The 69,651-nt window shown below is 45.5% G+C and overlaps 18 protein-coding genes across 18 annotated transcripts; 9 read left to right on the forward strand and 9 right to left on the reverse strand.

Moving 5' to 3' along the window:
• Window positions 1-18,094: 18,094 nt before the first annotated feature.
• J4E78_009317 (uncharacterized protein) lies at window positions 18,095-20,026 on the forward strand (the record flags this gene model as incomplete). The annotated part of the gene is made up of 1 exon (XM_049369910.1): window positions 18,095-20,026. The coding sequence occupies one exon, from the start codon at window positions 18,095-18,097 to the stop codon at window positions 20,024-20,026; it is 1,932 nt and encodes a 643-aa protein (XP_049218219.1).
• A 1,012-nt stretch (window positions 20,027-21,038) lies between these two features.
• On the forward strand, window positions 21,039-21,715 carry J4E78_009318 (uncharacterized protein; the record flags this gene model as incomplete). Its single annotated transcript, XM_049369911.1, has 2 exons — window positions 21,039-21,261; window positions 21,324-21,715. The coding sequence occupies 2 exons, from the start codon at window positions 21,039-21,041 to the stop codon at window positions 21,713-21,715; spliced, it is 615 nt and encodes a 204-aa protein (XP_049218220.1).
• Window positions 21,716-23,181: 1,466 nt separating this feature from the next.
• Window positions 23,182-23,682, reverse strand: J4E78_009319 (uncharacterized protein; the record flags this gene model as incomplete). The annotated part of the gene is made up of 2 exons (XM_049369912.1): window positions 23,182-23,388; window positions 23,476-23,682. 2 exons carry the CDS (start codon window positions 23,680-23,682, stop codon window positions 23,182-23,184), a joined length of 414 nt encoding a protein of 137 aa, XP_049218221.1.
• A 1,952-nt stretch (window positions 23,683-25,634) lies between these two features.
• On the reverse strand, window positions 25,635-28,181 carry J4E78_009320 (uncharacterized protein; the record flags this gene model as incomplete). The annotated part of the gene is made up of 3 exons (XM_049369913.1): window positions 25,635-25,883; window positions 25,943-27,897; window positions 27,947-28,181. The coding sequence occupies 3 exons, from the start codon at window positions 28,179-28,181 to the stop codon at window positions 25,635-25,637; spliced, it is 2,439 nt and encodes an 812-aa protein (XP_049218222.1).
• An 857-nt stretch (window positions 28,182-29,038) lies between these two features.
• J4E78_009321 (uncharacterized protein) lies at window positions 29,039-29,716 on the reverse strand (the record flags this gene model as incomplete). Its single annotated transcript, XM_049369914.1, has 1 exon — window positions 29,039-29,716. The coding sequence occupies one exon, from the start codon at window positions 29,714-29,716 to the stop codon at window positions 29,039-29,041; it is 678 nt and encodes a 225-aa protein (XP_049218223.1).
• A 473-nt stretch (window positions 29,717-30,189) lies between these two features.
• Window positions 30,190-31,509, reverse strand: J4E78_009322 (uncharacterized protein; the record flags this gene model as incomplete). Its single annotated transcript, XM_049369915.1, has 1 exon — window positions 30,190-31,509. One exon carries the CDS (start codon window positions 31,507-31,509, stop codon window positions 30,190-30,192), a length of 1,320 nt encoding a protein of 439 aa, XP_049218224.1.
• A 568-nt stretch (window positions 31,510-32,077) lies between these two features.
• Window positions 32,078-33,499, forward strand: J4E78_009323 (uncharacterized protein; the record flags this gene model as incomplete). The annotated part of the gene is made up of 5 exons (XM_049369916.1): window positions 32,078-32,370; window positions 32,435-32,520; window positions 32,573-32,737; window positions 32,786-32,856; window positions 32,909-33,499. The coding sequence occupies 5 exons, from the start codon at window positions 32,078-32,080 to the stop codon at window positions 33,497-33,499; spliced, it is 1,206 nt and encodes a 401-aa protein (XP_049218225.1).
• Window positions 33,500-34,152: 653 nt separating this feature from the next.
• J4E78_009324 (uncharacterized protein) lies at window positions 34,153-35,465 on the reverse strand (the record flags this gene model as incomplete). The annotated part of the gene is made up of 3 exons (XM_049369917.1): window positions 34,153-34,662; window positions 34,711-35,308; window positions 35,401-35,465. The coding sequence occupies 3 exons, from the start codon at window positions 35,463-35,465 to the stop codon at window positions 34,153-34,155; spliced, it is 1,173 nt and encodes a 390-aa protein (XP_049218226.1).
• A 1,875-nt stretch (window positions 35,466-37,340) lies between these two features.
• On the forward strand, window positions 37,341-40,063 carry J4E78_009325 (uncharacterized protein; the record flags this gene model as incomplete). The annotated part of the gene is made up of 8 exons (XM_049369918.1): window positions 37,341-37,457; window positions 37,506-37,928; window positions 37,979-38,214; window positions 38,261-38,444; window positions 38,495-38,767; window positions 38,817-39,004; window positions 39,056-39,581; window positions 39,641-40,063. The coding sequence occupies 8 exons, from the start codon at window positions 37,341-37,343 to the stop codon at window positions 40,061-40,063; spliced, it is 2,370 nt and encodes a 789-aa protein (XP_049218227.1).
• Window positions 40,064-40,546: 483 nt separating this feature from the next.
• J4E78_009326 (uncharacterized protein) lies at window positions 40,547-42,342 on the forward strand (the record flags this gene model as incomplete). The annotated part of the gene is given in 3 exon segments (XM_049369919.1): window positions 40,547-40,553; window positions 40,569-40,684; window positions 40,741-42,342. The coding sequence occupies 3 exon segments, from the start codon at window positions 40,547-40,549 to the stop codon at window positions 42,340-42,342; spliced, it is 1,725 nt and encodes a 574-aa protein (XP_049218228.1).
• A 3,282-nt stretch (window positions 42,343-45,624) lies between these two features.
• J4E78_009327 (uncharacterized protein) lies at window positions 45,625-45,960 on the reverse strand (the record flags this gene model as incomplete). Its single annotated transcript, XM_049369920.1, has 1 exon — window positions 45,625-45,960. One exon carries the CDS (start codon window positions 45,958-45,960, stop codon window positions 45,625-45,627), a length of 336 nt encoding a protein of 111 aa, XP_049218229.1.
• A 552-nt stretch (window positions 45,961-46,512) lies between these two features.
• Window positions 46,513-48,108, reverse strand: J4E78_009328 (uncharacterized protein; the record flags this gene model as incomplete). Its single annotated transcript, XM_049369921.1, has 3 exons — window positions 46,513-46,839; window positions 46,888-48,005; window positions 48,054-48,108. The coding sequence occupies 3 exons, from the start codon at window positions 48,106-48,108 to the stop codon at window positions 46,513-46,515; spliced, it is 1,500 nt and encodes a 499-aa protein (XP_049218230.1).
• A 6,091-nt stretch (window positions 48,109-54,199) lies between these two features.
• Window positions 54,200-55,870, reverse strand: J4E78_009329 (uncharacterized protein; the record flags this gene model as incomplete). Its single annotated transcript, XM_049369922.1, has 1 exon — window positions 54,200-55,870. One exon carries the CDS (start codon window positions 55,868-55,870, stop codon window positions 54,200-54,202), a length of 1,671 nt encoding a protein of 556 aa, XP_049218231.1.
• A 1,461-nt stretch (window positions 55,871-57,331) lies between these two features.
• J4E78_009330 (uncharacterized protein) lies at window positions 57,332-57,883 on the forward strand (the record flags this gene model as incomplete). The annotated part of the gene is made up of 1 exon (XM_049369923.1): window positions 57,332-57,883. The coding sequence occupies one exon, from the start codon at window positions 57,332-57,334 to the stop codon at window positions 57,881-57,883; it is 552 nt and encodes a 183-aa protein (XP_049218232.1).
• A 712-nt stretch (window positions 57,884-58,595) lies between these two features.
• J4E78_009331 (uncharacterized protein) lies at window positions 58,596-60,313 on the forward strand (the record flags this gene model as incomplete). The annotated part of the gene is made up of 3 exons (XM_049369924.1): window positions 58,596-58,599; window positions 58,637-59,223; window positions 59,366-60,313. 3 exons carry the CDS (start codon window positions 58,596-58,598, stop codon window positions 60,311-60,313), a joined length of 1,539 nt encoding a protein of 512 aa, XP_049218233.1.
• A 1,485-nt stretch (window positions 60,314-61,798) lies between these two features.
• Window positions 61,799-64,219, forward strand: J4E78_009332 (uncharacterized protein; the record flags this gene model as incomplete). Its single annotated transcript, XM_049369925.1, has 3 exons — window positions 61,799-63,881; window positions 63,943-64,025; window positions 64,175-64,219. The coding sequence occupies 3 exons, from the start codon at window positions 61,799-61,801 to the stop codon at window positions 64,217-64,219; spliced, it is 2,211 nt and encodes a 736-aa protein (XP_049218234.1).
• A 1,800-nt stretch (window positions 64,220-66,019) lies between these two features.
• Window positions 66,020-66,757, reverse strand: J4E78_009333 (uncharacterized protein; the record flags this gene model as incomplete). Its single annotated transcript, XM_049369926.1, has 1 exon — window positions 66,020-66,757. One exon carries the CDS (start codon window positions 66,755-66,757, stop codon window positions 66,020-66,022), a length of 738 nt encoding a protein of 245 aa, XP_049218235.1.
• Window positions 66,758-67,741: 984 nt separating this feature from the next.
• Window positions 67,742-69,013, forward strand: J4E78_009334 (uncharacterized protein; the record flags this gene model as incomplete). Its single annotated transcript, XM_049369927.1, has 2 exons — window positions 67,742-68,090; window positions 68,145-69,013. The coding sequence occupies 2 exons, from the start codon at window positions 67,742-67,744 to the stop codon at window positions 69,011-69,013; spliced, it is 1,218 nt and encodes a 405-aa protein (XP_049218236.1).
• Window positions 69,014-69,651: the final 638 nt, after the last annotated feature.

Below are 69,651 nucleotides of genomic sequence, written 5' to 3' on the forward strand. Positions count from 1 at the left end.
TATTTTCTAGATTATAGTTAACCTTTACAGCGCGTTACTTTAGTGTTAGATTACTTTCTACCTATATTAGTAGTATATATAGTAACTATAATAACTCTTAGATATAGAATAAAAATAGATATATTTAAAGCTATCTAGGTATATTTTTATATTTATAGAGGTTAACGCTAAAAGAGATATATTATTATAGGTGTAATATTTTGCACTAGAATATATTATAACTATTTTATTATTTATTATAAAGGTTATAGAAAATATTATAAAAAGATTATTAAGTATAATAGTATTATAAGCGCAGAGGTAAAGATTATACTAAACTTCTATTTAGAGATAATAGCTATAAACTATATAAGAGTTCTATTTTATAGATAATATAGATCTTAATATATACCTAATTCTAAGTTAACTAGTAGAAATCTATAACTTTACTATCTACTATATTAAATTAAACTATTACTCTCTCTATCTATTAGAACTATAATAAAGAATAGATATTACGTAGTATCTAGCTCTTATTACTCTAGCTTATATATATATAAATCTATAATATAATAAGAGTATAGTATTCTTAGAGATCTAATCTACTAGGTGCTAATAACGCGCACTATTTTAAACACTATAGATATTAGTATAATTAAGACTCTTATTCTTATAGAATATATAGTTATTAATATATATAAGAATTAAGTAATTAAGAGAGCTATAAGAAGTTCTTTTATATAGTTTCTTATAGTAGTTTTATACTAATACTTAGTTTTTACGTATTTACTATATTAAATATCTATAATATATATAGTAGATTAGATAGACTAGAGAAATATAATAACTAACTTAAGTTTTATAATATAAAAAGTAAAGCTATATATAACTCTAGTACTATAGAGGCTTATACAAATTAGTAGATAAGATATATAAGTACTCTAACCTCTAATAAAAGAAATCTATAGATAATTAAAGTTAGAAAAGTAAAGTTACTATTTTATATAGGTAGTTACTTATCTTTTACGCTATATATAGTCTTTATAGTTAATCTACGCTTACTTATACTCTACTTTTATAAAGTTAAGTCTAAAGAAATAGCACTATTTACTATTTTTATTACTTAGAAACTTATAAAAATCTTTATAGTAGAGATTAAAAGTAAATTTATAGTAGAGATATTAGATAAAGCCTCTAACTATTGCGCTAGAAGAGTAAAGACGTATTATACTAGGTCTAATCTAATAGAAAACTAAGTAAAGTTTAATAATAAATATATTTTAGCTATAGTATACTTCTAGAGTATATAGGTAAAAATTATAGTTTATAAAATATATTCTAATAAGAATATATTAATAGTAATAGTTATATTTATAAAAAAAGATAAAGATTAAGTACCTAAGAAGTAGAATAAAAGTTATAATTTTAAGTTTAGTAGAAAGCGTAAGCTATAGTTATAGTAGAATATATTTATATAGGTTTTTATTCTCTATTAGTATATTAAAGTTATAACTAAACGTAAAAGATTATACTTTTAATAATTTTATTAAGATTTTATCTTATATAATATAGCTAAAGTAGCTTTAATAAAAGGTTTAGTAAAGTTTAGTAGCGTATTATAGTTACGTATTAACTACTATACTCTAGTATACCTATATCTACTTCTATACCTTATAATTTTACGTAGATAGAATCTTTACTATAGTTCTACCTAAGAAGTAGACGCAAAAACCTACTAAGAAGAACTACATATTCTATAGCTCTAGTAGTAGTATAAGCATTCTTAATATATAGCTAAAAAACTTATTATCTATACTTTAGACGTATACTCTAAACTTAGATATAAGTTTCTAAAAGCTATAAGTACGTAGAGTTACACTTATAACTCTACCTAAAACCTAAATACTTCTATTTAGCTAATTATAACTTAAGTTTACTACTATTTAGTAAAAGATTTATCTTTTTATAATTTTCTTACTCTATATAATTAATCTCTTACTTACTAGTTCTAGAAACTAGTATCTTAAGCCTTTATTACTCTAACGCGTATAAAAGCGCTACCTATCTTATATATACTATTCTAAATTATAGTATCTAAATATAAAGAGAAATATAGTTTTATAAATAGAGATAATAATACTAAGATAGATATTATAGCTAGTTAGAAGACTATAGTTAAGAAAGTTAATAGATAGAACTTAGATAATAACAATCTATCTAATTATAGTAGAAAAGTATTATAACTATAAGGTCTACCTTCTATATCTACTTAGGTAGATATAATTCTACTATTAGATATAGCATTACTTTTAGTCTATAGTAGTATTAATAATATTACTACTATTAACTAGAAGGTAGATAATAATATAGAAGATAGTAATAATTATTATTATAAGAGAAAGCGCTTTAAGAAGCTTAAAAAGTCTTAGTTAGTAGCAAAGCTACTAAGATAAAAAAAGTAGTATTAAGAAGAGAATAGAAAAGAAAAGCTTAATATTATTAGAAAAGTAGTAGTCTACTTACTACTATTCTTTATAAAAGCGTAAGATAGGTATAGATATAAGGTATACGCTACTATACTCTATAATTATAATCTTTAAAGTAGAGAATATTATAACCTATAGAAAATCTATAATTCTAAAGGCTAAAATAAAAGTTTTATAGCTACTATTAGCTTTACTAATAAGTAATTTCTCTAGTATATTAGAGTATTACGTAGTATATACTTAGAAGCTTATATTTTTATAACTTAGTTCTAGAGTATAAATAAGTTATATTTAAATCTAAAGTATATATACCTTTACCTAGAATACAACAACGTTAGTACTTATTAATTATATAGTATAACTAACACTAATAGTTTAATACTTTTTCTAACTAGTCTTAGAGTAATTTAATTAACTCTTATAGTCTATACTATCTATAATATCTTATATTATATAAAAATAGTCTTATATATACTAATATATATAAAGATTAATAATATAAAGAGAGAGAGTATTTCTAGTAATCTTAAGTTTAGAGATCTTCTCTAGATATACTTTAGCTATATATAGAGTACTCTATAAAACTTTATTATATTAAACTTTCTATAGCTATATAATAATATAAACCTAATAATATTCTTAAGTAAGTTTTAAGAGAAGTAGTTTTATAATAAAGTTCTTTAGCCTACACTTTTTAAGTATATACTCTTTAGTAATATTAGATATATTCTACGTATATAGAATCTTATAGATATTAATATAAGAGTAAGATCTAAAGAGTAATATACTTAAAATAATAATAAGAAGTAAATATATTATTTTAACCTAGCTAATAAATATAATAGTAAAGTTTAGAATAAGATAATTAAAATTCTTAATAGTACGTAGTTCTTAGCCTATTTTAGAGATCTAGTTATTCTAGTAGATATTAAGAGTATTAAAGCTTAGATATCTAAGATAAATTTTCTAAAGAGTATAAATTATACTAATAATATATTAGAAAGTCTATTTAATAAGAAATATATTTCTAATAAAGTATTTACTTTAGATATAGAAGTAATTATAGTAGCTGCGTCTCTAAACCTACTAATAAGAATTAGAAAGTATATAAATAATGTAATTACTAATAACTAAAAACGCTATTATATAAACTAAATTATAAATAGATTTTAAGAAGATAGATTTAATAGAAAAGTAGAATTAATATAGATATTTATAGTAGCTATATTATAGAACGCTATAAGTACTAATTAGAAATTTCTAAAAAACTACTATCTACGTAAGAGTAGCCTCTTATTTAGGTAGTTCTATAGATATAATAAGATACTCTTAGACGCTATAAGCTACTACTCTTTTAGAAAAGATATATTAGCTAATATCTATATAGATTAGAATACGTACTAAAGCGCTATCTTAAGCTCTAGGTTAATAAAGTTTTAAAAGTATAAATACGCGTTTAACACTATAGACGCGTCTAAAGAGAAAGTTAGTAAAGTTCTAATCTATAAGGTTAATATTTCTTATAGTATTTAGCTAAAGTTTAGAGTAATATAATAACTATAGCGTAGTATTAAACGCTAAGCGCAGAAATATTATAGAGTAAATCTAAATTGTAACTTACTATACTATACTAATAAACCTAAGATAGTATAGGTAATTTCTACTCTAGTGTTTATAAGCTATTTATATAGAAACTATAATAAGTATATCTCTCTTTTAAAGATCTACGTAGTTACTATATCTACTATAGACTATTCTATTAAGCGTGCCTAACTAATATATATTATTATCTAGTATTTTAAGTAGCTCTTTAATAGCTACTACTTTTAATATCTAGTACTCTAGATTATAAAGAAGAAAAGTTTAGATAGAGATTACTTTTTATATAGCTAGAGCTTTAAACGTACACTACTAACGTATAGTTATACCTAGATTTAGAAGAATATAGTAGACTAGAATATACTTAAGTTTTATAGTAAAGTAAGTTCTTATCTTATAGGCTATATTAATAAGTATTTATTATTATAGTATTCTAATATATATATTCTTATAATAGACTAAGCTAAAAAGAAAGAAAGATATATAAATTTTCTATATATTACTATTAAAGATAGGTATCTTAAGAAGAAAATACTAAAATTCTTAGCGTATAAGCTATTAAGAGCATATTAAGTTAATATCTAAATACGTTTCTAATAGATATATTTAATATAAGAGAAGGCTCTTAAGTATACTATAGAGAATAATATTTTCTTTATATAGAAGAAGCTAAGTTTAGCTTTATTAGATATAATAAACGTAGTCTCTAGATCTTAAAAACTTACTAAGAAACCTTAATAGTTATTTACGTAGCTATAGATAGAAAAGAAATTAAAGTATATAAAGACTAGAAAAAAGATATTCTACTAAAGAAATTACTAGAAAACTTTAATATATTATAACTAACTAAGAACACTATACGCTAAGGTTAGAAAGATAGATTAGTTAGAGAAACTTACTAAGTAGTTTACTAAAACCTTATATACTAAGTTTTTTACGTACTATTAGATAGTTCTATATTCTAATCTAAATAGTGCGTTTCTAGTAATAACTAAGAATAGTATGCGCTAGGTCTAGAATATTAGTATACGTTCTAGTATAAAAGAGTTTATCTTTAGAAAGAAGAACTCTAGAAGTAGGTTTATTTCTTTCTTTCTAAATATTTATAATATATAGAATTAAGAGTTAAGAGATAAGCTTATAAATCTATAGATAAAAGATAACAAGGTATAGAAAAAAGAAAAGATTTCTTTCTAGTATAATAGTAATTAATAATAACTATTTTTAGTTTAATAGCTTTATTATTACTTTTTATCTTTAGCTATAGATATTAAAACTTTAATGTAGACGTGTATATACGTTTACCTAAGATTAGTAACTTTTAAAGCTTATAACTATACTCTATCTATATATTCTATATACGTATTCTATATATATATTCTAGGTATATATTCTATTTATATATTCTATATATATATTTAATATATATATTCTATATACGTATTAGATATATAGATTCTATAAATATATTTACTATTTATCTATTCTATAAGAGTATTCTATATACAAAGTCTACTATATATACTCTATATATATCTTATATATATATTCTCTATTTATATATTTAATATAGAATTTCTACGTATATACTTATTATATATACTCTATTTATCTATTCTATCTAGTTTCTTTTAAATAGATTTTAGAAATATTTATAAAAAATCTATATAAATTATTTAAGCTAATATTTATATAAGTTATTATAGTTTAGAAAACTATACTTAATATATTAAAGTATAGTTATAACTTATAAGAGTATTCTATAGTATTACTAGTATATATTTTTAATATTTTAGATATACTATATTATAGTAGAATATTAATAGAGAGTAAAGTAATAAAATATAGTTAATTAACTCTATAACATAATCTTAATATAGAGTTATTTTCTAAATACCTTATAGTTACTATAATAAAGAAGTAGAATTATATATATTATATATAGTAAGAGTAATTACTATACCTCTTTTTATAATATTATCTATAGATATAATACTTATATAATAGTAATAAAGGCCTTTTTAGTAAACTTAGAAAAAAGAGTAAAAGATATTATTAAGTAAGCTATAAAGCTATAGAGCTATAACTAGTATAAATATATTATATTTAGTATAATAGTATATACTTAATAGAAATAAACTATAAATAATATAAAGTCTTATAATTAGTTTCTATATAATCTTTATATATAGATAGTATTAGTAGAATATATATATAGATTCTATATATATACTCTATATATAGATTCTTTATATATATTTAATATATATATTCTCTATATATAAACTATATATTTATTTTATATATATATTCTATACTTATACTCTATATAACTATTCTATATACGTATTCTATATATATACTCTTTATATCTATTCTATATACGTATTCTATATCTATACTCTATATAACTATTCTATATACGTATTCTTTATCTATACTCTATATAACTATTCTATATACGTATTCTATATCTATACTCTTTATAACTATTCTATATATATATTTTATATATATACTTTTTATATCTATTCTATATACGTATTCTATATCTATACTCTATATAACTATTCTATATACGTATTCTATATATATACTCTTTATATCTATTCTATATACGTATTCTATATCTATACTCTATATATCTATTCTATATATATATTCTATATATATACTCTATATATTTATTCTATATCTATATTCTATATACATACTCTACATATTTATTCTATATCTATATTCTATATTCTATATTCTATATTTAATAATTTTTTTATAAGTAAAAGATAGTAAATTTAAAAAAAAATGCTAAGACTTTTTATTAACCTAGGTTAATAAGATATCTTAGTAAAAAGTATAGATATTTTTCTTCTTAACTTATCTTAGTAACTACTTAACGTTTTAAGTTAATAATTTAAATACTATATTATATACTATTATACTATAATATTTCTAAAAAAAAAACTTAAAAAAGTTAAAGTTTTTTCTAAAACCTAACTCTAAAGTCTATACTATAATAATAAATATAGATTAGTTATAGTGTCTATTTTTCTAAATACTAGTATAGATATAGTAGGTTTTATAGTGTATAGTAATATTTTATTATAATATAGTAAGTAGAATAATAATAATACTCTACTAGTAGTTATAGTAATAGTAAGAAAGAAGAAATACTAGGCTTTTACCTATCTTTATGCTAGTAATATATATAATAATAGTATTACTATATATAATAGCTTTAATAATATCTTTTTATTTTAGGTAAAATATAGCCTTTTTACTAAAGTTTTTACGTAATAAACTCTTATAGTTATACTAAATACGCTATTATAGATTATTAGTTAGAGTAGAAGGTAGCTAAGTAAAGTAGCTATCTTTACTTTCTTACTTAAACTCTAAGATAGAGTACTATTTAATAGAGACTTTAAATTAAGATTTTATATATTTAAATTTCTTATAAAATATAGTAATAATAGTCTAACTATAGATAGTAGTTTCTATTCTAGTAAAGTAGTCTACTTATATTTTATATTTCTCTACGTCTATAGTACTTACTATTTTATTAATCTTTTCTAGCATAAGCTTTTAGAGTATATACTTATCTATATTAAACTTTTATCTAAATATAATAATAAGATGCTATATTATATTAATACTAATATAGTACTTTATTTACTATTTAGTAACTTTAATAATAATACTAGATAGACGCTAGAAGTTAGTTAGTTACTAACTATCTTTATTAGTCTAAAGAAGACTACTAGTAGCTTAAGAAAGATATAGTTCTTTAAAACTAGTTAGTGCTATATACTAGAAAAGAATATAAAAAAGTTAAATAAGCTAAAGATACTACACTAATAAGCTACTAATAGAGTAGAGAAGAAACTAATATATAATCTTAATAGTCTTATCTATATTATACTCTTTATAGTACTATAGTATAATAGTAATAAGTCTATTATATAAAAAGATATTATAAAGTTCTTTATTACTTAGATTTTTATAGTATATACTAAGTAGTTCTATATCTTACGCTAGCTAGCTACTAGTAGTATATATAAAAGTAAAAAGAAAGTTTAGAAATCTCTAAACACTATCTAAGTAAGTTTTAATCTAGATAGCGTTCTAAAGATTATTAAGAAGAACGTTCTTACGCTAAGTGTAAATAGAGTCTAGTAGTTATTTATAGATAAAGATAGATTATAACACTAAAGTAAGTAATTTAGAATTAAATAGTCTAAATTCTATATTATAGTTACTTAGGTTTTTAATAATATTATTCTATAGAATAGATAGTATAAACCTTTAGTCTAGTATAAGTGTAAGCTTATATATAAAAGTAGTAGCCTCTTTATATATATTATAAACTATAGATATATACTTAGAGAGTATTATATAAATACTATAAAAAGTTATAGTATTACTATTCTAGTTTATAAAGGCGTTAAGATTCTCTTTATATTAGAAGTAGCTTAGATACTAAGTAGTATTAATAAGCTAATATATAGAGGTTTAGTACTTTTATATTAGATAGTTATAGATCTAGTTCTTAAAAAGGTTTATAGTATTTTAGTTACTATAATTATTTCTATAGCTTTAAGCTATAATAGCCTTACTCTTTTAGATTAATAGGTATATTTTACTCTTATTAATAGCACTATTTATATTTACTTCTTTTTATACTAGGTAAAGTATAGTAAATAATTCTCTAAACTTTTAAATACTAGCTAGGTAAACTATCTTCTTTAGCGTACTAATATCTATAGTAAAGTTATATACTTTACGTAGTCTCTAACACTTCTAGAAAATATATTAGAAGCTAGTAGTAATAATAAGTAGATACTTAAACTTATTCTAAAGAGATATATATTTAATAAAAGTAAGCTAGAATTTATAGTATTATTATTCTAGAGCTTTTAGATTAGTATAGTTATATCTTATATTAAGTAAGAGAAAGACTTTATAGTAACTATCTAGTTACTTAACTACGCGCTTCTACGCTTATTATTATATAGTAGATAGTATAAGCTAGCTAGAACTAGGCTTCTTAGATACTAGTATCTAGAATAAAAAGATAAAGATCTTTTATAGAGAAAGAGCGTATTAAAGTAACTTATTCTAGTACGCCTTAAGTAGATATATAGATATATATTACTTATTCTTTTATATTATATAGATATAGATATAGCGTAACACTTTAGTTATTAAATTCTACTAAGTATATACTATACTCTTAACTATATTATATAGATAGAAAAAAGATAGCTTAGTTACCTATATTAGTGTATTAGTTAAAGTATACGCCTCTTTCTAAGTTTATAGTAGTATCTCTAGAAAGTATATATAGAATAGCTATAAGCTAGTTTATATACTTAGCACTAAGAGTATAGCTATAAGCTAGACTTAATATTTTTTCTTTATCTATACCTCTACTTTCTATAGTTATTCTTCTATATTATAGAGTACACTATTATTATAACTTAGTAAAGCTATAAGTAGTAGCTTAATATACTATAGCTAGACGCTTAGAGAGATATATTTATTATTATATTTATTTACGTTAGAGGTAGAGCTACGCGCCTATATTAGTAGAGGCTTATTTCTAGTATAAGTAAAGTATATTACTTTAAAAAAGTATTATATAGTAGTATTAGTGTCTATAGATACGCTTCTAAAATAGTGTTAAGTAGATATAGTTTATATATACTCTTATAGTAAAGAAGTACTTTAGATTTTACTAGCTATATAAATACTATAAGTCTTTTATAAGTACTTCTTTATATTTTTATTAGTACTCTTTTAGATAGTAATATACTTATATATACTATATATATAGCTTTTATATATAAAGAGATACTTAATTTATAGAAGTAGCTATTTATTAAACTAGATAAAAGAGAACTTATTATAATTAGCTTTTAATAGATATAATACTTTAAAAGTAAGAGCTTCTACTTATATACTAGTATATTACTTTACCTTAATATTATAACTATAATACTTATTAAGATAGATCTTAACACTATATAGTAGTATAACTTTTAGATAAAAAAAGTAGATAAAAATACTATAGTTAGTATTTAAAATAAATATATTAAGTAGAGTAGATATAATATAACACTAGTGTAAATAGATAAAGAGATTAGGTAATAATATTATAGTAAAACGTATTAGAGGCTATTATTAAGAAAAGAATAAAGTCTTTTAATTTATATAGAGAAGAAAACTAGCTCTAAAGTAGTATAATAAAGCTATTCTATTATACTCTAAGAATATATAAAGTAGACGCCTCTTTATCTAAGTTATAGAAAATTATACTACTACTAGTAGCTCTATTACTTTAGTTTATATATAGTTAGAAATACTAGCTAAATTAATTTTATATATTAAGTAGCGCTTAGATTCTTAGAGGCTAGGTATTCTAAAATCTAAGCTCTAGCGTTCTTAGCGTTCTTAGCGTTACCTATACTATAGATACTAGATAGTATCTTATACTTAATAGTATATACTATCTCTATTATATATATATATACTAACTAATATAGCTATATAGCTATAAAAGCTTAATTTTATTCTAGTCTCTATTAGTAAAGATAATAATATTAGTTTACTAGTCTAGAATACTTTTATAATATTAAAACTCTATATAGTAGTATTCTACGTTCTACTAGATATAGTAGAGCCTATCTAGACCTTTCTTATATACTCTCTAGATAATATAATCTACTAGATCTATTAATAAGTTAGTAAGAAATAACTTTTAAAGTATATTTAGTAGGTTTATAATAATTCTTAAGTAAATATAGAATGCGCCTTTACTAATCTAACTAATAAGAACTATAAGCATCTCTCTAAGTATATACGTAATAAAATAACTATAAAATAAGTAAATAAGTACCTAAAGAATTAACTAGATTATACGTTAGTAGAAATAGTAGTAAATTTCTAGAATATAGTTACTATAAAAATAAATAAAATTACGTATTCTAATTATAAGCTTAAGTACTAGAATATAGCTAAGATATTTAAGTATATAGATATTAGTAAGGTAGCTAAAATAATTAACTATATAAAGGTAGTTACTATAGTTAACTATTTATAAGAATAGAAAGTAGTTCTAGGTATATAAAAGTAGTTATATTAAGAAGGTTTCTATTTATTTATAACTATAGAATTAACTAGATATAATATTATAGATATAACTACTAGAGTAGAAGATATAACTACTAGACTAAGTAATAATATAGATATAGTTTCTAATATATAAAATAACTAGCTAGTGTTATTCTAGACTAACGTAAGTAGAATATTAACTAATATACTAACTATAAGTAAAGTTAAAGAAATCTAGAGATTAGTTATAACTATATAAAAGAGAGAAACTATAGATATACTTAGTAATATATAGTATTACTAGAATATATTAATACTTTACACTAAATATAAATATCTAGAATATCTTTTACGTAGTAGAATTAATCTAAAAAGTATATAAGAGTAGAGTGTAGTAATAGTAGTATAAAAGTAGCTATTTACTAAGATTAGTAGCGTTATACTTTATATATAGAATAGATAGTTAGAATATAGAAAGTAATAGTTTATACTCTAAGAGAGATTTAGAGTAGAAATCTTTATCTTACTACTAAGAGGTAGAGTGCTAAATTTATTTATTAAATAGAGACTAATTACGCATTTATAGAACTAGATAAATATAGTTATAATCTATAATAGTAATACTATAGAGATAGTAAAGGTTATAAAACTAATCTTTATAAGTTATATAAAAGTAGAGTCTCTACTAATATAACTTCTACTAAAGTCTATTAAGAAGTCTAACTTTATTAATTAAACTTTTATAAATCTACTTATCTTTAGTTAAGATATATAATAGAACTTTAAAGTAGTCTAGAACTTAATAGATAATATAAGTTAGTCTAATTTACTAGCGTAAATAGTAGTAATATAAGAGAATAGATAATTCTAGATATACTTTACTATTAAAATTCTATTAATTTATATATATAAATAGGTAGATTCTTATAGGCGTAAAAGGTTAGATTAATTTAGTAATATCTAGAGATTTATATATATACACTATTAGAACTTTACCTAGTAATATCTAGAAATTTATAGGTATAGAACGTTAAATTTTATTCTAGAAATATAGAAGTAATCTAATAGTATAGTTTCTATTTATAAAGTAGTAGAAAATAAGTCTAGAAGTTATAATACTTGCGCTATTAGTATACTTCTAGAGTTAGCTTATAGTATTAACTATACTTCTAGAGTTAGCTTATAGTATTAAATATACTTCTAGAGTTAGCTTACGCTACTAGCGTAGTTCTATATATAGCTTATAGTATTAAGTATTCTTTTAGAGTTAGCTTACACTATTAAGTATTTTTCTAAAGTTAGCTTACGCTATAGAGCATACTTTCTAGGTATAATTATAGTAGAGAATATACTTCTAGAGCTAGCTTATAGTATTAAATAAGCTTTTAGAGTTAGCTTATAGTATTAAATAAGCTTCTAGAGTTAGCTTAAGCTATAAGACTAGTACTAGAATATAAAGGTATATAAACTAAATTTTATAAAATTTAATAGTAAAAGTTATAAACCTAATAAAGTTAGACTAAAGAAAGTAACTACGTAATAAAAAGTACTTTATAATATAATATTACACGTAATATACGCTACGTAGAGTAGACTTAAAAATATAATATATATAGAGAATAAGAAGTAATAGACTATAACGTAGATACTATTATTAGAACTAGTATAGTATAGTTAATAAGGCGCTATATAAGCTAGCGCTATAGAATAAACTATAAAAGTTATAGACTAAAGAATTTAAGTAGATAATACTAATAAGACTAGTATAACTAGTAATAATATATTATAGTATATAAGACTATAGAAGTAGAATAAACCTAACTTAGACTCTAAGCTTTTATTTAAGTAGATAGATTAGGCTATCTAAGCCTAAAGTTATCTAAGATAAAAGATAATAGATATAAAATAGCTACTTTATATATCTCTAGAATAGAATAGACTATATATAATATTATATACCTAGCTTCTTAGATAGAAGAGAGATTTACTATATTATATAGAAGAAAACCTATATATAATAAGCCTTTTACTAGTATCTTTTTAGGTAGACTATTAAATTATTAGTTACTATTACGTTTTTTATTATATAGCGTAGCTATACCTTAAGCGCCTTTTACTTAGATATAGTAGCCTTCTAATATAGCTTTTTAATATAGCCTTTTAGTATAGCCTTTTAGTATATTCTACCTATTTTTTACTAAAACGTAGAAGCCTTTTACTAGAGCTTTACGCTATATAGTATTATTTAAAGCCTTTTTATAGCTTATTATAATATTATTATATAGCCTAACGCTATAATTTAAAAGCCTTTTACTAGTAGAGTAGAGCCTTTTACTATACACTATACTATTTTAGATTTAGTATAGAATAAATACTTTAACTAGTTTTTATAGCCTTTAGGTATAGAAGTTAGAATTCTAATATAGTTAGTACGTTCTTATAGGTAGTATATAAGATAGTATATAAGATAGTATATAAGATAGCTTTATTAGTAAGTTTATTTCTATTTATTATATATAAGATAGTGTATAAAATAGTATTATTATAATATAATTTTTTATTAGTATATTATATAATATAATTAATAAGTTATTATATAAGATAGCTTAATTAGTAAATATATTTCTAGTAGTAGAGTATAAAATAGATTATAAGATAGCTTTATTAGTAAATATAACTTTAGTAATAAAATATAAGATAATATATAAGATAGCTTTATTAGTAAATATATTTTTAGTAATAATATAAGATATAATATTAAATAGTATTAGTTATTAATTATTAAATAATAATAAATTATTTTAGCTAGTAAGTAAGATATTATATAAAATAGCTTTATTATAAATATATTTTTTAGTATAAAATATAATATACTAGATAAGATAGCTTTATTAGTAAATATTCTTTAATTTATAAAATATAAAATAGTATATAATATAGCGTTATAAGTAAATATCTTTTAGTAGTAATATATAAGATAATAAATAAAATAGCGTTATTAGTAAATATCTTTTATTAGTATAATATAAGATAGTATAAAAGATAATATATAAGATAAAATTATTTATAAATTATCTAAGATAGTAAACTATATATTATATAAGATAGTGTTAGTATAAATCTTTCTATTAGTAAAGTATAAAATATTATATAAAATAGTGTTATTAGTAAAATATAAAATAATAAATATATATTATATAAAATACTTTTATTAGTAAATATCTTTTTATTAGTAGAATATAAGATAGTATATAAAATAATATTATTAGTAAAATATAAGATAATAAATAAATATTATATAAGATACCTTTCTTAGTAAATATTTTTTAATTTATAAAATATAAGATTATGTAAAAGATAGCGTTATTAGTAAATATTATTTACTACTAAAATATAAGATACTATATAAGATAGTGTATAAAACAATATATAAGATAGTATTATTTAGAAATTATCTTTTATTACTAAATTATATAAAATAGTAAATATAATATTATATATAATAGTGTTATTAGTAAATATCTTTTTATTAGTAAGATATAAAATAGTATATAAAATAGTATTATTTATATATTATTATATCTTAGTAAATTATTTAAAATAGTAAAGAAGCTATAAAATAAGATAGTGTTACTAATAAAATCTAAATTATTAGTAAAATATAATATACTATATAAGATAGTGTTATTTATAAATTATTTTGTATTAGTAGATTATTTAAGATAGTAAAGAAGATACTATATAAGATAGCGTTATTAGTAAAAAATAAATTATTAGTAAAATATAAGATAGTTTATAAAATAGTGTTATTTATAAGTTATTTTATATTAGTAGATTATTTAACATAGTAAAGAAGATACTATATAAGATAGCGTTATTAGTAAAAAATAAATTATTAGTAAAATATAAGATAGTTTATAAGATAGTGTTATTTATAAATTATTATATCTTAGTAAATTATTTAAGATAGTAAAGAAGCTATAAAATAAGATAGTGTTACTAATAAAATCTAAATTATTAGTAAAATATAATATACTATATAAGATAGTATTATTTATAAATTATTTTATATTAGTAGATTATTTAAGATAGTAAAGAAGATACTATATAAGATAGCGTTATTAGTAAAAAATAAATTATTAGTAAAATATAAGATAGTTTATAAGATAGTGTTATTTATAAGTTATTTTATATTAGTAGATTATTTAAGATAGTAAAGAAGATACTATATAAGATAGCGTTATTAGTAAAAAATAAATTATTAGTAAAATATAAGATAGTTTATAAGATAGTATTATTTATAAATTATTTAAGATAGTAAAAATAATACTATATAAGATAGTGTTACTAATAAAAACTAAATTATTAGAAAAATATAATAAACTATATAAAATAGTATTATTTATAAATTATTTTATATTAGTAGATTATTAAAGATAGTAAAAAAGATACTATATAAGATAGCGTTATTAGTAAAATAAACTTTATTAGTAAAATCTAAGATAGTATAGAAGATACTATATAAGATAGTATTATTTATAAATTATTTTTTATTAGTAAATTATTTAAGATAGTAAAGTAGCTATTATATAAGATAGCGTTATTAGTAAATATCTTTTTACTACTAAAGTATAAGATTATATATAAAATATTATATAAAATACTATTATTTATATATTCTTTTATATTAGTAATTTATTTAATATAGTAAATAAGATATTATATTAAATAGTATTATTTATAAATAATTTAAGATACTAAGTAAAATACTATATAAGATAGCTTTGCTATTATATAAACTTTTAGTAGTAAGATAAAAGATATAATATAAAAAAACCTAATTAGTAAATATCTACTTATTAGTAAAATATAAGATAGTAAATAAGAAAGTATTATCTATATATTATATTTTAGAACGTAATTATTTAAGAAAGTAAATAAACTATTATATAAGATAGCTTTATTACTAAATATCTTTTTATTAGTAGAATATAAGATAGTATATAAAATACTATATAAGATAATATATAAGATAGTGTATAAGATAGTATATAAGATAATATATAAGATAGTGTATAAAATAGTATATAAGATAATATATAAAATAGTATATAAGATAGTATATAAGATAGTTATATTTATAGATTATATAGAGTTCTACTATAGAATAAGGTTTCTAAATATATATAAGCTAGTATACTAAGATTATAGTAGTTAGAAGCTAAATTAAAGTAGTTATATTAGCTCTTAAACTAGCTAATTAATATATACTAAATTATCTCTATTAGCTAAGAAATATTCTCTTTATATAGTATATATATTACTTAATATATAATTACTAATATAATATAACTAATAATTAATACTATTATAAAAGTAAAATAACTTTATATATATACTAGAATCTATATAATAATAGTTTATTATTCTCTATTCTAATAAAGTTAGAACTTTTACTAATATTATCTATATAAGCTTTGTTAATTACGTTATTAGAGCTATACCTAAGAAAAGAAGTACTATTATAGTACTAATCTAAATAGCTAATTAGATAGCGCTAAGCTACTAAGTAAGTAGCTTTATAATTACTAAAATTTCTACGTAAATATAACCTATTATACGCTCTTTAAGCTACGTTCTTATCTTAGCCTAACTCTATACTATTAGCAATACGTAGTAAATATACTAATTACGTATACCTATCTTCTCTACTAGTTGTCTCTGTAATAAGTATATAGAAATAGCTTTATAAGCAAAGTTTTGTCTATAGACCTATAGCGATAGTAAACCTCGCGGTTCTCGGCAACAAGATCTAACCCTAGCACGAAAGACACGACGCGACGCGACATAGAGGCGGAGCACGTCTAGGAAGCTGGTGCCAATCCATCTCTACTCCTTCTCGAAGACTGCCCACGTCAACCTGCGCTTTTGTCGTCCTGAAAGGAACCCACCGCAACGCCGATGCGCCGCCCAACAGGCCGCATATCGCTCTCAAAGCGCCTGAGGACAACGCCGATGCGCCAGGTGGGCTTCGCGCAATCCTCAACCCAGCCTGCTCGCGGTATCCCATTCCATGTGTCTGCTCCGCAAAGAACCAGGCCTTCGTTGGGCTGAGGCTAAAACAAGGCCGTTGATGATTTTATGGATGCGCGCGAGCGTCTAGGCATCGACTTCGTGGAGCTCGAAGCGCGGGGCGTTGTCGCATACCTCGAGGCCGGCGTTATCGGCCATCGCGCCGCTCGCAGTTGTATTCGAGCTGCTGATTGAATTCAGAGCCGGGGCTGTCTTTGATAACGGGTTTGCGGTGTGCGTTGGAGGCGTGAGGATTGCGCTGCACGATGCGCGTGGAGAATGCGAGGTTGTGTTGGAGGATGACGTTGTGGAGCTTTCGCGGACCGGAAGGTCCGGCCGCGGCAGACTGGACCACAGCAGGCGAGCGGGCCAGCCACTTGCGACGCCCTTTTCTATACGCAAGTTCGCCGCGGTACCGGGCTTTGCGATGTCCGGCAGCTCGCAGTCGGTCCGCTTCTGACGTTGATTCGCGTGTTTCGAAGAACACCACTTCACGGACTGTGCTTGCGCCACGGCCTGAGTCACAAGCTAATCGCGTCAGAGGTGCCCTAAAGCCACCATGAGAACCGGCGGCGTGGCTGTGCGCCCCCAAAGGTCGCGCGATTGAAAGGGCGCACTTTCCTTGTGCGCAGCGCTTGACAATACTACCGACAAACGACACCAACGATTGGATTGGTCTATGCGAAGCCGTTCTATGCGCGTCGCATCCAGACACAATGGACGAGAGGCTGGCGTGAGTCATCGTCACTCATATCTCGCCGCCATCATGGCCCTCGTAGGTAAATATACAAGAGGCGGTCGGTGATCGCACATTGAGTCACACAACGCCCTCTCGACTCCGAACGATGCCACTCCAATTCTGGAGGTCGCCTGGCCAGGGCTCCAAGGATACCGACCCACTGCTCGAGGCAGCATTTCCTCCGCGACTGGGGGAAGACTGCCTGAAGATCGACGACGAGGACAGCGATGATGATAGCGACGAAGACGAGGACGAAGAAGTGAAGGAGACTCGTGCCGAGCGGTTGCGCCAAACCGGAGGCTGGCTTGGCTACCTGAAAGACTTTACCATCTTCCTGCCTTACGTCATACCCAAACGAGACGTCAAAGTACAGATATGTCTACTCATCTGCCTCGTCACGATTGCGATGCAGCGCGTCCTGCAAGTCGCCATCCCATACGTCCTTGGAGTGATTGCGGACAAAGTCACGCACGGATCGATACCTATTCGAGAACTCCTCGTCTTCCTTCTCTTGGACCACCTCAACAGCGAGTCGGGATTGATCTTCGTTCAGGAGCTGTCCAAGATACCCATCAAGCAGTTCTCGTACAAGCAGTTGACCAACGCTGCGTTCAGCCATGTCATGTCGCAGTCTATCGACTTTCATTCTACACAAGATTCAGCCGAAGTTATGAAAGCCGTTGAGCAAGGCGAAGCGTTGGGCAATGTCCTGGAGATGGTGGTCATTGAGATCTTGCCGACCTTGATCGACGTCGTCGTTGCTTGTACTATCTTCTACCGGAAGTTCACTCCGGCGGTGGGCATGGTCCTGCTTGGCGCATCAATCGCCTTCCTGGCTGCCGAAGCCTTGTCTTCACGGTTCACAACCGGCCTCCGGAGAATAGTGACGAAGGCTGAGCGGATCCAGATACGGAAGATGCACCAAGCGATTCAAGGTTGGCAAACTGTGGCGTACTTCAACCAGTTCAAGAGGGAGGCCAGTTTACTCTCAAGTGCTGTAGGCGACCACATGAGGGCAAGGACACGTTTCGAAGTACGAGAAGCGCTGATCAAGGCTGTTGTTGAGCTGCTAGTACCGACTACCTTCTTCGCCCTGGCTTACCTCATCCTCCAGCGCATTGCTGCGGGCACGGCATCCCCGGGAGACTTCGTCTTCTTTCTCACATACTGGGACTCCATTATCTACCCGCTGAAATTCTTGACCGATCATGTCCGGTGGCTGGTGCGTGACTTTGTGGACGCGGAACGAGTTCTTCACCTTCTGCAAACCCAGCCAACAGTCACCGACGCACCCGAAGCCTACCCGCTCGCGGTACAGGATGGCGAAGTCCGATTCAAAGACGTGTCTTTCAAGTACGACTCCAGCCGCTACGCACTTCGAGACGTATCGTTCACGGCGTCGCCGGGTCAGACCGTCGCTCTCGTAGGCCAAACCGGGGCCGGCAAATCGTCGATTCTCAAACTCCTCCTACGTCTACACGACGTCACGTCCGGTAGCATCACCATCGCCAAGCAGAACATCCGACACGTCACACTGGGATCACTTCGAGACGCCGTAAGCGTGGTTCCACAGGCACCTACGTTCTTCAACACCTCAATCATGGAGAACGTGCGATACGCACGCGACACCGCGACCGACGAAGAGGTCTACGAAGTGTGTCGTGCAGCCGCGATTCACGACACAATCATGCGCTATCCCAAGGCTTATAATACGCACGTCGGCGAGCGCGGTGTCAAGCTGTCGGGTGGCGAGGCGCAAAGACTTGCGATTGCGAGGGCGCTTCTCAAGGACGCACCGATAGTTCTGCTGGATGAGGCAACGAGTGCGGTGGATACGGTCACAGAGAGGCATATCAAGACAGCACTTGAGAAGCTCAAAGAGGGAAGGATTGTGATTGTCATCGCGCATCGATTGAGTACAATTGTAGATGCGAGCTCCATTCTGGTCCTGCATGAGGGGAGTGTCGTAGAGAGGGGAACGCACGAAGAGTTGTGCAAACAGAAAGGGCGGTATTATGAACTGTGGGAACAGTCATGAAGGTCTTCATATCGCGCCGTACCAATAAGATAACGGAGAAGGGCCTCGTGAAGGTTTCCTAGGGTGTTACCGAAGTATCGGAAGCATCGGAAGCATCGGAATGTCATATACGGGATAGCACCACAACGTAAAATAGCCTCAAGGTGACCTTCAGGTAATTGCAATGGTCGCGATCGGGCGATGTACCCAAGAACAAGGCGCAGCAGAAAGAGCATCCGTCATAAGCCCGTAGTATTCATAGTTCTTACCTTCATCAAGACCCGGAGCTGCTCGGCAGACGCGACGCGACGCGTTCCTGAGCGCCGAGCATGTCCCACAAACTAATGCCGGTACAATTCCTCACATCCACCACGAACGTACTCGCCATGTACACACATCGCATCGCGCATGGCGGTTCACCGCATCGCTCACCGGACTGCTGCTTCTCGAAGGTTTCGTTGAGCTTTAGTGCAGCGCAGGCGAAAGTATCGAGCGCAAGGCGGTGTCATAGCGCCCCTCCAATTCCCAACTTCATCGCGACCACATGCGATGGCCAACATGCGCAACAATCGCATGACCGAGAAGATCACAATTTCGATGCTGCGGATCTGCCCCGCAATGTCTGATTTTGGGATCCCAATACCAAGGTCTAGGTCGTAAGCCGGTGCTGATGTCATCAGACCAGTACACCAAGACCGCGCTCGTGGGTGCACCGCCCATTCGATCGCAATACTCTACAGGTCGGGGTGAAGTGTCGGTACAAATCTCCCGCTTCATCAGAACCTTCTGCGATGTTGGATGGTGTGATGGTAAAGTTCAGGTGGTAATCCGGTGCTTACTAGCGGCCAGCACGGTGTAGCCGGCATCAACCGCTGGCATGGCATCGTGAAGATGGTACGACCACCATAAAAGCCATCACGTCGCCCGTGTTGATATCGGTACAACTTACAGTTCCTTCGCTTCCATCACCACAGACCTGCAACGAACGCTCAACGCCTCAAACCACTCACTCAAACAACCAACTCAATTCACCATGCGTTTCGCTCTCTCTACCATCGCCGCCGTCGGTACCCTCAGCAGCCTCGTCGCAGCTGACAACATCTACACCTACACCAAGCCCGGATGCTCCGGATGCGCCTTCTTCTTCAAGGACATCGACCACAACATCTGCGCCGTGTCCATCACAGCAAACGCAACTGACATTGCCGATGCCATCGCCAAGGGCGTAACCACCGTCCAGTCCGGCAAGCTCGAAGGTACGTCTACACATGCTCTAACCTCACGCAAAAGCCACATCGTACTAACACACCATCTGCAGTACAAGAATGTGGCGAGAAGCGATTCATTGCCTGGGACGAGGGCCCCGAGTCCAACGACGATGGCCTGCTCCAGTGCGGTAATATCGACCAGAAGCTTCGCATCACTGAGACTTCGACTTGCATCACTGGTGGCAACTTCCACGGTTTCAGCTGGACCGAGCCTGGTTCGGACGGCAGCGACTCCAACTCCAAGAGGCAGACTGATGACGCTGATGATGTTTGGAAGTGCACCGGTTCCACTCAGCCCGACGGTGTGTACCTCGGTGGAAAGCACTACCAGGTCAAGGGAATCGACCAGGCGGATGCGGACGCGTTGATGGATATGGCTTGGAACGACAACACAGATGTTCCCTCTGACTTTGAGAAGTACGCCTTCACTCCTGGCATGTAGGTTTGAAGCGGAGGAAGCGGGAGAGATCGGGGGTGCATAGCGCCTCCTTGTTCCATCCCCCCCTTTGGATGAGAAGTCTTGCAGGTCGGGCCACAGAGGCTGGAGGAGAATTCCTAGGAGTTATTAGTAGTTGCAGGTCGTCCCTAATACATTCTATACCTCACGACCACGTGCTACTTAACACCCGCCGACGATGCTCCATATCATCTTCCGTTCGTATCGATCGATCGACAAGTCTCGAGCTTGCTGCAATAGCTATCACGATAAGACAATCCGCTGGCGATAGATGACCACTTGACGCGACATTACACAAACCCCGCTCGTGCGCGTCTTCCGACGAGCGAACTACGCTCACATAGAACAGAACGACAAGCACAATGTAGACTTCGCAATTAATATCACACTTGCGCAAGACGTAGCGCCACGTCGCAAAATGAATGTGTTATTAAAGTTCTACTGTGAGACCCTTCGTAAGGGTACAAGTCTGGCTATCGAATGGGGTAGAATGACCCCTTGGCTCAGAACAGCCCCTTAGGCTTTCCGTCCTTCTCAGGGTCTTCGTACTTCGTCTGCGGAACTTCTGTATGCAAGCCAACACAGTTCTGCCCTTCGTAAGTTCCGTTGAATTGAACTTCTTTACCGGACTTCGTCTTCTAGTACGACACAAAAGCCATGCGCATCCTTGTTTCCACCACCGTGGTAACGGCCTTAAACTTAGACTTGGGTGGACATCTTAGGGGCATCTTGACTTCCCACTTCCGCCTCGTGATAGTCGTCTTGCCCTATGCATACCTCCCGCTGACTGTGACAGTTATGCCTACCGAGTCGGTTAGGTTAGGGACGAGTTGTACATGGGCTTAAGGTGTGGAGACGGAATACAAAGGGAGGTGTGACTAGGTTATGGGCATGAGTAAGGTACGTGAGGGTGATGCATAACGCTACGTTGCAAATGAGTGTCCTTGATGTCCTACCCTAGAAGCCTTCTTATACCACCCCTCGCATACAGTGAACTATCACTTGTTCTCGGCCTTCTTCTTCTCGGCCACGTAGTCGCCATACGAAGACACAGTGCTCAAACTAGCACAACTCTGCCCCTCATAAACGCCCTTAAGCTTCACTTCCTTCCCCCCCTCCTCCGTCTTCCAGTATAACACAAACGGCATGCGAAACCTAGTCTCCACCACCGAAGCCGTGCAAATCGTAGCCGACTTAGGCGGGCACTTGAGCACCACCTTCGCCTCCCACTTCTGCTTCGTGATATTCGTAGTGCCCCACGACATCCTCGTATCCAGCGTCGTACTAAGGCCCACCTTGCCCTCCGCAATCAGCGGCACCCCGCAACTAAACTCGACCGAAGCCGTGACAGAAAGCCCAACCTCCGAAGTGAAGGTCGACTAGATTTCCGTCTCCTTGCTAATCGTCACCTCCTGCGTCGTCTCAATATCCAAATAGTTCATCGCTGTTTGCTAGGCTATTTCCTTAGAGCGGGGCGACGTAAGGATCTCCGGATGCTGCTCGTCATACTCGATCCTAGCGAACTTCAACGGCTCCATCTCGAACGTGAACCAGTGGTCGTCGTAGATCTTGTCCGAGTCCGACAAACAACCTAGTTCAGGCTTACTATAAGTCCTCGAGAAGACATTGCCATTTCCCGCAGGGGAGTGCAGACGGAACTGCTTGTTTCGCACGCCCGTGCCTTAGGTCTGTGCGAGGTCGAAATATTAGTCTAGGTATAAACCTGGCGGGCTGCAGGTGCCTACCTCGCCGTTTCCGCCGTTTGCGCCGTTGCGGTAGTTTGCCCAGAGGGCGCGGCCCGTGTAGGCGCTTACGATAAGGTAGAGGCCGGCGTTCTCGTCTTTGCCCGGCTTGATGTACCAGTAGTGGTCGTCGTAGGTTACTGTGCTGTCGTAGTGGCTCAGATAGTTAGTACCGCGCTCGTTGCTTATAAGGGCCCGTCGCGAGGACATGTTGAGGATGCGGGTGCGGACTTCTAGGGGTGGGATGCCGTCGGCGGAAGTCATCTTAAATAGCTTGAATTGGGCAGTGATAAAATCGAGAAGAAGACCTTAGTCGTTTTGGATTTGACACTTCAGGAGCTAAGCGAGAATAATCTGGAGCGGATAACGACTCTGTACTAAAGTTGCAGTACTTTATGTACCCCGAAGGTACCTAGAGGGCTCGTCGCATTAACAGTCCCTTTTTCCGTTTCAGAACTAGCTCGCGATGCTTTTTTCAAGCTTTCAAACCGGTCAGCTCGATTAGTAACTTCTGATGCGATTTCGCATGTCGGCTCATTAGTTGCTGCAGCGGTCCTGGTTGCTCGAAGACGGGAGCGAACAACCGGCTTCACTGCGCGCCCGGCAACGAAAGTCCTAGCTCAAGACCTAGTAGGCCGTGGTGGTGTAGGCATCGCTGTAGTGTTGCTACTATGCCCCTAATGGACTCTGGAGTCGGCTTCGCACTGATGCGCACAATGGAAAATATTGCTATCGCGACATCGGCAGCCGTCCGTGAGACCTTCCCTACACCACACCATCGCATGCTATGCTGGATTGCGCTGAAGCCTCTTGTGTTGAAACATGATTGGTCTCGTCTTTGCCCTCGACCTTCGCGTCGCTTGAGATGCTGACCGCAACTTCATGCAGCCTCGAGCAGGTACGTAGTGACGACACAGTTTCCGTCCTCTCCAGTCGCTTACTAGGCACTCCCAAGATGGTCTACTAGTTTCCAGCGATGACTTAAGAATCGTATGCGCAATCATCCCGAAGTCATACGTGTTGTGCAGGCGCCTGACATGACGCACACCGTTCAATCAACGCCAATGCTAGTTCGTTCGCACGAGTCAGTACCTATTATGATAGAACCCTCGACGCTGTTAAGGACGTTAACGACGCCGCTTGGCCCGGACGTGGCTTACGAAATTAGGACAATGGGTCGATGAAGTGGCTGCAGCTTAATCTGCGGACTGCGCAACGGGCCGATGCCGAAAGCTCGCATATACGAAGCTGTCATGCACGATGCAATCGGAGGCTCGGGGACCACCTCTCATTCTTTGAAGCACTGATGTTGATGTCTGGCAACAAGAGGGCTCAGTCCTGGGGGCGGCCTAGAAGTGCAGTCTATATTCTTGAGCGATGAAGTGGTTAGAAGGACTCCCTGGCCTAACGGAGAACTGCGGTTCGGTCTTGCCGAGTGCAAAGGTGGGGCGATCCTTCCCGCTCTCGCGCCAAGGACAACAATCCACACCACCACAAACGACAGCGCCTGCAAAACATCGGAGCTGGCTGTGCATGACGGATGCACGTCGCTGCGGGCCGCTGTTCTCGCAGATACACCGGTAAAAAGCAAGCGCAATTCTCCACGACAGGAAAGCATGCCGTCGCCACTCCAATGTGTTCTGCACGGCGTTGACGTGCACTCTAGATCTGCCTGCGAGATACACCACAGACTATCTCGTAGTCGACTAGTGGGCTTCTGAAGATGAGTGCTTCTGTACGCGTTGGTAGCGTTCATGTATGTATTGCGCCACCGGCTACAAAGCCTGCCTTGCGCAGAATCTGTAAGATCACTTTTCTTTTTGCTCTTCCGGCTTAACTTAGACCTCGCCGCACGCCAGCTGCATTATGAAGAACGAGATGCCTTGGTCGATCGAACAGCGACCGCAGTACGCGAGGTCAACATTCGTTCTTGGACGTCCATGGCGATCGTGGCGTCACTCAAAGTACAAGCAGTTAATTGCCCAGTCTCAACGAATTAGGCATGGAGCCTCCACAGTTGGACGTAGAATTGAAGGGTCCTAGACATGCGCGCGATGCGTGAGCAGTCGTCTTGACCGCGTCACCTGGTCGATTTGTCCATGCCCACGACATGACCCTAGTCCCACCTCTCTTGATACCCCATCTCCCCATCCCACACCCATCTACAACTCATCCCTCACCTGCTCCTCCCCTCCACTCAAATCCGGCATAGCCATAATCTTAACGACCAAACTAGTCCAGCCCGTGAAGTGCTGCGTCCTCTGCCCTTTGCCCGTCTCAGGGTTGTATTGCTCCCAAGCAAAGCCAGTCTCTTTCCAGCTCTCGTACACAGTGTTGACTAAGTTCTTGCGGAGTTCAGTGTATATCTTGGTTGCGCGAGCGCGGTGGGGGCCGGGTGATGTTGCGACGTTCTAGAACCGCGCAATCAGTATACTTGCATCATGGGAAGGAAAAGGTTCGGGAGACTTACGAGAAGTTGCGAAACAGCGAGGTAGTTGATGGGCATCCAGACGGGACCGCGCCAGTAGTCTTCTGCTGTGTGGTAGAACTCGTCGCTCTTGCTTAGACTTCTGATGCCGTAAGGGCTCCAGAGCTCCTCTTCGTCCTCTATCAGGTCGAGTATAGCGCCTAGTCTATCGCTGTCCTTGTCGACCAAGCCCGTCAGGAAGGGGAATAGAGAGATGTAGCCCTTGTGGCAGACGAGCGAGTGCTCTTCGTAGTCGTCGATGGTGGCGTCGCAGTAGGTCTTGTCCTTCTTCGACCAGTGGAGGTCGTCGATGTTGCGAACAATCGCTTCGTCATAGCGTGCGAATTCGGCCGCGTCGTCTTGCTCGTCAAGGTAGATTGCGATGCGCTTGATTGCGCGAGTCATCATGCCCATCCAGCTGATCAGGTCGACATGTAGCTCACCCGGGTGTGGTGGCTGAGCGCGAGGATAGTCGTCGAGACCGGAAGTGAGGATATGTGAAGGCGTGCGTCCGCGCCACCTGTAGCCCTCTTTGGTGGAGAAGGCCTCTCGGTCGTAGCTCTTGATGTCGCCAGCCTGGGTCTTGCGGTACCAGAAGTAGTTGCGCTTGAGGAGTGGGTAGAGCGAACGGAGGTATTCCAGGGCGGCTTCGCGATTCGAGAGTTGCATCGAGTACGACTTCTGTTGCTGCAACTTCTCACTACTAGTGTCAGTCTTCATAGCATCGAGCTTGTCGAGGAAAGACGTGATGACCATGAAGAGTGTGGGCGGGTTGGCGTAGTGAGGGTATTGGATCTGGAACTCCTCTGGTACCTTGCTGCGAGCTTCAGGACCGAGGATCTGTTCGCGTCCGATCCAGCCATCGTCATCCATCAGCTTGAACCAGCTCTTAATAATGTCAAGCGTGAGGTCTGCGTCCCAGTCGATAACAGGTAGCAGATGGAAACCCTCATCCCAAAGAAAACCACGAGGAAAGAAAGGTCGCGACGGAATGGCAGTGAACAGCTCAGACGGTCCTTCTAGCTGAGCTGGGTTCCTTGCTCGCGCTTCAGCCGCCTCCTCCCAGAAGCCTTCGCTATCCTCTTCGTAGGCGGGGTCGTAGGATCGATCAACACGAGAGTCACCGAAGAAGTAGCCGATGCCACCGATAAGGTTCGAGAAGAGCGACTTGCCGAATTCCTCATAGCGCTCCTTGACAAATGGCGTCTGGGGCTTGAAGATGTCCGTGAAGCGAGTCGAGAAGCTAGAAGTGACTGAATCAATCTGCTCGGTGAGATGCTCGGACGTAATCTTCTCTGGCGCAGAGGCAGAGGAAAAGATGATGTCGAACTCGAAGGGGCCCTCAAAGACCTTCTGAACCAGGTGCATGTTGCCCTTGCCTGGCAGATGCTGGATGGTGTAGACCTGCGCAGGGGGTGGTGGGTTGTCCTCGCCGTACTTGGGGACCAGGACGTCGATCTGGCCCTTCATGTGCGCAAACATCATGGCCTTGACCTGCCATAGCGCGTCCTCGGGCACCTGTCCGCTGTGTGCCAGTGTCCGGTCCAGAGGCTTCTCGTCGTAGCTTGGGTGTCCAGTGACGGGATGTTCGCCCGTGCCTTTGGTGACAGTGAGCTCGAACTCGCCCAGTTCCTTCGTCTGCCCCTTCAGGACCACGTCGCCCTCGATGCCGGGCTCTTCGGGGTCAGCACCTTCAATGCCCAAGTTGCCGAAGCCTGCGAGCGTGTTGTACCAGACGACAGTCGTGCGTAGATTCGGGCCAGCGTCTTCGCGCGGTGTGCCCTTGATCCTCGCGCCCCAGCTGCCGCCATGCTCTCCGCCAGGGAATTTGATGAACTCGGTGGTCATGTCAATCTTGTTCGCCGGGTCGTGGATCGTCTGTCGGCCGCCGCTGCGCACGTCGTATTCGTCCCAGCCGTAGCCATCGAGCTCGTGTTGTTCACATGTGTGTCGGAAGTCTGCACTGTCAGCAATGGGTTCGGTACAAGCTTGATATTGTAGGCCTACTGTGCTGCACGCTTTGGTAGTCTTCAACGCGCGTCCACATCAGACCGCCCATCAAGCTCTTGGGAATGCGCGGCCGGACGCCAAAGTAGAGGTTGGGGCGGTAGGGTCCCCATAGCAAGCTCGCATTGGTGGCTTTCTCGATTTCGGCGACCTGCGCGCTCACGAGGGGCAATTGGAGGGCGAAAAGGCACGTGAGCCCCTTCCAAAGGGTGCCATGCCGAGATTCGCGCGTCATGGTGTTGAGTGAAGCTGGAGCTGCAGCTGGAGCTTTGCGGGGGATTGGGACACATTTCGCGGAGCATCCGCAACTTCCTCGGGCGTTGATTGGCCGAGGTCGTCCCAAACCCACACCCGCTCAACTCCTGCTCAAACTCAACCACACACGCACAGCGGTAGAGGAAAGAGAAAGAATAGAGTGCGCCTTTGACTCAGACTGCGGTCTGGTTCTAGGTTGGGCTTGGTTGAGGAAAGAGACCTCCTCCACCTCCCCGCCTCCTCCCCTCCGCCTCCCCTCCGCCTCCCCCACCCACCCATCGTCGCCCAAATGTATTCGTCTGCTATCATGAATTAGCAAAATGACACCAACTGTACTATCAGTGCGCATATGAATCTATGTTTCAATGTGTCACCACAATGCGGTAAGAGGCGGACGGAATATTGATATCGTAGTTGTCTCAGTCTATCGAGCTCGAATGCCGCCAAATACCCTGGACTGATGTACCTGTTACTCACAACCAGGTTTGATGCATTGCAGATTCCTCTGCTTCGGTCAGACTGATAAGAAACCGCGCGAAGTACAAAGGGAGAAAAGGCACCATACCATAAGCCGCGTGATCATAGATGTAGACCCTTCCATGGCATCTCACAACTCACCCAGTCCCCCAAATTCGCTCAAATACGTCCTGCTCTGCGAGGTGGTACCTCAGGTGGATGGCAAAGGATATCGTGACCGAAAGAGATACCGCCAAGTAGTGTATAAACCCTCTGCAAATGAGCCATTCCTCCTCAATCTCTCCATGTTTGCCCCCAACCCCCGGTCTCCTCCATCCTTGCCAACGTTGTGATCCTAAATCTCACTCTCTATCCGCCTCCTCAACTCCTACCAGGACTCAACGGCCTATTAAATCCACCCTGCCGATTCATATACTGCCTAGCCTGCAACTGCTTATCCTTCCTCACCCCAAAGTTCTTATCATTCCCGGGTACCTTTGTGTTCTTCGTGCTTTTGAACCCGCCGAACCCCATGACCTTCAGCATCTCCCACTCGTCGTCGTCCATGTCTTCTGGCTTCTGGCGCGAGTCTTTCATCTCGACGTCGGGTGAGGCTTCTTCTTCCTTCTTGATAGGGTTGATGGCGTCGACGGTGGAGGAACGGGGACCTGTTGGGGGAGGTCGGGAACTGCGGGTAGGAGGCGCGTTGTCGCTGCGTGGCCCTTTAGGCGGTTGGGGCGAGCGGTCGCGGAAATTGGGGCGCTCGTCTCGTCCACCTCCACCTCCTCTCCTGTCGTCGCGGCCCCGTCCTCTATCATGTCCACCTCGTCCTCGTCCTCTTCCTCCCCTAACTGCACCGTCGCGCTCGTCTTTGCGGAAAGGCGATCTCGAGCGGTACCGGTTGTCGCGTCTGCTGCCGCGCTCTTGTGGACTGCGCGAGCGGTTGCCGCGGCGCTCGGTGGGTGTGCCGCCTCGATCGCGGCTTTCGCGGGGGGCGCGCCGGGTGTCGCGCTCGAAGGGGTCGCTGTAGGCTGCGCGCGGTCGCTCGTTGTCTGCCATGGTGGGGAGGGGGGTGTGGGGGGTGTGGGTGCGGTTGGCGCAAGGGAATTATTTGGTGAGTTGGGGGAGTTTGGGCGCCAAGGCTGAGGGCGAGGCACTACCATGGTGCAGGTGCTATGCGCGAGGCTCAATCACGATACGTGGAGGTCGAAGGGCTGGGTTAGTAGGCAGAGTATCACTTCACTGATGTCAAGCAAAGTGCAATATCAGTTGATTTTATCATGTTATTCGTTATCTACGACTGCCGCACCTTGAGGAGACGCAACACCATCCGTCTGTAAGACCGTCTCCCAATGGAAGGCAAGAGCTTTCTCGTAGTCTGCTCTCATCCCGTTGCCCGCGCATCGCGCATCTCGTTCTCCCATCAATGATCGCCGTAACGCCGTCGCCCTACCAGACAGGGTATCTCAGAAGCTGCACTCAAACCTGCGACCAGCGCCGATATCCTTAACCCAACGACCAAGGAAACGCATTCAGATCTCATCCTCCTCCTCATCAAAGTCATCCTCAGAGCCCATGTCATACAGGATGCGACCGCCCTCGCCCGCACCCTCACCCTTCTGCGCATCAAAGTAAGGCAGCACGACCTCCTCACGAGCCTGCTTCTGCTTCTCCGTGAGAGCAAGGTTGAAAGTCGAGTTGGGGTTCTCAGCGACATCTTGGATGAGGCCAGACACGTTACCAGCGTATGCAGGCTGCATATCGAGGAGGATGACGTATTCCTGCTTGAGAGTGCCGTTGGGGATGCCAGGCATGGGGTCGTGGTAGTCTTCCAGGCGAGGAGTGCGGAGGAAGTAGGTCTCACCCTCTGGTTTGCCGGACTTGCGGCGGAACTCAGCCTCCATGACGATGCCGCGGTTGTCGTTGGCGTCGAGGTCTTGGATGATTCCTTCGGCGGCTTCCAGCATGCCCCAGGTGGGTTCGGGGAGGCTGCGCTCGGCGGCGGCTTTGGCGGCGAGGCAGTGCGCGAAGGACTTGCAGGTTATGATGGAGGTGGCCATGTACTTGATCAACTCCAGTGGCTGTGGGGCGTATGGTGACTCGGTTGGGTTGTCGAGCAGGTCTTGGTGGTAGATGCCGACGAGAGTAGAGGCGTACTTGTGAACGACGAGCTGGAACAGCGCGGTCATGTCGACGCCATAAGTGTAAAGGAGCTCGTGGAGATTGTCGATGACGACGATGCTCTCCTTGGCATCATCCATGGCTTTGCGCAAATTCTTCAAGATCTCGTCGCTCGTCATGCCGAAGCCCTGGACGGTGCGGATCGGTGCCATGGCCTGGCCAGACTCGAATGTGACGAAGACGACGTTGACGTTGCGAGAGAGGGCGCGGCGCGTGATCTCGCTAATGAAGATGTCGGCACGCTGGTTGAGGTCATCAAGGACGAGCGTGAAGGGCGATCCATTGGTGCGCACGTTGAGCACCCTGCCCATGAGGTGGATGGAATGGCGTTGGTGCTGCATGAGCGTGAAGGGCTTGTTGAAGGCGCGCGGAACAGGGAGTTCACGTCTACGCTTACGACGGCCAGTGAAGTTGCGGTTGTCTTTTTTGATCCACTGCGCTGAGTCTCTAGCTCGGATCTTGACCGGTCGCGGAGCAGGCTCGTTGATGTCGAAAGCGTCAGCGAGCCAGCGCTCTTCTTCGATTTGGAGCTCTTCCTGGGCGTTCGCCAACCACTTTGCAAGGTCAAACTGGACAGTGCCGTCTGAAGGCAGAGTGTAGGTGGTTTGATTGCTGTAGTCCGGAAACTGGTCAGTCCAGTGATTGGTGAACTGGTCTAGTAGCAGACTCATGGTGGAGATGGTGTGGGGTTTGAATGTATGGAAAGAAGTGCTTTTGGGGAATTGATTGAAGAATTGTGGAAATAGAGTGTGGTAGTTGAGTGTAGGTTGGAGAGAAAGATTTGAGACTGAAGGAGCTGAAGACTCTGCTTCATCTGTGCGGCAGGGGGCTGGGAGTAACGAGAAGAGTTTTAATCGAGGAGGCTGGTTCATGACCAGCCGATGACGACTGAGTTGACATACCTGAAGTGAAGGTGAAAGGACGTCTTTTGTGGGTGCACAGGAGGTGGATTGAGGTTGGATGTTAGAACGACAACAGAAAAGAGATCTCCAGTATCTCTAGGTATATCCTTTCAAGTATCCGCTTGCTCTGACTGTCAAATGCGCAATATCTCCAAGTCTTGGCAAAGTCGTGATGGTGTTTCTGCTCGTACAGTCATTTTCGACCACGCTAACGCTCACACTAGCGGCGTTGCGCCCTCCATGCCCCACATACTCGGTCTCCACCGCGCATCCTATCGCCGCAGCATGAAGACGCGCCCGCCAACATGAGGTACACACCATTCCTTCCGACCCCGACATGACAAGCAATGCGCCATTATCTGCGTCGTCAAAGCCGCCACGGCCAAAGTCCCCGCATTTCCCGCCCCACAATGCTCCGCGCGTTTGGTTCATCACAAGAGGCGCATCGCCCATTGCCATCGCGTTAGCGCGACAGGTGCTGGAACATGGCGATTATGTTGTCGCGGGCGTTATGCCGCTGGAGTTTGAGAAAAGAGAAGGGCAGAGTGAGGATTTTAGGACGTTTCTGGAGGATGTGAAACAGACGGACCGATGGCGCGAGCATTTGAGGGTTGTTGGGTTGGATAGTAGGTGAGTGTTTGATAGCGGTACTTATCGTGGGGTATTGCGCATTGCTGACGGCTTTGTTTTGTAGGGTGGTCGGCCAATGTCAAGCAGCTGTTGCTGAGGCTGTGGAGGCGTTTGGGCGCATCGACGTGTTATTGTGTGCTGCGAGCGAAGGTTGCGATCCTGCCCTGCTTCCCCAGGTGAAACTGACATGTCATTCATATAGCTGTGATCGGCTCCGTAGAGGAACTTGCGCAGACTAGCCGGACAAGAAGTCTGGTCGACGAGATCTTTGAGATCAACTTCTTCGCGAACGTCAACATCATCAAAGCCGTACTTCCGATCATGCGCGAACGGAAAAATGGTCACATCATCGTGATAACTGGTATTAGTGAGTCACCATCACCATTCGAAGATTTCCTTATCTGACCCTTCCCAGCTGGCCATCTGGGAACACCCGGTCTAGGCATGTACTGCTCTTCTCAATGGGCAGTCGAAGGCTACTGCGACGTACGAAAGCACTATCCCAGCCGTTGCTACCGCCCTAATTAACATTACCCAGAGCCTCGCCTACGAAATCGCCCCCTTCAACGTAAAAATGTCCCTCGTCCAAGCCAACATGGAAGTCAACGTCCTCACCAACCGAATAACCTCCGTGCCCCCCATGTCCGAATACCTGCAAGGCGAGAACCCCGCGCCCCTAGCCCGCGAAATCTTCTCCGGCCTCCTCGACAAACTAGAAAGAATCGACAACCCGTCTGCCCACCCCCCCTTCGACGAGAACACAAACACAACAAAATCCCCCGGAGACGAAAGCGTAATGTCTGACACCAATCCAGACGCGGAGCCCACCATGGGCGATCTGTTGAGTTCAGACACGGTGACGAGTTTGTATGCGCCGTTGCCGGTGGGGGTTAAGAGCAATTTGATTGCGGAGACTGTGCATGCGCTTACGGCGATTGGGGGGCATGATAATCCTCCTGCGAGGCATATTGTGGGGACGGAGGGGGTGACGGCTGTGAAGGAGAAACTGAAGACTACGAGTGAGGAGTTGGAGGACTTTATTGAGGTTAGTGGGGCGGTGGATATTGCGCAGAGGGATGGGGAGGGGATGGTGGGGTTGGGGTTGGGGGTGGATCATGGGATGATGTGAGGGGGGTTGTGATGGAGATGCTACATGAAACAGGTCATGGTCGATTGATGCTCTCTCGGTCATCAGTAACTGTTGTGGCATCGCTGGATCGATAGCTGAGCCAGAATCTGAAGTGGTGTCATTCGACTCTACTGATGCTGTTTCATCCGGCATTTGTGATGGAGAGGCTGCGTCGAAAGAGCACATGGGCTCGTCGCTCGTCTCATTGTTCCTCGAAACGACTGAACCTGTTGTCGTTCCGTACACTGCTGAGCGCTGGCGGGGTTTAGAGCGATGGCAGGGCAGTCCGAGATGACAGTGCCTATTCGAGCCGCGGCGGCTGCCGAGGTCGCTCCGCCCAGATCACGTCATCGACCTTGCACCCAGGAGCTCACACATCGGGCACGCTCTTTATCGCCCTTCCTCTACGCAACGTCTGTGGTAACGTCTTCCATCCCATATAGCCATGCTCACCCTGCTTCATTTCCACTCCGTCTATCAATCTGTGCCTTGCGTCCATGTACCACACCCGCCAAACTGCCGGTTAGGTCAGTACACGTCTTCAGCGGCCCCGGATCCGGGTTGCACTTACTCAACAGGACCGCGAGGGTCAAAGGAACCGCGATGACTGCGACAAAGGATTAGCGCGCATCTTACGAGCAGGCTGAGGTAGTTCACATACCCCACATCAGCCAAAAGTCTTGCGATACGGTAATGTGATGCGGCCACTCATCCTGCAGCTTCATGAACTGGCTACCAAAGATGGATGCCACCGTGCCTAGCGGCATGAACCAGAGCGTCATGACTGCAATCGTCTTCATACTCTGGTTCTCCGACTGCATCAACTTACTATCGCCCTGCGTGACGATGTTGAATGACAAGCCGATGATGTTCGAAATTCGCGCATTGAGACTTGCCAGCCGTCGCTGCGTTGATTCAAATAGAGTCTGTCGATATTTGAGTGCCTCTCGGGTTTGTCTCCGTAAGGTGCTCGGGTCGGTGCTCGGGTCATTGCCCATCAGTGTTGTATGATGGGTATACAGATCGTTTAGTGTGGCTAATGCTGCTTCACAGTTCTCGTGGAGGTAGATGGCATGTTTGGCCAGGTTGTGGAGCCCAGTGAAAAGGTCCTTCGGCAGTTCTTCTGTCGCTTTTCCAACCCGACTGGCTATCCCCAAGGTTTGCTGACAACACATTAGCACGACACTTGATCGAACAAGGAGCGCACTCACCGTCTCCAAAGGCCCGAACGTATCCGACACAGCCCAGGCTGTCCAGTCCAGGAGCTTGTACATCTCCTCGAACACGAGCTCGAGCAGCATATGCGGATCCTCCAGCAATGCCTCGCACGATGTCGTCTTCGTCAGTGCCCGAAGTCGGTCCCGTAGGGTGCTAGGTGCGCCGAAACATATCAGCTCTACCGCGGCTTCGGTCGGAGTAGGAGCCAACGTCTTATCGCTGTCAGAACTCGACGTTCGTACAGGCGGAGGCGGGTCGTCTGATTGTTTCCGGATCTTCAACACGATGCCTGTCTTGATCCAGGAGAAGTTTGCCTGGCTTTGAGCTTGCACCGACTGTCGGCTCTTAGCTTGTTTGTCCTCAACCTCCGCGAACCCTGGGCTCGGCGCGATCTTGTTATCGATAACTGCTAACGTTTTACACAAGAGGTGGAACCAGATCCACGTCGTGCCATCAGCGTCTTCGCGCGCTGCGAAGGATTGCGAAACCCCTCGCAGGCTCTCATCGACGAAGGCGCTTGGAATACTGCATGTCTCGAACAACTCAAGCAGTGATTCCGCGCCTGGTGTGGGTACGTCTCGTGGTGCAAAGCTATGATTATTAGCAACTCGGCTTCCCTCCGTAAGGATACTCACATCACTCGAACAACACCTTTGCTTTCCGCCTCAAGATCATGTGCGGACTTCAGGCCAAGCTCTTCTACACCTTCATCGGCGTCATCAAGCCATTCGCAAAGGTCCAGTGTCATATCAGCGTGTATCGCTTCTGGATGCTTCGCCGCAGCTGCCACAGCTCTCCTCCGGAACTCGTCAAAGGGTTGGCCATCAGCATTCAGTTGCCGAGACAAGGTTGTCTTCTTGATCGGTATCATTGCAGTCCAGATGCGACAGTAAAAGTACGAAAACTATGACTTGCACGAATTCCTCAACACAGTCCAGCACTTGCCGACACTACTTAGGCACTCAATCGATCACGGCAACACGAGGGCGTCTATCCGATTTCACTGCTCGTTTCTCAGCCGCAGTCAATCATGCGGGCAGAGCTAGCGCCACAAGTTTCGACGAGACGGTAGCCGCGCACCCTGTCAAGCGAGAATCTGCCTAGCATCGCTCTCGTGGTGTGATGTACGAAAGCGTGCGGCCACGGGCCAGCGGTTCTGCACTTGGCGTTTTTCAGCTTTGGTCCGAAGCGGTAAACGCAATTTCGAGAGCTGAAGGGAGTGTCCGAGCGAGCCTATCGGCAGAGGCCGTCAGCGCTACGCTATTGGTGGCGCAAGGCTGAGGATGCCAAGATGGCAGCTGGTAAACAGCCGAGCCCCTTGAAATGGTACTGTACGCGAGAATGCGAAAAGCGGTACCTGTCAAGTTCGATTTGACAGCAAGACCCGTTGGTACTCGAGTGCACCAAGGACAATGCATCACACAGATTCCTGCGCCCGGCTAATGTCGCAGCTACACCTCTCAGGCGCAGGCATGTCTTCGAATAACACAAACTCGTTTCGCGAACGTCTTTCGTGATGCGTAGGCTGTGTATGCTCCTACAGATCTCAACTTCAACTCAAAACTTCAAGTTCTTCACCGTTTGCATGGCGCTCCTTTAAGAAGCGGCAAGCCCCGCGTACCGTACATACGCATGAACAATGCTTCAAGCCACACCAGATGACTAGGATAGGCGAAATGCAAAGTTCCCGAGGTCGCCCACCGCGCCAACAGAGCCAAGACATGGATAAGGTCCAGTCCGTTGACTGACATCCATATGAAGTGTCACCACCGTGTGGTACTGAAGGCCGCATCGATAGGGCCTCGACCCTTTTTGGACATGTCTCCTGCATACAGGGTCCACCCCAAACGCCACGATATTGTGAAGTGGAAGTTAGAGGGTCTAAATGCGAGGGAATGGCCAATCCAAGAATGGTGAAGGTCGAGCTGAAGTCTAGGATAGAGTCAAAAGCAACGACTCCAACAACGCGCGCGTCCAGGCAGGCGCTTTACCCTTGGGCCACCTGACCGTATTCTATTAACGGACCTGAACCTGATAAGACTAGACACGATCGCCGGCCTTAAGGTCTTCAAAGTGTAGGTTCAAGACTACCGCCGCTCAGTTTCACAAACGGACGTTGAATGGTACAAAGACTCCCCGGCCTCCACGTCGATCACCGGCTAACAATCTCAAGGCTTACCCTCCAAATCTCTCTGGAAGACACGGAGGTGGCTTTGATCCCGGCAGTGGCACCTTTGTACAAGTACCGTCGTATCAGCAATCTTATCCGGTACGTCTTTGCTCCTGTCTGATGATTTATGATACCCGCCTGACCGCATTCATCAGACGCAATCGCATCACTGTGGTGGAGGTGGTTACGACCCAAACAACACTACTCTGAAGCCTGCAGCGGTTATACAGCACCAGCCAGTCGCATACCCACAGCCCACGCTTGCGCCTCAAGTACGTCTTCGCTCCTCTCTTCCTCTTGCAATATTGATAAATGCACAGCCACCAGTTGGATATTATCATCAGCCCCATCAACAGTATCAACAACCGCCACCCCAGCATTCCAACCAACATTCAAGCTTCATAATACGACTGTGTGCTTGCTTTGCCTAGCATCACTTACGCGATGGCGAAGATGATCGGCAATGACGCTGAGGCATCCGTCCGCGAGGTTGCACCATATGGACATGCCGCTGCATCCCAAGATGACCACGAAGCCAACCAGAGGCGTCTAGGACAGTCTGTGATTGAGGTGTGTGGCCTAGAATTCCAAGTATTGGGATCTGCTAACGCGATCCAGCGCAACGGATTGATCGCACCCAAGGGATATGCACATATCTTCTCCCCATGGACTACGATGAAGTGGGAGCGCCCCAACTTCTACCGCAAGCCCGGTCTTGCGTACCAGAAGCTTGGTCAGCACCGACATCGAGACATTTTTGACCGCGAATGGACTGGCGACTACGATGACCGCTACATCTCATCTTGGGACGGAAAGGTCTCCAAGCTTGTAGTACAAGCTGTCGATGATATCTACGAGAACAATACAGGCTCTACCTACAGGCGCACCTTCGTCCGCAACGTCGCGCCTATCTACATGCGATTGGCGAACTGGCCGTTCAATCACATCGACTTCTCGCGCCATGGCGGCAATATCCCTAACGAAGACCTTCCTATGCTTTGTCTCAAGTGGTTCGTCGCATCATGCTTCATCACGATCTTTGTGAGTTCATTTCATCCGCATTTTGATCACCCAGCTGACGGCGCGTTTAGATCTCCAGTCCAAGCCCTGCTGAGATCGCGTCTCGCAACGGTGGAAGCTACGATGGCCTGCCATACCAATACTTCGGATATCCCAAGGTCGCCAAGAACGCGATCGAGATGCACAGGCCCCAAGGTCATGCTTCCAGCCAAGCCAATCCTGTTGCCGAACGTGTGTTGCGTCCTCGATATCTCTGCTTCTTGCGAGAGGTAGGAAGGCCGGCCGTCATCACCAAGGTCGACGATTGGTAGGTCGATAATGCCGTACCTCTAGCTCATCTCTGACATCTGCAGGCTGGCTCAACATGATGCTCACGATCTCTCGTACGTCTTCATCGCGTATACAGCTGAGCAGTTCAACACGCCCGAGGATTTCGGTGTTCTGCATCAAATGGCTGACGTCGCGGCGCGCAATGCCGGCGTCATTGCATACTGGGTGGGGTGCTCTTGCATGCCCGACAACCAGCTCGAGGAAGATGTAAGCACATGACCCAGTCGATATGGTTGTAATTCCGCTAACAACTGGAGGTCTACCGCATATGCGACGTCATTCGAGGCGCGCAATCTCTTGCAATCGCAGTGTGCCCTCCAGCAAACAACCGCTACGAGATCAACACACCTGATCTCATGCTCCAGCAATGGGGCTACCGAGTGTGGACCTTCCCCGAAGTCCTCTTGGCGCCCGCTGGCAAAGACATCTGCGTCTACGTGCGCGACAGTGATCTGTCACAGCCACTTCAAGTGCCAAAGAACCAGTTTGCTGCCCGCATCTGGCAAAATGATGCACACATCGCGCGACAGGTAAGATGGCCTCCAACACCGACATTTACATGACAGCTAATCCCCGCAGCTCATCGACCATTACGAAGGAAACTTGATCCTCAGCCAGCTCGAGCTGGTCACGCTTGCTCTCGAATGCCTGCATAACCGCGACACCACGGAGCATCTTCCCGGAGACCACAGCTACGCATTGATGGGCTTGCTCCGTGTGAGGCCACAAATCGATCGCACAGACTCCGCTTTCCAGGCGTTCGCTCGGTATGTCGTACTCCAACTGCAGTCACTCGTCGCATTGCTAACATCTCACAGACTCTCTCTTGCGAACGGCAGCGATCAGCTTCTCGAACGCCTGATCTGCATGTTGCCCAAACATCCAGACCAGCCCTGGCATTCCATGGACGACGCATACAACGCCAAGCTCTGGGACATATTGCCACAGGATGTCGGCATCGCCGGTGTTGGAGAAGACGACAGCATCATTCTTGATGGCTGCCGCGCCGCCAATGTGCGGTGGAAGTCTTTCACACCTGTCGCCCACACTCGGCGTGACTCCTGGAAGCGCTTCCTCGCGAAGGGCATGCTGCGTCTCAGCGGTGTCATATTCATCGCTGCATGTGTGCTTGTCGCTTTCCCTGGCCCCACAAATACCATCGGCATTATCTTGCTACTATACTCCCTGGTGGTCATGGGCCTATCACCATGGCTGTTACGCCTTCTCTTCCTTGGCAAGTTCTGGGAACAGCAATGCTGGTTCTTTGGCTTCGAAGGCTACATGGACCTTGACACGATCGAGAGCCAGATCTTTGGTGGCAGGCTTGGGCGCATGAAGTGGACCGTATGTATGCTCTCGTCCTGTTAATGACGTCGTGCTAATCTTGTCGTCGCAATTCATAGGCAGCAGCTAGTCCATTATCGAGACATCATCGCAATATTCACGGCGAATGCGTTCCCGTTGATCCAACCTCAGACCCCGCCGTCGCAGCTCTCGTACAACGAGCGAAGACTGCTGGACCGGGTGAACAACGCGTCTTTACTCTCGTCGACACCGGTAACATGACTGCAACGCTCTTCCTCGCCGAGCGTCCACCCGTGTGCTTCCTCATGGCCGGCTCTGAAGGCGGTATGAAGCGCATCATCGGTTGCTCTTACGACTGGACCACCGCGACGATGTACAGAGAGACTGTGTTGCGGATCGGGACTCAATTTGAGGATAAAATGCAGCGTGTTGGTCGCGTGAAGATCGGCTTCAAGCGCAAGCAGCATCCTTTTGGACCGTTTGATCAGTTTGGTGAGGCGGTGGGGAAGGAGATGCAGTGAGACCCGCTTTTCTTACATCTTTTGTCTTTTGCGTGGGGCTACGTCTGGTCATGATGGGATTAATGAAGGGTGGATGATGTGTTTTCCACTCTTCAAGCTTTTCTTGTCCACCCGATGTAGTTGAGTAATTGTATTGTCGTCCTCATAGTCTTGCGTTACTTAACGATCGTGTAGCATCTAGTGCTATGCTGACCTTTCGAGGATTCGTGGTTCTTCGCCCGAGATGTAGTCTTGATCCGTACGGCGAAGCACTCTGCTGGTGGTGTCGACTGGACTCTTTCACTAATGCAAACAGCCTGACCCACAATTTCGCCACTACTGAGTACCCACTCCGCACTACTCCAAGTGTTCACTGAACTGTAGACTACTGTTACCGTTTAAATGAGCTAGTAGATGTGCGACAAGATCCGTGAACAACCATCCGATTAGACCGAAGTCCTCGCGATAATGCATTGGCTATTGTTCCTTCTGTCGACAGCCTCTATGGCTAGTACACCATATGCAGCACCACTCGATGGCCCGACTCCAGGTCTCTACGAGAACACAACAGTGGTAGCCGACGCGGAAGTCAACGTAGCTTCCACCAAGTACGTTTGGTCTGGTCTCGGCGACTCATGGGCGGTAAGTACTTGAATACGCTATCGCCTCGTCGAAGACATTCACTGAACCCAGTGTAGAGCGGCGTCTCATACGGCTTCTTCGGAACCACCGACTACGACGGAAACATGGACCACTGCCTCCGAATCAACCACGCGTACGCCCCGCAGATGAGCCACGATAACTCCTGGATCCCCGAAGGCCGCGAACAAGAATTCCACTTCCAGTCCTGTTCAGGCACCCGCTGGCGACAGATCGACGCAGAGCCGCATCTGGGCCATATTCAGTTGAATGACGTCCCTGACAACGTCGACATGATCGTCTTACAGGCTGGCGGCAACAACGCGAACTTCGCTCGTGTCGCATACGCATGTATCTTCGCGCCACAAGGAGCAGATTACGGTCCCGAATACCCCGATCAGAACGGCCAATGTTTCAAGGAACTCGAGGCGACGAAGCAGTACATCCTCGGTACAGGACGCGACCAGCTTTTCCAAGACGCGCGGTGGATCGTCAATCAAGTCTTCGATGACCCAAAGGTGAAGAAGAACCCCAAGTTCCGGCTCTTTGTAGTTGGCTACTTCCAGTTCTTCTATGACGAGGGTGGCGAGGGCGATTGGTGTAGTAATGTGAGCTTCGGTCTGCGGTCTAGTGATCGTCCGAGGCTTAGTCTTGCTTTGAGGAAGCGCATTAATGCGCTTATTCGCTATTTGAACAAGGCAATCGAGGATGGGGTCAAGGGCAGCTTCCATCCGGACAGGGCCACCTTTGTTGATACCGACCAATATCTTGAAGGACACCGGTTTTGCCAACCTGGTCACACGCTGTACGACCAATACTTTGGCGACAATGTGTATCTTTGGAACATGTCTCCTAGCGGTATCTTTAGTTGGCAGGGCGAGATGGTGGGAGGTATAGACGATGGCGATGGTAACGCAGAGGAGGGACGCCAACCGACGCAAGCCGAGTTCGAGCACTGGCTCGAGACTGGTAGATTCACCGACGACCCTCGCGAGATCGAGTTCAACTTGACTGCCGCGCTCCAGTCCGGTAACGATGTAGCCGTCGCAGATGATCCAGACAACCTGCAATGGCTCGACATGATCGGCCCGTATCAGCAGAACTACCCCGGTTTGACTCTTCGACCTTTCCACCCTACCGAGAGCGGCTACCGTGAGATGGCCAAGGCGATCATGGCGAAAGTGAAGGAGAAGCTTGAGATCGATTACCCACCTAAACCTGCTCCAGCTCCGACTCCATCAAAGCCAAAGGCCACCCATTCGATCCAGATCTTGTTGGCCAGCTACGGTGCTAACAAATGGTGGCATGTCTACCAGGGCCCGCTAGGTGTACCAGTCAAACTTTGTGTCGACGATGGCCGCTTCAAAGATGCTGTCATTGACGAAGAAAAATTTGAGAAGGACATGTATCAGAACGACGCCAATATCCACGATCCACCTTACGTGACGGCGGGCAAGAAGTGGCCTCTTAAGATCGATGGCAAGGAAGACTGTTCTTTCGAATCCAGCGCTAACAGTCCTGGGTTTCTCAAGTGCGGAGGTGGTCTAGAACTGGACTTCGCGGCCGATCCTCAAAAGGATGATAAGACTGTTACTTGCGGAGCGGTGCAGGGCCGGTTGGATAATGTGAGGTTGCATCGCGCGTGGTATGTCGAGTACTAAGCTGCGCACTTAGTTGGGTGATTGGATGTTGTTGTGCCATATTCGCTGGAAGGCCTCGAGAAGGGAAGATAGAGCAGGCGCGTTGCAGGCTACATTAGTACACAAAACAATACTCGACTACATGCTGAGGCGATGTTATGTAGACGTTTAGATTGTTTACTTTTGGTGTGTGCCATCTCTTCCCTTGTACGCGGCATCAGATTGATGAATATCTAGGTAGACACTGGGTAGATATAAAACTTGTTGACCATATCTCCCTTGATCGCCAGTCCGTGATGAATGTAATTGAGGAAGCCGCATGGAGATCTCATTCATCTCCAAGTGCGCGACAGACGAGGCGGATAACAAGACGTGTGACATATGAGCCAAGAGTGATAGATCCTGAGTTGCTACTGAAACCGGGCTAGTCATAGTGCGATGTCGCCGAAAGCGCGTGTGCTGACGCTCAGGACGCGATAAGTGAGATGCAGAAGACGCGACGCGTCGAGCGGCGTGTGTTGGACATGATTAGTCAGCAGTGCCAGTGTTCGCGCAGCCACCTTCCGGTCCTCACGGTCCCCCCAACATCGCCTTCAGCCGGCCTGGCTCAGCATCATTTCGCATAGCTGTACACATAGACATCAAGTCATGTCATCTCCTGCCATATGTGAACCGCTACGGACCCCCGGAAAGGTTTCCTTGCCAATGTCGCACGGCCGTGTCGCTGCCTCGGCCGAACTAGCTAGCAGGAGCGCTTGCATCTGACGTGGAGAAAATACGACATCTCTCGGAATAACTGGAGAACTTAGTATAGACTTGCATTTACCATGTGCAAGGATCAATACTACTGCTGCGTCGACAAAAGCCCAGAGTGCCCTCCGTGCCTGAGTATGCAGGCACGTAGCAGGTTAGCCTTGCACAGCTGCATGCGTTCGAGCTATCACAAAGCACATCACCTCAGACATTCGGCACACATAATCCGCACAACCCTTTTGGAACCTAACCACCCATCTGGAGCCATGTGGGCGTGTTGCTGGGCGCTCGCGTGCGATACCGGCTGCCAGGTAAATGTAAGACATCTTCCTCTTCCTTAACAACAGCACGCGCCTCACGCACTCGCGTCTCTGTTTACTGTATACACACGCTATATTTGATCTCGTTTGTCCTTTGTGGGATCTAGTTGCTTCACCACATTATCATTCTACCGTTACATCCCACCTCCATCATCATCATCATTGACTCAAGGTCACCACATCCGCCCTTCTCAGCACACCGCAGCTTGTCATCCACGATGGAAGAAGATCCCAACGTCACTTTCCGCCCTGACATTCCCTTACGTACCATGACGTTCAGACTTCCTTCGGTAAGGAAGCTTTTCCTCGTCCTGCTCACCATATTCGTACTGTTCGCTCTCCTCGCCTCTACCTTTTCCTTCACATCGATAACCGCATCTGCAACCTCCGCCCTCAAGTTCATGCCCTCCCCTGGCAAAGTACCCATTCAGATCTCGAACTGCACGTTCAATTACGTGGCTAGTGCCGCAAGCGACAGAAGGAATAAGAATACGATATACTTCGAATCGTGGGTCCGAAACACAATACTCGGAGTCGCATGGTGGATGATATCAAGAGTCTTCATCATGGCAGTGGTCCTGGCATCGGTCCTGCTCATCTGCACGGTACTACACGAGAAGCTACACGAAGAGGATGGGAGGATGAAGGTACCTGGTCGGGTCGCATGCCTTGCACTCATTCATGCCCTAGGATTTGGGATCAAAGCAGTGAAGGTAGACACGGACATGTCGACAACGGTAACGACGTCCGAGACGCCGTATGCGACTACGGTCCACACCACTGTTACCTTGACTGTGACTGAAATTCAGGGCAAAGAGAGGCCGGTGTCAAGGAGTCCGCTGGGATATCATTTGTGAAGGGTTGTTGCCTTCTTTCTATACCATACGGGTGAGTTAGGTCCGTACGAACTGCAGTTGACACATACACTAACTTCGTGTCATCACTGCTTCAGTACATTACGGCGGAGTACCGAGGCATCGACAAGCATGTCATTACAGAAGTGGAGGCAGAGGGAGGGACATGAAACTGGGGAGAAAGTTGGTAGACATTGATAGGGATGGAAAGGAACAAATTGCGTTTGAGATTGTCCCACGAAGCACATGGGGGAGGCACCAGTAGCTAATGTTTACTTCCACGTGCAATATCACGCAGCACAATCAAGAAACGGAACGACTAGATCTTTCTCCGCACAAGCAACAAAGCAACATTGCGAACCATTCCCCTACAGCAAACATTAGTACACCCCACATATTACCTTCTACGCCACTCTCCATTTCCAACAACCCAAAACCATCACCTCACCAGCCATCCCGCATCATTCCATCTCCATCCTACCCACAAACCCCAAACCCATCACCAGACCAACTCCAAACCCACACTACCCAAATCATGCCCGACCAAAACAATCCCGACAACACACGCGCTGCCCGCCGTGCTGCTGAAAAAAGGTCCTGGATCATCAAAATCTACTGTATCATTGCGTTTTTCGACTTGGGAATTTTTGGCCTATTTCCGAATTGGTGGGCAGCGAATAGTCTAGCGGTGGTGACCGCGTTGTTGTATCTGGGGGTCCGTTATTTTGCGAACAAGTATGGGGCAGCCCAGGAAGATGATGGAGGTGATGCTGTTGAGCTAAGAGAGGGTGTGGGACAGATCATGGTCGCTGAATGGATGGCGGGAGGAGATGGCGAGGGGAGTGTTGATGATGCGGGGGGGTTGGAGGATGCGGAGAGATTTGAAGATGCCGAAGAAAACCACGACGACAGCGATAGAGAGGATGAACATGAAGAGCACGTCGAGCAGCCAGAAGAAGTGAACATCGAGGAGGGAGCCGCTTACGGAGTTCGTTCAACGCAGATTAACATTCACATACACCCGGGTGGGACCATGTACATCAACATGATGCAAGGCGGAACGTTGACTGTCAATGTTTTCGGAGAGGTAGAAGGTTTGGAATGAGAATGACGATAGTTAGTGTAGAATGAGACAGATGAAGGCGTTCCGTCCATGCTGCCCCTCTTATCGTTACAGGCGTCATGACTCCCTAACCGGCTTAAGCGACAGCAGTCACCTCCGTAGGCACAATGCTGAACCCCACAGTCGGGCCCAATCCAGTATGCTTAACAGTCTCATTACCCGTATACGTGTACCGCACTTCACTCCTACCACATGTCAGCTCCCACCATCCTTCAACCCCCTCAAACCCCCAGCCTTCTCCCAAAGGGTATACTCACTGCACAAACGTGTACTGCACACTAACAGTCGCACCGACATCACTCCCGCGGTTGAACTCCTGCGTCTGCACATCGCCCGGTAAGTCAATGCCAACTACACCGCAGGACTTGTAGCCGCCCTGGAGACTTGTGCCAGAGCAGAATTCGGCGTCGAAGGCTGGCTGACCGGAGGGACCGGTGGGTGCGGAGACGTTAAAGGAGTAGCGGCATGCGGATGCGGTGCAGACGCTGCTGAAGTCGGTGACGTCCCAGGTCCAGTCTGCGGTACGGGGAAGGGTTGCTGCGGATGCGCTGGTGGCGAGAAGAGCGAGGGCGGTGATTTTGGAGAGCATGTTGCGTGTTTGAATTGGGTGTATGAGATGGGTGTATGCGAGGTTTGTTGGCGCTGTGGGTGTTGGTGCCTTCTTCAACGAGACGACGAGGACGCTTTATAGAACTGGTCATCGTATACGGAGGCCGTTGATGCGTCGCAGTAGCCTATGCCGCCTCCATGATGATGTAGCCGATGTGACGTCGCATAGCCACGGTGTGTCGAAATGTCCGAGGCAACTGGGTCGAGATCAATTTCCGTGCTTCACTACGCCACTCGTATGCGCAAGGCTCCGCTACAAGGGCACGTAGAACATTTCCGTACGACGGCTACGACGTCGCGGCGTCTACTCTAACAATTGCCGCTTTGGGAGGGTTGATGATTGTTCCACAGTGCTTACTGATGGTGACAAGCGTGGCGGCAGGTGCCAAGAAAGGGAATATGCAAGAATAGATCAACTGAAGATTCCCAGGGACGCGTCCGTGGTTTGTATTCAGTCCCCAGAGGATGCATCATCATAGCCGACGGTAATGAGATCGTCTTCGTATCCAGTATTGGCAGCTGGCCCAACCCCTCACGTGGGCACGGTTAACGTTTCGCCCGTGGTAACCCTTTTTTTGCTCACAGGCGATCCCGTGTAGACATGGCTATCGGTAACAGATCTCATCATGCCAGGCCGTCGTTGTGTACTAGGCAAGTCGAACGGACTGGCATGGCCATGTGTGGACCCAGGTATAACAAATCTCGGTCTGCTACCAGGTGTGGCAACTGGGTCTGCGGGTATCTCAGTGGGCGGAGGCTCCGCAAGTGGGTCGGAGAGAAAGAGGGCGAGGAGCTTTTCAACGATGTCGCGCATTCGGTCAGGCGTGGCATGTAGCGGTTTCTCGGACATGTGCTTTCTCTGTAACATTGTCAGCGAGCGTCTCGGATGTAGGTTCACGCGTCTTACCAGTGCCAGCTGTGCACCCTTGAAGGTTTGGTGGTATATCAGTTTGTACTCGTCGTCCTTCGCCGCCTCTTCTGCAGCTGCTTCTTCACTGCGCTGCTGACTCTCCTCGGCACCAGCCACAGAGGCGCGGCGAGACCTGTTCTGTTTCCGCTGCTGCAAGCCATGCATGCGCATCGCTGCCATGACCACCTTGACCAGTGCGTCCTTGTTTCGCGACTCGGTCGTTGGCTCTTCGGGCTGTATGGGTACCGTAGCGACCTGGGACAGATTTGATCGCCTGGCATGCGCGTCGGGTTGACCCTTTCGGCTGAGAGGTCGCGTATCGGAGGTTATGCTCGGTGATCGCGAGAGTGGGCGCGAGGAAGGGCGGGCTAGATGGTCGGAAGCAGACGTTGGTCTGGAGTCGGAGAAAGACGAGGCTTTCAGGTCGATAGAGAGCGATGACTTCCGGTGGGTGTATGCCTGCTGAGACTCGCTCACGCGGGCCGCTGCTGCCGAGACTGCTCTTCCACCCCTTCCTCGTGCCTTCTTGTTTGCAATGGTAGCTTCTTCGAATATGTCTCGCGTGCGTTTGGGTGATGTTGGGGGGTTGTGAAAATCGTGCTGCGGCGGAAGGAACTGAGGTTCCGTGTCGCTGGGCAGGTCGATGCTGGTAGCATGTAGGAGATCATACGAAAGCGGCAATGCGTGAACTCGAAGCTCAGGCAGTATCTCGGCGTGCGCATTGTCGACGTATGGGGACGAGGATGGTGGTGTGGGTAGCCCAGCTGTCGTAGGAGCAGCGATGGTACCATAGAAGAGGATCTCGGTCACTCTGGGCTTTCGCCCGTCTTCCTCAACCCTTTGGACTTGTACAAGAAAACCGATTGGCGACTGTGATCGCGCCAGGTCCCACCATTCCTTCGTGGCAGTGTTGGGCGCGTCCGCCAACGTAGGCTTACTCAGCAGGACTGCCTCAAACCAAGCCTGAGTGGCTTCCTCTGTCGTCCATACATCTAGACTAGGGCCGGCGGCAAGGTATAGCGGTATCTTGGCGGTATCGACCGTGGTGAGGAAGCGCAGAGACGTGGCGGGGAGGGCTGGAGAAGACGCGACATTTTGCGACGCCAGACCGACGTCTGTAGGGCATTAGCGACTGTATATAATCGATGAATGATGATACGTACCTCTAATGACGTTACCGTCGGGTAGCAGAATATCTCCGTTCCAGATATCCGTCATTGCGGATGTTCATGCGAGTGTTCGGGTCAGACAACGCGGGATGCAAGTCGCTATGACGCGCCATTCGCGCTAACAACACGCGAGGGCACGTGCAAGATGACAACGTTCACCTTCATCGTGACCATTCTTCTACATGGCAGGCTACGTTTCTCGTACTTTTGTGAGAGGCTTCAAATGATCTAATGTTTCCACACGCCATCTTCAAACCACCGCCGAATCCTAACGTTGTGTGGCGAGATGCCCGCGTCCATCGCGTCACCCTCAAACTACCCCAACATCCATCTCCACACACACCACCCTCCACTCCCACTACTCTTCCATTCCCTCCTCTCCTTCCTCCCGAACCGCACAAACGTCTTCCCTTATCTGTCCCTTCATACCACTTACCATCTTATCTATCCACTGCACGCTTTCCTCGTCCGCCTTAGAACGCGCGTCGCACTCCTCCTCGTTGCGTCTTAGCTCATTTCTCTCTTCCAGGCAATCACGCAGATTAGCTTTCACAGCAGCCATATGATGGCTGTGCTTGTGCGCTTGTACTACCCCCTTCTGTCGGGTCACGTTGAGTACGTGGTTGCATGTATGGAGGTCGTGGCTGCATGTCTGAAGGTCGTGGCCGTGTGCTTGGAGGGCTTGGTCGTTTGCGTAGAGCTCCCAGGCGGTAAGTGCGGCGATGATGGGGAGCCATAGTAGGAGGAGCCGATTGAGTTCGACGTGGTGGGGGATGAAAATGGTAATCAAGAGGACTAGGATGATAGACGCGGCTAATTCGAACCGCAGTGTTAACGCCGCTATTTCGAGCCACCGTGACATGATGAGCTGGTGTGTGTTGTGTGATTAGATTTCTTCCCTTCTTCTTCTATTGATATAGATTCACTTGCGAGTTTGAGTTTCTACACACTCTTGCTAGACCGCAGAGATCAAAGAGCGCGACTAGTCACTCCGACATACCAGAAGACTTCCCGCGTTACTGGGACCTTCTTTCACTTTGCACGCAGAACAACACGGAACATCACTTAGCCTTGCCTCATTCTCATCGCGTCTCTCCAACATTCCTCTCCTATTCCACTTCACTCCTGTTATCCTTCCGCTTTCTATCCTCCCAAACCTCTTCCTTCACATCTTCCGGCAAACAATCCATCAACCTTACTATTCAATCATTCTCATCCTTGTGCTCTTCGAAGAGCAGCCACAAATTCTCCCTGACGCCCTCCCCTAAGCCGCCTCTCCAGTTCATCATTCCATTGCGCAACAACATCGTAACTATGTTCGTATTTTTAAACTGCCTGCCCCTCTAATCAAGCATAAGTTCTATACTTCATCCATCTCCTCACCTTCACAATCTCCCCGCTCGCCCGCTAAGCCCCTATCGTCTCATCCCCGCATCTCCCCGTCACCCAATCCGCCATTTACATCTTCTCATCCTTCTCTACCACCTCACCTTTCCCATCCTTCCCATCCTCCTCCCCACCCGTCAAAGCCACTTCCTTCATCTCTCCAAACACACCATCTATCTTCATCCCAATATCCCACAGAACATCCCGCCCATGCTCCTCGCAATGCGCACGGCAATCATCACGAAACCATCTCAGCCCGCTCTTCTCCATCTCGCATTTGCTCAGTTCAGCCCTCAGAGCGGCGACGCCTTTCATGGGCCTGTTCTCTAGCTTGCTCACTAGAACAGTGTTATTTAAAATAGTGACGTTGAGATCATGTCCGCATGTATGAAGCCTATGACTGCATGATTGCACAGCTCGGCTGCTTGTGTGAATTTGGTAGGCTGCGGTCACGGCGAGGACGGATATGCTCAGCGAGAGAAATTTGGCCCATTTCGGATAGACGACGATGAGTAGTGGGGTGTGGATGATATTATTGACCAGGAAGCGGGAGGAATAGATTGCAAGAATTATCAGTCCTGTGATGGTGAACGATGACATGATAAAGCTTAGGATGTAGGCTACGAAACGGTGTTACTGTGATGCTTTTGTTGATATACATAGCTAAACGTATAGGTTCGAGTTTGCTGTACTCTGAACAAGCCAAAGAGATCAAAGGGATTAGCAGCCTTAGAAGTCACTCTGACATTCCGCAGGTATTCTCGCATGACTAGAACTTCCTCCCCGTTGGGATGTAGAACGAAGAGAAATATCAGAGTTCACTGTTGCATGGCATAATTCATCCAGCGCATACAGTCGAGTGACGCACTACTCCCATCACGAACCAGTGTATCACACGGAGACGGCAAGGCACAGCAGAACCCCAAAAATGTAGCAGTTCGTCTCAAATTCGCTATACACTCGACCTTTGCATGCGTAAACCGCCGCATGACTTTGCAAAGTCTCATTCTCCAGTCGTCTCGCCGATATCGTCCTCCAAAAACATCCTACATCTCACGGTCCTCTATAGCATCCGACATGCCACCACCTCCCACCCCTCATCTTACAACCAACGCATCATGCTCAGTCCCATATTCTCTTCACCCACTGCTCTCTTCACAGCAATGGTGATGACGTAGCACAGAACAAACGCTGGGGCACATGCCACGACATAGGGTAAGTCTATTCTGAGGTTCTGCATAGTCTGTTGGTAAGTGTGGCCGTTGGAGATGGCTTGTCTGACGGTTCTGGAAAGTGTGGCTAGGGCGAAGACGAGGTAGATCAGGAAGTGGATGATTGTATCTGACATTTCGGATGGGACTTTGGTATGTGGTGTGTTTGAGTAGGTGAGATGAACGTGTGGGTGGGGACTTGGCTTCGACGGGAGAGGAGGAGATGGATGATGCTGACGGGTGGACACTGAGACAATGGTATAGATTTAGAATCAGTCCACAGTTTGCGATGTCTTGTTCTCGGTCATTCGCAAATAACTTCGTATTGGGCAATTTGTGTTGCATATACCTTTGGGGAGCAATCTGGCGCGCGTTGTTGCGTCAGAACACGATCGTAGCTAGCGAAAGAACTTTGATCTCTTTTTCTCGTCAAAGAATAACGTTCAAACTGGAAGATCGAATGATTGCTAGGCCGTACAGTGATGAAGCTGAACAATACCTCGCACCACTGCGAAAGAGACGCCAGCAAACCTCTTCCCCCGTCGTCGCATCAATAAAGACCGTCTACTACGAACTGTTCATATCCATCCTAACTCTTACCACGAACAGCCAACCATCCATCCATCCGGCCATCCCCTGCACCCAGTCCAACAACCAATGTTCCCACTACCGACCCAATAAACCAATCACAAGATGCCCACTACGCACCTCCTATGGGAGTTCCTCCAGTCTATCGTCCTCCTCTGGCTCTTCTCCGTCTTCATCATGCTCATCTCCATTTACGAAAAGGCTATTCTGGAACGTGATGTAGTTTGGGTCTTTGCTACTGTTGCATCTGCTCTCGCTATCTGCGTTTATGTAGGTGACTTATCGGAAGACACGGAGCTACGGCACCAGTTGGCGTGGTCGAATAGGGAAATCACGAGATGTCATCACAAGTATGAGAATGGGATTAGGTGTAGGATGTGCGAAGAAGAGCGGCGGAAGCTAATGGAAGTTCAATAGGAGCATGAGGTGAAGTACCACAGGAACTGAATGGTTGTGTTGAACATGTAGAATGAGCTTCTGATATGCTCGGTAAGTAGAGAATCAAGGTGGGCGGTTATGTGGCTTCTTAGTGACGGTCGCGTTTAGGACTGACGACCAAGAACACGTTTATGTGAACACGGCGTCAATCCGACGCTTGCTGCAACTCGTTTCCAGTTGCGATGCATTAGGTAGTTTCCACCTGGTAGCTACTTTTCGGAAGCAAACTACCATGCATCTTCGCCTTGTCAGACATTGAGGTTCTCAAGAAAACAACATCTCCTTGTTCCCATCAAAGATATCCGCTCAAAGTTGACACTCTACAAACGCCGGAACGGCTCACAACCGCTTCGCGGGTATCCTACGACACCGCCAACAATGACTTAGCAAACTTTGCATCACTGTCGCACCTGGGCATGCATTAAAAGGCGTAGTTCGTGAGCGCCCGGCCTAATACCGCCATCATCACGACCGCCCGTCTCTACAGCCCGGGCTACTCAATCTCGCATACCTAGGTACCTAGGTATCTAAGTTCTTCCGCAAACCCAACCAAAACACGATACAAAATGACAACCACCCAACTCCTCCATCTGTTCCTCGATTATGCCGTACTTGTCTCTCTATTCGTCTACTTCTTCGCATTCATCTACCTCTATCGGCTGCGGGACGAGGGGCCGAACCGAGGCGCGCTCAATGGCACCTGTGTCATGGCGATCACCATCTACACCTTTGCTCACGGGATGCTAGAAGTAGGAAAACTGCGCGTTCAGTTAGCTGAGAGGGAGGAGATGTTGCTGAGTTGTGAGATGGGATATTGGGGCCTTTGGATGCGAGTGTTGAGGGCGATCTGGGGTACGTGAAGGCGATTAGGGGCGTCGCACAAGCAGGAGAGAGTATAACGTATTTTCGCATTCTTACTGAGAGGAAGACATCTAGTACAAAGTAACTTTGACATCTTTCGCGCGTTCGGTCTGAACTCTTCCTGTTATCTCTCTAACCCTCTCGAACAACCACCGCTTCTTCTCTGCACCCCTTCGTACATATTCGCAGCCCCTCTCCCTTCCAGCCATCCAGTGTACTCCCCAAATATCCTTATGCTACCTCCACCTCCCCAATATACCCTCCATCTCGAGCTGATCCTGCATGTCCGCCACCATCACCGCATTCCTACCGACGACATACAGCAGAAAGACGACACCAAGGTTAATCGCTACGACTCTAAGCGCGTGTTTACGCTTCCTAGCAGTGTTCAGGTACTTGTAGAAGATCTTTCGGAAGATCAAGGCGAGGAGAATGGTCGCAATGAGTGAGGGGAGTTGTTGGAGGATGTGCTGGTAGGATGACATTTTGTGCTAGGTTTTGATAGATGTGGTTAGATACGTCCACGGGTCTCTGGTTTTTGTATCTGTGTTCGATGCGGATGTTTGACGCTGCGATGGTGGATGTGCAATATCAAGATACCCAGTCGAGCGCTTGCTTTTGTAGGTGCCATCTTTTCTAGAAGACTGGCCGGGCTTGCTCACGGTGATGTATGTAAAACTATGTCTGAGATTGCGTCGACGTGTCGCAGAACCGCACTAGCATATTTCTCTCGAGAAACAGTAGGAAGTAAGACATGCAGATAGATCATGTTCTGTCCACGAGAAACATGGTAAGATAGCTCGTCCCGGACAGTGGTGTGTCTAAGACCGTGTAAGACAGGCTCAGGAAAACATGTTTCCGCTGATTATGCATGCCGGCCGCTGCTAGCCACGTACCTACATCATCGAGGAATACAATTGTGCGAGATAATGTTACCTCGCACGCACACAGATTTGATGTATCATACAATAAGGACTCTGTCCTTGAGCGTCATTCCCGGAACACTACTGTGTCTCTAAACTACCTACCCAAGCTTACACATCACCCCCTCCCTCCCCATCCTCTCCATCATCTCCATCCTCCCTTCCCCCAACATCCCCCTATTCCCTCATCCCTCCTTCCTCCCTTACCTCCACCTACTCCTCATCATGAATCCAAGCCATCTCCATCGGCTTCCTCGGCGGCGGCCTCAAACACCTTTTCAAATCCACTTGCAACCACGCAACATCCCAAATCCCCTTCGCAACAACATACGTCCAGACACCGTATATGAGAACATTCACGACCGACTTTTTGTCGACACGCCCATGCCAGCATTTATTGATGAGAACCATGCAATGCGTGAGAAAGGCTAGGATGAAGAGGGCAAAGACGATCAAGGGGAGGTATGGGGGTGGGCCAAATTCGGAGAGGTCGTAGTTGGTGGACATGATTGTTTTGTCTTGCTGGTAGCGGTGGTGGGTGGGAGATGGGTGGCGGGTTTGGGGACGTTGGGGTGAGAGCTTTTATGTGGCGGAAGTTTGCGTAGGAGCAACTGAAGTCATGCAGGCGCTTGACTTGGACTGTATTGGAATGACCGAGAAAGCGGACTACCTTTGGCGAAGAGGGTGCGAGAAAGACGTACCAGCGACAGGTCCCGAAAAGTCCATCAAACTCCTACCTCCGCAACCTAACCTTCCCCTTCGCCAGCGCACCCAAATGATACTGACACCCCATCCCCAGCGGCCTCCCCTCCCACTCCTCCCTCCAAAACCTATCCACGCTCCCCAACAGCGGATCACCCCGATCATAAAGCGTCGTCTCCTTCATCAAATCCCAATGCTCCGCCTTCTTCCACCTCAGCAACATCGGCTTCAGCAGCCTCCCCGTAATATTCTTATTCCGACACGTCGTCGCAAAGTCTTCAATCTGGCCGTCGAACCACTCGAGCGAAGGATCGGCAGGCTGCCAGACGGACATGGATTCTAGAGCTGGCCAGAAGTCGAGGAGGGAGAGGGAGGCTTGGAACATGTAGGATACGTCCATGCGGGCGTTCATCAGGCACTGCGCTTCCTGTTTTGACTCTTCGAATGTGAGGCCGTTGGGTAGGATGGAGGAGTCGAAGGGGAAGGGGAGTTGGGCGTGCGAGAGATCGGGGCGTAGCGTGAGGTGGCGTAGGTTTGGCGGGAAGAGAGGGTAGATATCCTTGGTGATGGAGAAGTCGACGTCGCCAGTGAGGAAGGGGAAGGCGACCTCAAGGGTATGTAGCTCGGTGAAGTCGGTGAGATCAAGGAAGCCGCAGAGTCTATCGCCAATGCGGGGTTGGGCGAAGAAGAAGGCGTCTGGGTCGGAGTACTCCGCGGTGAGCACTAGGACTTCCAGGGTAGATTGCAGGGGCCTGAGGTGCTCGTTCCAAGCGTCGACCATGAGCAGATCTCCTCGCTGGGTAGTCTGTGCCCGGGCGTTGAAGTAGGAGTCGTACGTAAGAGACCGTAGCTTTGGCGTGCATTGGAACAACGACTTCAAACCCCGGTTAAAGGCACCCGAGTGTCGGAAGACCAACGTGGTGATGTTAGTAGCCGTCGGGAAGGCTATCAGTGAGTGCGATATAGCCACACCATGTGCATGCGACTGTCCGCCTAAATTGAAGAGTTCGAGTTTCTCAATGCCTGGGATATTCAAGAAGTGGCCGATTGGGTTGCGGTTGTTGTCGCCCGGATACCAAACTCCAGTCTTGCGGTCAACCATGAGGGAGACTTCCTTGATGGATGAGAGGCGATCAAGAAGAACTTTCGATGGGTAGCGCCGGTTCCATAAAGTTCCAGGGTCGAGATTACGGAGGACATTGTGGAGGTGGTCGAAGGTGGCCTGCTTGTAGTCTGCTACGTCGAGTCGACGGAGTTTGGGAAGGACGAGAAGGGCAAGCGCAGCATAAGCAGAGTACTCGCGCATGTAGATGGCGTCTCTCAGATAGTCTCCGGCAGCCACCAACGTCTCATCACTCAACGCGACCATGGCTTTTCGAAACATCTGTTTATCGTCAAAGGTCTTGTCTGGCGCCAGCCACCGCTGACCCTGTTTAACATCCTCGCTTGGGGATAGTCCCAAGCGGACTGACTCGACATTGTTGGCTCTGCGGGTGTCGCTGATGATGTTTAGGCAGAAGCGATCGATCCTGGGGAGTTTGTTGCCAGGTGGTATAAAAAGATCAACATGGCGGTACAGGAATGGTAAGGCCAGATTGGAAAGACTTTTGTTGACTCGGCAAACAGCGTATATGTCGTGTTGAGCGAGATAGGCTACGATGTACTCCACGAGCTCGGTGGGGAGGAGAGAGAAGGTTGCCATAGTAATAGCGATTTAGTGGCGAGATGTCGCACGATGACTGAAGGCTTGGAATAGCTACGCAGGATTCAAAGGAAGCAGTCGCGGAAATGAGTAGCAGGAGGGTGTTGGTGACAGTTGCGCCACGCAAAGGGTTGCCTGATAGAGGGGAGTTGAGGCCCGTGCACAAGGCTGACAGGGCTGATTGGTTGCCTTAGGAGCACATGGCAGAAGCATTTGGATTGCCATGACGCTCGTGTACAGCGAGATGGTTCTGAGAGGCTGATGAGTATCCGTCGTGCAGCGATGTGCCGCTTTGCTCGACCTATCTGCCGGCTGTGATCCGAGAGAGTCTACACATGGCTACGTCACAAGCGGCTCTACAACACGTGACCATGCTGTGCCGATCATATGCGTTCGCACATGTCAATGGAGGTGTGAGCACCGGCGCCATGAAGAGTGCCGTGTCACTCTTTATGTGATGTTCAGATCTGGGGAAGACGGGCTAATTCTCGGACTACCCCGCGTTCTGGTGGGTATGGATAGACATGACGAGGGTTAGCTTAACCGTCGTGCGTCGTATGAGATGCGACATGTTGCAAAGTGCATGTTTCCTCGTGGGTGTTCCGGGCTATCGGAACCACTCGGAGCGTTAATGCTTCTAAGAGAACGCGGCAGGTAATAGCCGGCGACACAGCAGGGCATCGCGATCGCATATCGAGCATGGCGGTCGACTACTGGGCGTTACTTGATGGTGCACGATGATTTGCCTCGATAAGGCCAAGCGGGATAACGGCATGCGAACGAGTTCTGGCGATGTGCGTGGTTGGCGGCGTAGGTGGCCGTTGCAATGTGGGCGGCCATTCAGCGGCCGTGGATCTGTCAGAGCTGCACACCATGGCGAAGCGAGAACCAGAGCAACAGGCCAAACAGCGCATCGTGGGTGAAGTCGATGGCTCCGCTATCTTGGAATGGTGGTTGTTAGTAGGGAAGACATTGGGTATGGCCTCGGTCGCTCGGGAGGCGCACTGGCATCTCGTCAGGTGCGTCGCGGGTTCCGACATGTTCCTCTCCAGCAACGGTCCGATGCGCCAAACCTGCCAAACCTCCTTCCCCCCGCCATCTCCCCAGTCTCCTATAAACACAGTCGCCGCCTACCCCGCTGACATCAACGGCACCGCATACCCTCACATATAGACGCGTAGACGCCCACCCCAGGTGCAGCTCGCTACGTCACACGCACATTTGCGCCGATAATCGCCAACCATCACTAACCATCACTCACGACGCGCCCCTGTTCCGCGGCTCCCCCTTGGATCAGCGCATGGAATAGAAAACGTCGCAGTGCCCGAGCTTGACGGCGCAGTCGGAGCGCCGCCTGTGCTGTTATTATTTGGTCGCTGCACGAAACGCCGTTGCGGAGCCGCCAACACACCACACACCTCTACACCGCCGCTAGTATTCGACCTTTATAGACGCCATCTTATGCCCCAGAGCCACCAGCGACCCTCACCAGATCAGACACCCTCCACCACCACTATGACCACCAACCGCCCATTCTTCGGCGGCTTCCTCGCTGCCTTCCGCGCGCAACAGCCCAGCCTCCAGAAGACCACGGCCTCGCAAGCAGCGTCTGTGGCCTCGTACTCGCAAAACACCACCTCACAACAAAACAACACCGTCGACACAACAGCCGCGTCGTCACGGACCATCACCACAAAGACGCGTTCCCCATCGCCTGGTGCGACAACCGTGTCCGTCCAGGCGACTGGCCACTTCCAACCCACCAGACAACACACCGCCCCCTACAACCGCTCCACATCACCCAAAGCCCAAGCCTTCCCAATACCAGGCGCGTCGCGTCGAGGCAGGCGGGGCTCCGACAGCTCCTCCGAAGGCTTCCACGAAGCCATGGGCGCCGAGAAGTGGTACATCGGCGGGCGAACAGCGACGGGCGAGGAGAAGTTCTACAAGCTGGGCATGGTCAAGCGACACAGAAGCGCTGACCGCCTGAGTCTAGACAAGCTCAGTATATGAGCTGGGAGAGGGTTACTTTGCTTGAAAAGCGCAACTGCATCATCGGCGTTCAGGACACGAGATCTCACGGCAAGATCCACGTTTGGGTTATCTAGAATCTTTCACCGTACAAATTTGGCCTGTCGCATGGCTTACGAATACACGTATATATTTGCGGGCTCTTCGCCTGAGCTCACTCGAGATGGTCGTCTGCAGCATGCATGTGAAAGTTTGGTGTGCCAAGGAGTCATGTGCCGAGGTCAGTATTGGCTAGCACTCATAAGGCATGCACTATCTTACAACTACTCTAGTCGTGCATCGACATCTTCGAGAAGATACTTGGTACGCGCATGCAGCATACTTCGGAGCATTTCCATCGACGGCGGCAAAGTTTCCGACCGGACATTCTTAGCCCGACACCCATGTCGGCTACTCCACTCACCGGATATAACCTCTCGACGCCATATACGCGAAAATCTTCACGGAAAAGACGCTCCTTGGGCAGCGACAAGTCTCCACCCGCGGATATGAAGCCGTTGCAGGAGCGCTAATGCACAAAGATAGCCCAACATGTACTCTAATCGTGAACATATCTAACGTCTCTCGTCACTTGCTCTCTCTTCTCTCCATCCTCCAACAACTCGAATGTCGCTGCAAACACTCTAACCAGCAGCACGAGTCCCTTCCCGACTCCTTTACCAAAACCAGTATCTACGTCACCATCTCGCCTTCTATGAGTACACAAAATGGCACCCTCTTCCACATCCTCCTCAGCACCCGCTGGCCAACAAGCCCCCAACTCCTCCACCGAACCTGAAAAGACTCCCGAATACGCATCCATCATCCCCCAACCACGCAGCAATGAAATCAACCAAGACCGTCTCCAACTCCAACGCACAGTCTCTTCCGTCAGCCAACACCACGACATGGCCAACGTCCAATACATCGCCACCGGCGACAACGACGTCATCTACAACAAATTCACCGAGCGCCGCAAAATGGTCATTGTAGCCGTCGTCTCCTTCTGCAGTTTCCTGGCTCCGATCTCCAGTACCACGGTGCTGTCTGCTGTTCCTGAGGTTGCGGAGACGTTTGATACGGATGGGAGTATTATTAATGTGTCGAACGCTTTGTATATGCTTTTCATGGGCCTGTCGCCTTGTTTCTACGGTCCGTATGGGAATATCTATGGTAGGAAGTGGGTTAGTGTTGTGAGCGCTGGGTTGTTTACTGCGTTTTCGATTGGGACGGCGTTGGCTCCCAACCTGGCTTCTTTCTTCGTATTCAGGATCCTCACTGCTTTTCAAGGCACGGCTTTCCTTGTAATTGGTAGTGCGGTTATTGGGGATATATATAAACCGGTATGTATGCCCTTTTCAATATTGTTGGTCATTTCCAGGTCAATTTGGATAGCCGCGTATGATACGAGCCCACATCACAGCTCTCTTACACCTCAAGACTGCAATCCCCACCCCATCACCTCCCCTACTAACACCCACGCAGACAGAACGCGCAACAGCCCTAGGCTGGTTCCTCAGCGGCACCCTCATCGGCCCCGCCCTCGGCCCCTTCATCGGCGGCATAATCGTAACATTCCGTTCCTGGCGCGACATCTTCTGGCTGCAAACCGCCCTGGCCGGTGCCGCAACCCTCTTCTGCTTCTTCCTGCAACCCGAAACCATCCACAAGAAGCGCGCCGATGAACTCGTCGGCTTACCCACCAGACAACGCGCACACAAAATGTGGCAATGGCTAAACCCGTTCCGCGTCGTAAAACTATACCGGTACCCGAATATCCTCTTAACGGCACTGGCGAGTAGTAGTCTCGTGTGGAATATGTATAGTTTGTTAACGCCGATTCGCTACGTCCTAAACCCCCGCTTCAACCTTCAATCCCCCCTCCAATCCGGCCTCTTCTACATCGCCCCCGGCTGCGGCTACCTCCTCGGCACCTTCTTCGGCGGCCGCTACGCCGACCACATCGTCAAGAAATACATCCAGCGCCGCGGCCACCGCGTCTCCGAAGACCGCCTCCGCTCCTGCGTCTTCTTCCTCGGCGGCGTCATACCCGCCTGCATGCTCGTCTACGGGTGGAGCGTCGAGAAGCGTGTGGGAGGCATCGCGCTGCCTGTTGTAATGATGTTTCTCCAGGGTGTGGCGCAACTGTTTTGTTTTCCGTCATTGAATACGTATTGTTTGGATGTTATGCAGGGGCGCAGTGCGGAGGTTGTGGCGGGGAATTATTTTATGCGGTATATGTTTGCTGCGGCTGGGTCGGCTGCTTGTCTTCCTGCGGTGAGGGCGATCGGCGTGGGTTGGTTTTCGACTATTAGTGCGGGTTTCCTTGTTGCGGGGGCGGGCGCGACGTGGCTCACTGCGGTGAAGGGGAGGGAATGGAGAGAGGCGATTGAGGAGAAGAAAGCGCAGAGGAAGGAAGAGGCGTTGGCTTAGAGATGGTTGTGGTCGTAGTGCTGGATCGAGGTAGAGTAGCGATCATGAAACATATTGTTCGATTCTCATCACGACTTCAACTTTTCCCTTGCTGGTATCTGATGTTATACAATAATACATCATGGAAAGTAGCTAACCACGCGGATTAAGGTCCAATGTTATCTGTAATACGAGAAAACAGCAAAAGAGGTTAGTCTGACCGACAGAAGGATTCGGCGGCCAGACTACCTAGGTAGCCTTGTTGCCCCAACAAACAACAAAGACGCGAAAGACATACACGCGACACCACCTTTCCACCCGAACCACTCACCACCAATCATGCGCCTGACAACTCTCATACCCTTCCTCCTCACCTTGATCAGCGTCGCCTTAGCCCAAGGATGCCCCGACGGTGGCACAGCATGCGGTTACGCCTCCCAACTGTGCTGTACCGGCGAGGAAATCTGCATAACCAACGAGAATAATCAGGCGCTTTGCGAGGTTCCTGACTCCAACTCCATCAACTCAACATTAACGCTGGTGGTCAGCACGGATTGGAATACTATGACGCCGACGCCAATCAGCACGATGCCGATGTCGACGCAGGTCACGGGCGTGGGAAGTGAGTCTGAGATGTCTGGGGTGTCTGGGACGGGGGGTGGAGATGTGAGTGGTACTGCGCTGGGCTCGTCGACTGGGATAGTATCGTTGTTCTCGAGCGCTGCGCAGAGTGCTGATGCGAGTATTGCGTCTTCTGCAGCATTGACTACGAGCGCCGAGTCGGCGGGTTCAGCTAGTGCGTCTGATGTGCCGGCTTCCACGACGACGGGTGAGGGTGGAAGGGTAGGAAGTTGTTGGTATGGGGTTCTGGGAGTTGGTGCTGTTGTTGTAACATTTTCGATGAGTTGAAGAGATGGCGAAAGATCGATGAGGGATGTCAGAGAGATAGTGAGAAGTACGGTGTTGGTGTGTCTCTGTAGGTCCGTATTGTGGGATGATGGGAAGTATGAAACTCGGATATGAGGTTGAGGTGATTGACTTCGATATCCGATCAGGACTTGATTCGGCTTGTACACACTCAATAGCTGGTACAGCCGCGTAAGTAAGCTCGCGATAGCACCTCATGGTAGATGATTTACAATCGATCGTGATTACCGAATGCATGCTTGCACCTTCCTGATGCCTGCTCAGATCCCCACCGATAGCCGGTCACTACACGAGTGCCATCGATGCAGCAGTAGCAACTGTAGCCTCCCATACAAATACATCCCCTTCGCGTGCAAGTATCACGACGGAACGATCCTGCTCAAAACATCATGTAAGCAGCGTCGCACACAATGTCCGTCATCACTACCTCGTAGGGCGCAGGCGGTTGCAGAATAAGCCCGCCACCAGGCCGCCGGTACCCGAGGCGCAAAACCCAGTCATACCCGGGCTTCCGCCCACCACCAATTCCTGCGCCATCCGTTGTATCACCCTATCATCTATAACTTTTATCCCATTACCATGGACGACTCCGCTACTGGTACCGGCCAACAGGATGCCAATTCGGCGTCCGCAAGCAAAAAGCGGACCCACCCCGAGGACTTCAAGCGTGCATACAAGGCTTGCATCAACTGTCGTCAACGCAAGGCAAAATGCATCCTGGGTACGGGGCCAGATGGTGGTGAACTAAAGCCACCATGTCAGCGATGCAAGCGCGAGATGCGCGAGTGTGTGTTTCGCTCCGAGAGAAGCTGGGTTAAGAGACGTAAACCGGGGGAAGCGGCGCGCGAGGGCGAGGAAGACGATGAGGCTGTTCATGATCGCCCTCAGTCAAATCCTGCGCCAAACGTGCAGCCCTCGCCAGCTCATAGGTCGTCTATATCGACGCATGGTTTCACGCCGGGGACTAGTCCGCATGTCAACGGCACGAATCGCACCGAGTTTCAGTCACCTCATGGGCATCTGAGGAGGATCTCGTCGAGCCAGCCGGATCTTGCGCATTCGGTCATGCGGACCGTGGTGTCGAGTGGGAGCGATGCGTTGAATTTGCTTTTCGAAGCTGCGCATCATCGCGATGCTATCGATAGCCAGGAACAGTCGGGGTCGCAAGCATATGAGACACCAAGGTCAGGGCCATCAGGCTACGATGGTGTTCCGTCGTCGCCGTTCCACACCTTCAGAGCGCAGCCGGTGCAGATGTCCACCCCGTCACCAGAGACGCTGAAGACGTGGACGTCATGCCGATTCGTGCAGATGGGCTGGTTCTCCGCGCATGAGGCGGTTACCTACGTTGATTTGTTCTTCAAGAACTGCTCGCCGTTATCGCCGATACTGGGAGAGTTTTATTCCCATCATGAGAATCACTACACGCTGATTGCGCTGGATCCATTCTTGTGCACTACCATACTCATGATTTCATCTAGGTACAACATTCTTCCTGGTGTAGGCGGCGCATCCAGAGGGTACTTCGTGCATGACAGGCTTTGGGAGCAATGCCAGCGCTTCATCATGAAGATCATGCTTGGGCAGGTCAAGCCATCGAAAGCACAGAGCCGAACCATTGGATCTATAGAGGCGCTTCTTTTGCTTTCTGAATGGCATCCTCGCGCGCTTCATTTCCCCACTGCCGCTGATGGTTGGGACTGCGAGCTCATGATCGGCGCGAACAACACCACAGAGGAAGGCGCGAAGCTGTTGGAAGGAGATGTAACGTCCAACCGATGGCTTGAAGATGTCATTGAGCCCGCAAAGCGTTCCGACCGCATGTCATGGATGTTGATGGGCTGCGCGCTGTCACTAGCACAAGAACTGGGTCTCTTCGAAGACAACGCTAGAATCGACAAGGACCAAGTCTCTTACCCAAAGTTTACGACGGAGTACCTCATCTTACGGAGGATTCGGGCTCGGAAGCTACTATACGTTTTGCTCGAACAGCTTTCATGGAGGCTCGGTTGCACATCGATGATCCCGCAGAGTCTTAATCATGCTCTGATGGAGAAGATACCTGTCGACTCTGCAACCGGTGCAGTCGAGCAATGGCAGTCCTTCATGAGCGCCTGGGTCGAACTCACCAAGCTCGCTCGCTCAATCTCAGACACCATCTACCCAAACACCGCAACGACACGAAGTTTACTACGCACCGGTCGCTACATCGGGCTGCTCGAACACTTCCAACCACTACTAGTATCATGGCGGAAGAAGTACCTCGACCCCTGCAAGCTCAAAGTCGGTCTCCACGATATGCTCCACATCGAATACCAATATGTCCGCATCTACACCAACTCTCTCGGTATGCAAGCCGTCGTTGAGCGTACACTCGCTGAAACCGATCCCGACGTGCCACAGGAAGACAACCTCCCCTTCAACCTCGAGCCGCGAGACTACGACTTCATCCAAGAAGTCGTCGACGGAAGCTGTCAGATCCTGCAAAAGGTCTGTCAGCTTTCTGAAACCGGGGCGCTGCGGTACTCGCCTGTCAGGATCTTCTTGCGGATAACAACTAGCTCGATATACTTGATCAAAGGACTGAGTCTGGGCAGTAGGAATGCGAAGTTGCAGAGCTGTTTGGATATTCTGGATGCGGCGATCAGGGCTCTTCGTGCTAGTAAGTCCACCTTTCCCAAGAACTCACATGTCGCTCTGCGGTCACTAACACGGCATCTTAGGTACCCTCGACGACATGCACCTCGCATCCCGCTACGCCACCCTCCTCGACCTGCACGTCGCCCGCCTCCGCGAATCCTTCGTCGTGTCATCCCGCCCACCCCGCTTGCCCTCGCGCGCAACATCCACCCCTCACAATACCTCACATAACACTTCACACGCGGCCTCTGCCTCCGCAACAGAAGGCATGGCGTTCTTGAACAACCATAATGCGGGCCAGTCTAGTTTGTCCAGTTTAGCGGAGAATGTAACGGGGCTTATGCCGGATATGCCGGATGATGATTGGTTGGCGCTGCCTTTTGATCCGGCGATGGCGCCGTTTGGGCTGGATGGGGGGTTGCAGGGGGGGTTGCAGGGGTTTGATGATGGGACGCTGGATTTTATTTGGAATTTGCCTATGTAGGGGTGGTGGATGAGGTGGATGGGGTGGGGGTGTGGAGAAGTAGATAGGTGGAGAGAGTCTGCTTGGAGATTCTTCTCGCTCTTACCAGAAGAGATTGTGTTAGTAAGATTTAGAAAGAGAATAAGCAACACATTATTTGTATTAGTACTTTCTTGTGCTATCTATTCTAAAAGCAATCAAACCTCGAAGAGGACCAGCAAACTTGACACCACCGTAGCCGATATACCATACCATTCTCATACCCTCAAAACCCAACACCCCACCTCCCCATCCCCAAGCCTCTATGTTCTCATACCCATCCCCCAATTTCGTGCTACTAGCACTATCCTGCTCTGGTCTCGTCCTTTTGCGCATCCGTAAACCCTTCAAAGTTATAGGGCTTCTTGCCTTCATGTCTTTTTACCACATGCGCGTCGATAACCACGATAGCTGCGTGAGCAACGCGCTCCAAGCATGCAATTACATCGTTCCTCATTGCGCTGCGAAAACGGAAACGAGCGAAGAGTTTCACGGATGGGATAGGCTGGTTGATGAGGATGGTTATGTGGCGGACTGTTCGGGCGACGATTGTCCAAGTGAAGAAGTTGATCTAAGCGCACTATTGAGGACTAGCGGAGGACGACTGGCTGTGTAAGGGAGATAGGGAACGGCGAATTCTGGGTGAGGGAATCGAAGGTGCAAAGGATTTATGGGTATGGCACACCGACTTGTACAGGGCCGATCGCGTCCAATGAAATGTACATACAGTAGCGGAAGCAAGGTTTACTTTGGTGTATTGTATTTGCTCTATAGGGTCCCTCGGCGTCTTTTGATCTTGCTGTGACCAAGTGCAGCCCTTCTCACATCAGGCTCGCATTCACACGGAGCTTTAAAATCTGCCCATACTCGTCTGAGTCCTTTTCTCCACATCTTCATCCCTACTGTCGCCCTCAGGACCGACTTCGCCGATACCATCGTCAACGTCGAAGAAGTGGAATCGCTTCGCCGCCTTCTTACCAATCTTCATATCATCCTTCAGTAGATTGACATCGACCCATTTCATTTCCCCCTCATCGTGCTTTCTCACATTCTTGATCACGGTCTCCCGGCGCGCGTGTCCCTCGGCTTCTTTCCTTCCGCAAAACATCGCGATATATATCGATAGCACTGCGCAAGCTACCACGATTGCTACGCATGGTAAGGTGTAGCTTTCGAATTCCGCAGTCGCGTCGAAATCTGCTTTTTCGCCGATGTAGGTATTTCCGTCGAGTTGAAGGATGTAGATTCCATTTATGACGAAGTAGACGAGAAGCAGCGGCGTCATGCAAGTGACAAATATGGATATGGTCGTCTTCAGGGACATGATAGATAGATATGCGAGAATGATATGCTGAGCCGTAGGGTAGCGACCAGGGAATGTTTGAAGACTGAGTATGCAGATAGAGCCTTATCGGCGGGCGATGATGTGCCGCTTTAGATTCGCGAAACCGTGCCGCATCACATCCACAGATAAGATCGATGTTTGCTTGCAGAAACATGTCCCGAGCGCTTACCGATAGCCTAGCGCCTCAGCTTAGAAGAGGCTAGCTTCTGTACGAGAGCGAATGAAAAAGGTATATGGGATATGTCTTTGACGACACACCACAACATATGGCGCAGCGAGTAGGTCACACAGCCGTATATCGTATTTCATTATATCAACCCGAAGCGTTCATACCCATCTCCTCTCTCAGCGCATCCCTCACAATAACACCACACATCTTCTTATACGGATTCGTCCTAACACTCATCTCCCTCGCCACTTCATCGCCATACCTTGCCGCAGCCGCAAAGTCTTTACTCGCCTGCTCTTCCAGCTCCGACTTCGTCATGCCGTATAACCGCACTTCTGATTCCACAGCTTTGAGATACAGATACGCGCGGTGCGAATATGCTGTTCGTAGAATTTTCGCGGCATGCGGCGACACGGCTGGTGTCGATGTGGAAGCTGTGGAGGAAAGCTTGATCGCCTGCGCGAGATCAGAGAACACAGCCTCAATGTCTGACTCCGATGTCTCGGTCGCAGACCCAAAAATTGTCTTGCCTTCTTCCAAAGTAGCCTCAAGCTTCATTCGCCGTACCATGGCACGGTTCACCCACGCGCCTGCATACGCCGGCCACTGCTCTACCACCGCGTTCAATTCTTCGATCGCAGAGTCTATGTCGCTGACGCTTGATGTGCTGGAGATTCGGCCTATGATTTCGCTTTGTTGGCGCTCGAGTGCGGTGAGCTGTGTGTCTGGAATGATGGGATGGGCGGGTAGTGATGGGTCGATTGAGGAGGATATGTCTTTTTGTTGGCCGACGGAGGAAGGGAGGGTTTCTGGGTCGAAAAGCGCGTTGAGGATGCGTGCGTCGTTTGCGGATAGGGACGTGTTGGGGAGGGTGACTGCCATGGCTGTGTTGGGTTTGGTCGTGGAATAAATGGCTTTCTTGTAGCAGTGATTTGGCCACGTAGGAACTGAAATCTTTCTGGATGTGGTTGAAAAAGGCTGGCATATGAACTCAGCGAGGGAACATGTAAGTTCTTTCACATGAAAACCACTTTGGCCATCGCGATGTTGCATGTCACGTTCTTTCACTCGGCTTAAGCTGCGGAATTCCACGGCAAAGTTCAGGTAGGCTGCGGAAGGCGGCTCGCGCAAGGCTGTCTGACTCGGCCTATGCGCGGATCGATGTGAACACCATCATCTCATGATTCTCCATGTCCATGTTAACTTTCCGAGCTAGGCACAAGCTCAAGCTTAGAGCTGCTAAAGCGCATCAAGTCAGATAAAAAACGATCATAGTATATTTGGTGGTGGTGAAGTAGCATGAATGCGAATTCAGTGAGGGCAGCCTCGTCAGGGAATTGCCGGCTGGCCCGCAAAGCCGCAACAACAAGGCGGCCGGCCAACACTCTTCCTACACGCAACATCGTACATCACAACCACACAGCCTCGTTTCCAGGGTATGCGCAACTAGTCGCAAACATCGAAATCGTAATCTGACGCAAATCGCTCGCCGAGAGCTTGCTACAACCACACGACTGCGACGCGTCGTTCTTACGACGGATGCAGGCGGATCATTCATTGGCGGAAAGCGGCGGACAACACTTGCTTTTTTCTGGCGGCCAGTGCACGTGAGCTCGGCATAACCAAGTAAATGACGCTACCTGGATTGAATATGGTAATTGCTAGGAAGAATGATCGGATATCGGTTCGAGAAGGGAAGTGGGTGCAGAACGGTAGAAGATAAAGAATGGCTGCGCATCGGTGCCTAGTGGGCAGTTCACTACACTTCGCAGCACTGCTTTATTACTTCCTAGCCAGAGATCTGAGTACTTTCAACTATATCTGAGTTACTCAACTGTTCATTTCTGTTCACGAATCACTTTCACAATGGCGCCCGCTGCTATCTCTCCACCGGCATCGCCACGGCAATCTGCTGCCACCCCATCAGACGTCTCTTCATACCAAGGCTACCACCATGTACACTGGTATGTCGGTAACGCCAAACAAGCAGCTTCGTTCTACGTATCACGTATGGGCTTTGAGCGTGTCGCATACCGCGGACTAGAGACTGGATCAAGAACGACTGCATCCCATGTCATCCGGAACGGCAGGGTGACCTTCATCCTCACATCGCCCTTGAGGTGCCTAGAGCAGGGCTCAAGATTCAGCAAAGAAGATGAGCAGCTTCTGCGAGAGATCCATGAGCACCAAGAGCGCCATGGTGATGCCGTCAAAGGTACGTGATGACCTCCTACAATGACTGAGAACTATTGCTGACTTACCAACCCAGATGTCGCTTTCGAAGTCGACAACGTAGATGCCATATACTCCGCCGCCGTCTCATCAGGCGCAGCCACCATCTCAGCCCCGCACGACATCACCGACAGCCACGGCACCGTCCGCCTGGCCACCATCCGCACATACGGCGACACAACGCACACGCTCATCCAAAAGAACAACTACGGCGGCATCTTCCTCCCCGGCTACCGCCCCGAATCCACATCCGCCGACCCCCTCCAAAAGTACCTACCCCAAGTCAAGCTCGAAGCTATCGACCACTGCGTCGGCAACCAAGACTGGGACGAGATGGAAAGCGCATGCGAGTACTACGAGAAGGTGCTTGGTTTCCACCGCTTCTGGAGCGTCGACGACAAGGATATTTGCACGGAGTACTCGGCGCTCAAGAGTATTGTTATGAGCTCGCCGAATGATGTGGTCAAGATGCCTATCAATGAGCCTGCCAAGGGCAAGAAGCAGAGCCAGATTGAGGAGTACGTTGACTTTTACGGTGGTCCTGGTGTTCAGCATATCGCGCTACGGACTGATAATATCGTTCGCGATATTACCAACCTGAAAGCGAGGGGCGTGGAGTTCATCAAGGTGCCGGAAACGTACTATGATTCTATGAAGATGCGGCTCAAGAAGTCGGGTCTCAAGCTGAATGAGGACTTTGAGGTGCTCAAGAGCTTGGATATCCTGATTGACTTTGATGAGGGTGGTTACCTGTTGCAGCTGTTCACGAAGCATTTGATGGATCGGCCGACGGTGTTCATTGAGATTATCCAGAGGAACAACTTCGATGGGTTTGGCGCGGGTAACTTCAAGAGTCTGTTCGAAGCAATCGAGCGGGAGCAGGACGCTCGGGGTAACTTGGTTTGAGCGACGCGTCGTGTCGATGGTGGGGTTGTAGCATTTTCTGGCGTTCATCTCGTTCCTAGCGATCCGTTCGTAGGCCTTTCTTCGGGCTCTTAGCACAATCTCAGTCAAATACATACCACATTTCACATCGCAAAATTCCGTCGCCCATACTAACCCACGCTGACTCACGTCGCCCACCCCGTCTCACCCTGCAACGCCACGCGCCCCAACGTCTCGAGACACGTTTCACCCCCTGTCCCCCACCGTCGTCAACACCACCACGCACCGAAACGCACATCCACGCATATCACACCCAGCCAAGCATATCCGCCGTCGAAAATCCGGCCGAAAGCGCGCTTGCCCAGTGCAGCTCACACCTTGCCGCGACGTCTTGACCCAGCCAAGCCACACCCGCATTACAGGGCGAGCAAAACCGCCAACAACGCCATTCAAATCCCGTGACAAACATGCCTTCGGTCTTTGCGGATTCCGGTCGCGGGTGGTGTGTCGTTGCTTCGGCAAGTGCGTGTTCTGCCTGCATGATTAGTATGCTGAGGCCGTGGAATCCGTGGAGATTGCGTATAAAGCGATAGGTCATCGCACTGTTGTAGGGCACAATGAGAGTAGCGCCGACTTTTGCTTTCTGAAGCTGACAGCGA

Source organism: Alternaria triticimaculans (assembly GCF_023758025.1).
Source record: "Alternaria triticimaculans strain BMP 0046 chromosome Unknown scaffold_20, whole genome shotgun sequence".
Taxonomy (NCBI): domain Eukaryota; kingdom Fungi; phylum Ascomycota; class Dothideomycetes; order Pleosporales; family Pleosporaceae; genus Alternaria; species Alternaria triticimaculans.